The sequence below is a fragment of the Lagenorhynchus albirostris genome, chromosome 4, assembly GCF_949774975.1.
Source record: "Lagenorhynchus albirostris chromosome 4, mLagAlb1.1, whole genome shotgun sequence".
In the NCBI taxonomy this organism is placed as follows: Eukaryota; Metazoa; Chordata; class Mammalia; order Artiodactyla; family Delphinidae; genus Lagenorhynchus; species Lagenorhynchus albirostris.
Genome location: NC_083098.1, coordinates 41,480,767 through 41,552,855, shown reverse-complemented (window position 1 = coordinate 41,552,855; position 72,089 = coordinate 41,480,767). Strand labels below are relative to the sequence as shown.

Below are 72,089 nucleotides of genomic sequence, written 5' to 3'. Positions count from 1 at the left end.
CAGATCATCCAAAATGAAAATAAATAAGGAAACACAAGCTTTAAATGATACATTAAACGAGATGGAGTTAATTGATATTTATAGGACATTCCATCCAAAAACAACAGAATACACATTTTTCTCAAGTGCTCATGGAACATTCTCCAGGATAGATCATATCTTGGGTCACAAATCAAGCCTTGGTAAATTTAAGAAAATTGAAATTGTATCAAGTATCTTTTCTGACCACAACGCCATGAGACTAGATATCAATTACAGGAAAAGATCTGTAAAAAATACAAACACATGGAGGCTAAACAATACACTACTTAATAATGAAGTGACCACTGAAGAAATCAAAGAGGAAATCAAAAAATACCTAGAAACAAACGACAATGGAGACACAACGACCCAAAACCTGTGGGATGCAGCAAAAGCAGTTCTAAGGGGGAAGTTTATAGCAATACAAGCCCACCTTAAGAAGCAGGAAACATCTCGAATAAACAACCTAACCTTGCACCTCAAGCAATTAGAGAAAGAAGAACAAAAAAACCCCAAAGCTAGCAGAAGGAAAGAAATCATAAAAATCAGATCAGAAATAAATGAAAAAGAAATGAAGGAAACAATAGCAAAGATCAATAAAACTAAAAGCTGGTTCTTTGAGAAGATAAACAAAATAGATAAACCACTAGCCAGACTCATCAAGAAAAAAAGGGAGAAGACTCAAATCAATAGAATTAGAAATGAAAAAGGAGAGGTAACAACTGACACTGCAGAAATAAAAGAGATCATGAGAGATTACTACAAGCAACTCTATGCCAATAAAATGGACAATCTGGAAGAAATGGACAAATTCTTGGAAATGCACAACCTGCCAAGACTGAATCAGGAAGAAATAGAAAATATGAACAGACCAATCACAAGCACTGAAATTGAAACTGTGATTAAAAATCTTCCAACAAAGAAAAGCCCAGGACCAGATGGCTTCACAGGCGAATTCTATCAAACATTTAGAGAAGAGCTAACACCTATCCTTCTCAAACTCTTCCAAAATATAGCAGAGGGAGGAACACTCCCAAACTCCTTCTACGAGGCCACCATCACCTTGATACCAAAACCAGACAAGGATGTCACAAAGAAAGAAAACTACAGGCCAATATCACTGATGAACATAGATGCAAAAATCCTCAACAAAATACTAGCAAACAGAATCCAACAGCACATTAAAAGGATCATACACCATGATCAAGTGGGGTTTATTCCAGGAATGCAAGGATTCTTCAATATACGCAAATCTATCAATGTGATAAACCATATTAACAAACTGAAGGAGAAAAACCATATGATCATCTCAATAGATGCAGAGAAAGCTTTTGACAAAATACAACACCCATTTATGATAAAAACCCTGCAGAAAGTAGGCATAGAGGGAACTTTCCTCAACATAATAAAGGCCATATATGACAAGCCCACAGCAAACATCATCCTCAATGGTGAAAAACTGAAAGCATTTCCACTAAGATCAGGAACAAGACAAGGTTGCCCACTCTCACCACTCTTATTCAACATAGTTTTGGAAGTTTTAGCCACAGCAATCAGAGAAGAAAAGGAAATAAAAGGAATCCAAATCGGAAAAGAAGAAGTAAAGCTGTCACTGTTTGCAGATGACATGATCCTATACATAGAGAACCCTAAAGATGCTACCAGAAAACTACTAGAGCTAATCAATGAATTTGGTAAAGTGGCAGGATACAAAATTAATGCACAGAAATCTCTGGCATTCCTATATACTAATGATGAAAAATCTGAAAGTGAAATCAAGAAAACACTCCCATTTACCATTGCAACAAAAAGAATAAAATATCTAGGAATAAACCTACCTAAGGAGACAAAAGATCTGTATGCAGAAAATTATAAGACACTGATGAAAGAAATTAAAGATGATACAAATAGATGGAGAGATATACCATGTTCTTGGGTTGGAAGAATCAACATTGTGAAAATGACTCTACTACCGAAAGCAATCTATAGATTCAATGCAATCCCTATCAAACTACCACTGGCATTTTTCACAGAACTAGAACAAAAAATTTTGCAATTTGTATGGAAACACAAAAGACCCCGAATAGCCAAAGCAATCTTGAGAACGAAAGAAGGAACTGGAGGAATCAGGCTCCCAGACTTCAGACTATACTACAAAGCTACAGTTATCAAGACGGTATGGTACTGGCACAAAAACAGAAAGATAGATCAATGGAACAGGATAGAAAGCCCAGAGATAAACCCACGCACATATGGTCACCTTATCTTTGACAAAGGAGGCAGAAATGTACAGTGGAGAAAGGACAGCCTATTCAATAAGTGGTGCTGGGAAAACTGGACAGCTACATGTAAAGGTATGAAATTAGATCACTCCCTAACACCATACACAAAAATAAGCTCAAAATGGATTAAAGACCTAAATGTAAGGCCAGAAACTATCAAACTCTTAGAGGAAAACATAGGCAGAACACTCTATGACATAAATCACAGCAAGGTCCTTTTTGACCCACCTCCTAGAGAAATGGAAATAAAAACAAGAGTAAACAAATGGGACCTAATGAAACTTAAAAGCTTTTGCGCAGCAAAGGAAACCATAAAGAAGACCAAAAGACAACCCTCAGAATGGGAGAAAATATTTGCAAATGAAGCAACTGACAAAGGATTGATCTCCAAAATTTATAAGCAGCTCATGCAGCTTAATAACAAAAAAACAAACAACCCAATCCAAAAATGGGCAGAAGACCTAAATAGACATTTCTCCAAAGAAGATATACAGAGTGCCAACAAACACATGAAAGAATGCTCAACATCACTAATCATGAGAGAAATGCAAATCAAAACTACAATGAGATATCATCTCACACCAGTCAGAATGGCCATCATCAAAAAATCTAGAAACAATAAATGCTGGAGAGGGTGTGGAGAAAAGGGAACCCTCTTACACTGTTGGTGGGAATGTAAATTGATACAGCCACTGTGGAGAACAGTATGGAGGTTCCTTAAAAAGCTACAAATAGAACTACCATATGACCCAGCAATCCCACTACTGGGCATATACCCTGAGAAAACCATAATTCAAAAAGAGTCATGTACCAAAATGTTCATTGCAGCTCTATTTACAATAGCCCGGAGATGGAAACAACCTAAGTGTCCATCATCGGATGAATGGATAAAGAAAATGTGGCACATATATACAATGGAATATTACTCAGCCATAAAAAGAGACGAAATTGAGCTATTTGTAATGAGGTGGATAGACCTAGAGTCTGTCATACAGAGTGAAGTAAGTCAGAAAGAGAGAGACAAATACCGTATGCTAACACATATATATGGAATTTAAAAAAAAAAAAAAGTCATGAAAAACTTAGGGGTGAAACGAATAAAGACAGACTTACTAGAGAATGGACTTGAGGTTATGGGGAGGGGGAAGGGTAAACGGTGACAAAGCGATAAAGAGGCATGGACATATATACACTACCAAACGTAAGGTAAATAGCTAGTGGGAAGCAGCCGCATAGCACAGGGAGATCAGCTCGGTGCTTTGTGACCGCCTGGAGGGGTGGGATAGGGAGGGTGGGAGGGAGGGAGACGCAAGCGGGAAGAGATATGGGAATATATGTATGTATATAACTGATTCATTTTGTTGTGAAGCTGAAGCTAACATACCATTGTAAAGCAATTATACTCCAATAAAGATGTTAAAAAAAAAAAATAAAAAAAAAAAAAAAAATAAAAATAAAAAAAAATAAAAAAAAAAAAAAGATGGGTGGTGATGGATGTTTCTGACTCCAGAGGGCCACTGTGAAGATTAATGACTTATGTTTTGCAAAGTGTTTTTAAATCCCTAGATGAGAAGTGTTCATACAGCTGGCTGCTGCATGATTAGCATTTGCTTGCTTTAAATTGGTTACTGCCTCCGTATTTCAAGACCCCAAAAAAAGACCCAGATTAAAGACAATGCCCAGGAGTCCACTGATGGCTTTTAGATTGCACTTCCCCAGAGGCTGATGAGCTGACAGAGATAGAACACTCCCGTTCAGCACCACCTTTACAGAGACATGTTGCATCTTTACTTTCAGATGTGGGATCAACAGCATAAAAGTCACATTTGAACCAACATCTGATGTCTCCCTTGAGGCCATGCTGCAGACTGCCACCACACTGTTCTGTTTTTGGAACATTTCCAGGCTAATAGTAAAATGATTTCTTATGGGACAATCAGAGGCGGGGAAGACTGAGTGCAGATTTGTTTTGCTATTTAGAAAAATAATTAGTAAATAAGTTTGAGTGATAATCACAGAAAGTCCAAACTGGTTTAATATATGTGACTCCTAATGATGTGCAAACTGATTAGAAACTATATTTACAATCTGATTATCCTTAGAAAAACTAGAGCAAAGGCCAGTTTTGAAACTGTTGTTTCATTTCAGGACTGAGTTTTTGGGGGGTCAGCAATTTGAGCAACTTAGTTTTTAAAAGATAAAAATAAATTGCATTGATCCGATAAAGAGAAAATAAAATTCCTATATTGGTTTTCCCCTGTGAAGCATTTTCCCTGGCCTTTCAAGGTTTTTTGAAGAATATTAAAAGCATCAAAATGAGCAAAAGGTATAATTTGTAATTACATGACCCATACAAGACTCTAAAAGGTTTCCATAATACCACTAGAAAAGATTTGGAAGCCAACGTTGAAGTAGTTACAAGTGCAGTGAAAATCTATATTTGAAAAGTTCTAATGGCTTGTAGAGTTAGTTTTCACAAAAATAGACAGAGTAAACTCTTGTCCTACAGATAAATTAGATTTTAGATGAATAGCTAGTAATAATGCATGAAGCAGTCACATGAATATTATCAGACATTATCGACTGTATGTACCAAATGCAGAGGGACATTGGGAAAAACGGGGACTTCATCATGGTTTATTTTGAATTTTCAACTTTCTAATTTGGTTACAGATGAAAAAATCAAAGTTCAAAAAATTAAGTTATAGGGGCTTCCCTGGTGGCGCAGTGGTTGAGAATCTGCCTGCCAATGCAGGGGACACGGGTTCGAGTCCTGCTCCGGGAAGATCCCACATGCCGCAGAGCAACTAGGCCCGTGAGCCACACTACTGAGCCTGCGTGTCTGGAGCCTGTGCTCCGCAACAAGAGAGGCCGCGACAGTGAGAGGCCCGCGCACCGCGATGAAGAGTGGTCCACGCTCGCCGCAACTAGAGAAAGCCCTCGCACAGAAACAAAGACCCAACACAGCCAAAAATAAATTAATTAATTAATTTTTAAAAAAATTAAGTCATTTGCCCAAGTTCATGTAAGTTAGTGCAGTGCAGAAAAAGTATAGTTCAAACACAGCTACTCTGACATCCAAGTCCATGTACCAGATTTCCTCACAAACCCAGTTAACCCGAATTACAGAGCTACAAACACATCTTTATGCATCCTATGTATTTAAATACTTGGCTCTGTGTTATGTGCACAATCTTCAGAAACAAAAACAGAAATCATATAAAATGGTAACCATATATTACACAGTACATATTGAGAGCTCTCATCTGAGAAATCATTTTTGTGTCACTTTCCAGGTGTGATAATCTGCATGACACAACAGAGAAGATCAAGAATAGTATGACTAAACCAATCATAGGCAAAGGATGCTGGATCATCATGACTGGCTTAGATCAGTGATTCTCAAAGCATGGTCCTTGGACCGTCAGCATAAGTATCACCTCAAAACTTGTTAGGAATGTCCCAACCCAGACCTACTGAATCAGATACTGGGGGTGTAGCTCAGCGATCAGTGTTCTAAGAAGCCCCCCAGGTGAAGGTGATCATGCTAAAGTTGGAGAACACTGGCTTAGGCTTTGACAAATTCTGATTCAACCTCTGAAGCTAGAGCATGACTATACCCCTGAGGTCGCAGGAGGGAAAGTAAACACCTGAACAAATTTGGGGCTCTGCCAAAGCCTCTGTGTAAAATGCTTCAGGAGATCAGAGGAGGGTTAGAGGCCTCAAGGGAAGTGACATGTGACTCGGTTGGCAGGATGGGAGGGTTTCATAGGGCCAAAAAGGGCATTTTAAAAAGTGGAAACAAAATGAGCAAAGGAAGTTGTTATAGTTCCCTTAGCCCAGAGCCACGTAACTGATTGGGATTCAGTTGTTGAAGATGAAGTAAAAATTCATTTCCCCAAATGCCAATCTAATACATATGAAAACCCCCAACTCCTTCTTTTTCAATTATAAATATGCCTAAAGGGGAATTGTAATTTTAAAGGACCTCAATGTGAACAAAGAAACTAATTCCCTTGAGGTTACTTTTCATATTTAGATGAACTTCGTGAGACCTTGTATTACCCACATCATAGTTCCTCTGTACGCCTAAATTATTATCACTGCTTTTTTCAAATGGCCAGTACAAATTTTAGCAACAATATCTTGGGTCATATTTTTTAAATACTGCTTTGGGGTTTTCTAATATGAACAAGAAATGTGGCAAATAAATAAGTTAAAGACAAGTAATAGACTAGGGGGATATTTCTAACACATAGAATAGGAAAGAAGTTAATATTCATAATACATAAAAAAAGCTCCTACCAATAAAATAGAAAACACAGTAGAAAAATGAGCAAAGAAAGCAAGCATGTCATTCATTCATTCATTCAATAACTATTCACTTTTATTTTTAGTTTCAGTATCATTCGCATCCTGGCTCCACCTTTTCTAGTTGTGTGACCTTGAGCAGTTTATTTAATCTTTCTATGATTCAGTTTTCCCACCAACCATGGGCAGATGATAATAGTATCTACTTCATAGGGTCTTTGTAAGTATTAAAATATATATGTAAAGTACAAGAAAGCTCAGAAAATGCTGTATGTTTCTAGTATTATGTTATGTATTATAAGACAAGCACTCTACTAGGCACTTGTAATTCTCGAAAGAAGAAAACTAAATGGCAAAAAATTAATAAAAGATGCTTACTATCAACGATATTCACAGGTTTGTGGGGAATTAGCATTCTCATACTTTGTCAGTGTAAACTGCAGACAAATATTGTGAAGCAGGTGAATAGTATCAACTTTAAATGCAATACCCTTTGATGTCAGAATTCCACCACTAGGAATTTACCTGAGGGTACCCACAAAAGTATGAAAATGTTCACCACAACATTCTTGTAATGGAATAAAAAGTGGAAATATTCTGAATATCCGTATATGGAGACTGATTTAAAGAAATAGGATACATTCAAATAATGAAAAATCCATTAAATAGAATAAGATAGAGGGCTTCCCTGGTGGCACAGTGGTTAAGAATCCACCTGCCACTGCAGGGGACACGGGTTCGATCCCTGGTCCGGGAAGATCCCACATGCTGTGGGGCAACTAAGCCCCAGAGCTACAACTACTGAAGCCCAGTGCCTAGAGCCCATGCTCTGCAACAAGAGAAGCCACTGAAATGAGAAGCCTGCGCACTGCAATGAAGAGTAGCCCCCGCTCGCCGCAACTAGAGAAAGCCCGCACGCAGCAACAAAGACCCAAGGCGGCCATAAATAAATAAATTTATTAAAAAAAGAAAAGAATAAGATAGATGTGTATGTACTGATAGGAAGGCATCTTCAAGGTATACTAAGTTTTTCAAGTGTGTAATACGATTTTTTAATGAACATCTTAAAAGGATTTTAAGATGAAAATTGCATATGCATGAAAATTTTGTGGAAGAGTAACCTGGTCACCTTGGGATGAAGAACTAAAGATCAGGGTGACTAATGCTAACCAAACTTACTGTGGCAATCATTTCACAATAGATACATATATCAAATCGTTTTGTTGCATACCTTGGATATGTCAATTATATCTAAATAAAACTGGGGGGAAGGTAGAGATCAGGGAAGGGAGAAAGAGTTTTAATTTCTTCTTTCTATACTGTTGGAATAGATATTATCCTTTTTCATGAGATTGTGGATTGTCTTTTTTTTCTTCATTTTTCAGTACTTTTTTAAAACCTAACTTTTTTTTTAAAAGAGCAAGTATTTATTGTCTCAGTTTCTGAGGGTTAGAAATGCAAGCATAGCTTATTGAGGTGGTTCTAGCTCAGGGTCTCTCATGAGGTTGCAGTCAAGATGTGGGCTTGGGCTAAAGGATCTGATCGCAAGGTCACTGACACATCTCTTGGCCAGGGGCCTCAATTCTTCCCTCTATGGACCTCTTCATCATTCTGCTCACAGTATGGCAGCTGGCTTCCCCAAAGCAGGTGATTTAAGAGAGAGAACAAGAGAACAAGCAGGAGGTTGCAGTCCCCCTTTTTTTTAAAAATCAGTTTCTTTTTTTTTTCTTTTTTTTTTTAAATATTTATTTATTTGGCTGCGCCGGGTTTTAGTTGTGGCACACAGGATCTTTCTGGCCGCGTGCGGGATCTTTATTTTATTTTATTTTTTTAATGTGTCAAACCAACACATTGTGTACCTTAAGCTTATACAATGTTATATTAATATGTCAATTATATCTCAATTTGAAATTTTTTTTTAATTTTTTACCTTGGCTGTGTTGGGTCTTTGTTCCTGCGCACTGGCTTCCTCTAGTTGGAGCGAGCAGGGGCTACTCTTCGCTGCAGTGCATGGGCTTCTCATTTCAGTGGCTTCTCTTGGTGTGGAACACGGGCTCTAGGTGAGCGAGCTTCCATAGTTGCAGCACACAGGCTCAGTAGTTGTGGCTCATGGGCTTAGTTGCTCCGCGGCATGTGGGATCTTCCCGAACTAGGGATGGAACCCATGTCCCCTGCATTGGCAGGGGGATTCTTAACCACTGCACCACCAGGGAAGTCTGAGTGTGGGATCCTTAGCTGCAGCATGTGGGATTACAGTCCCTTTTATGGCATGGCCTCTGAAATCACACACTATCACTCTGCTTTATTCTAATTCATTAGAAGTAAACCAGTCCAAATTCACGGGGAGGGAGCTGAAGCTCCCCTTCTTAAAAAGAGGAGTACTAATGAATTTGTAGACATTTCAAAGTCACAACAGAATGGGGAATAATTCAGAGGCAAATTTAGGTGGAGAGTGAAACAGGAATCAGCATATTGAAGTAGATATATGGAAAGAACACTGGTCTTGAACCAGGAGAACTGGGGTTTATTTCCTGACATACAGCCAGCACATAATAAATGTTTTTTTAAATGAATGCATGAATAACAACTTTTCTGAGATTGTTTTCAAGTCTTTGCTCACGGGCATAAGAGCAATCGCCACATTGCAGGGCTCTCCTGAGGGTTGAGTGGGAAAATGGGTATCAGAGCTCTTTGTAAAAGGAACACTTGTAGCCAATCATGCCTGGAGGGGACCATGGCTTGGGACAAGGGGAGGGGCCTCCAGCATACCAGAGTCCTTGCCCATGCCAGGTACCTTTTCTACCTGTCTGGGTCCTGGGGCAATACTCTGATTCCAGCTCTCCATCTCAGCTCTCTATCTCAGCCCCAGTCCAGACTCCTTGCCACTTCTTACCTCCAGTCTGTGTTAACAACCTGACACATTTTATTTTATGAAACACTACCAAGCTCCTCTATATTCCGCATCTCAATAAATAGCAACTCCCAAAAACTTAGAGCCATTCTCAACATCTCTGTCTCTCTCACTCCTCACATCCAATTCATAAGCAAATCCTTCTAACTATATCCAGAATCCAGCTGCTTCTCACCACTTCTATCACTAGTACCCCCCACCAAACAGGTCACCTAATACGCCAACACGATTTCTTTATATGATTGCAAAAACTTTTCCCAACAAGCCATTTGCCTGGATCTAACATCCAACTCTGGATACAATTTTTTTGCCCTGCCCCCAGCATCATTTTGCAACATTTTCCACCGGTTATATAATACAATATTATATAATGACTAGGCATGATGCATGCCTAGTGGCACTATATTGCAATCAAGTCATGATGGCCAGTCTGTGAGCATCATTTGTCTCCTGCAACACAAGGCACATGCCTGACCAAGGTCTACCATGACATGTGACATCTGGAACTACTAAGCTATTCATGACAAGGAGGGGAGACACTGCCAAACACTGAGAAAAATAAAGCATACATGGTCCTCTATGACATTGCTGTAACATTGAATTAACCAGTCCTTGAAATGCCAGGCTTGTCATGTCAGATAATAAAGCCCTTATTGCTTAAACCATCCTAAAATGATTTCAGAAACCCAGTAGAGGAATAGGATAGAGGATGCTACCAAAAATCTGAGATCAGGTAGACATTAGCATTAAATTTAAAGTTCCTAATTATAAAAAAAAAAAAGAAAAAGCACACTATTTAAAAAAAATATTTATTGGAGTACTGTTGATTTACAATGCTGTGTTAGTTTCTGCTGTACAGCAAAGTGAATCAGTTATACATATACATATATGCACTCTTTTTTAGATTCTTTTGCCATATAGGTCATTACAGAGTATTGAGAAGAGTTCCCTGTGCTATACAATAGGTCTTTATTTGTTAACTATTTTATATATAGTAGTGTGTATATGTCAATTCCAATCTCCCAATTTATCCCTCTGCTCTCTTTCCCCTGGTAACCGCAAGTTTGTTTTCTACATCTGTGACTCTATTTCTGTTTTGTAAATAAGTTCATTTGTACCATTTTTTTAGATTCCACATATAAGTGATATCATATGATATTTGTCTTTCTCTGTCTGACTTACTTCACTTAGTATGATCATCTCCAGGTCCACCCATGTTGCTGCAAATGGCATTATTTTGTTCTTTTTTATGGCTGAATAATATTCTATTGTATATATGTACCACATCTTCTTTATCCATTCCTCTGTTGATGGACATTTAGGTTGCTTCAATAGCTTGGCTATTGTAAACAGTGCTGCAGTGAACACTGGGGTGCATGTATCCTTTCAGATTATGGTTTTCTCCAGATTTATGCCCAGGAGTGGAATTGCTGGATCATACGGTATTTCTATTTTAGTTTTTTAAGGAACCTCCATACTGTTCTCCAAAGTGGCTGTACCAATTTACATTCCCACCAACAGTGTAGGAAGGTTCCCTTTTCTCTACACTTTCTCCAGCATTTATTGTTTGCAGACTTTTTGATGATGTCCATTCTGACTGGTGTAGGTGATACCTCATTGTAGATTTAATTTGAATTTCTCTGATAATTAGTGATGTTGAGCATCTTTTCATGTGCTTTTTGGCCATCTGTATGTTTTATTTGGAGCAATGTCTACTTAGATCTTCTGCCCATTTTCTGATTGGGTTGTTTTGGTTTTGTTTGGTTTGTTTTTTTTTTTTTGACATAGAGCTGCATTAACTGTTTGTATATTTTGGAGATTAATCCCTTGTTGGTCACTTCACTTGCAAATATTGTCTCCCATTCTGTGGGTTGTCTTTTCATTTTGTTTATGGTTTCCTTTGCTTCTTTCCTTTGCAGAAGCTTTTAAGTTTAATTAGGTCCCATTTGTTTATTTTTGGTTTCTTTTTCTTTACTCTAGGAGGTAAAGCACACTCTTTAGAAAAGGAAAATTTTTCCTGATACTAATTGTATGAGAAATTTATCACGAGAAGATAAAGGACACAGAATAACATAATGGAGGCAATATGTCTATGGCAAGATTGCTAATGCCCCCCAAAACTCCATGTGCTCCTCACCATTTCCCAGCTCCCATGAAGCCTACTGGTATCATGTCACTAATTCTTAACAACAGAATGTGAGTTAAAGTGATGTGTCACTTATTTTTATATAAATTTATTTATTTTATTTCTTTTTGGCTGCATTGGGTCTTCATTGCTGTGCGCGGGATTTCTCTAGTTGCGGCAAGTGGGGGCTACTCTTCATTACAATGCGCGGGCTTCTCATTGCGGTTGCTTGTCTTGTTGCAGAGCACAGGCTCTAGGCACACAGGCTTCAGCAGTTGTAGTACGCAGGCTCAGTAGTTGTGGCACACAGGCTTAGTTGCTCCATGGCATGTGGGATCTTCCCGGACCAGGGCTCGAACCCGTGTCCCCTGCATTGGCAGGCAGATTCTTAACCACTGCGCCACCAGGGAAGCCCCCTGATGTGTCACTTCTAATCCAAGAAGGGTGTACCTCATCCATACCCTCTCTCTCTCTTGTCCATGCAGCTGGAAACAAAGTACTATAAGATAGCAGAATTGCAAGATAAAAGGAACTTGAATCCCTGAGTCACCAATTGGAGGAGAGTCAAGCAGGGGAGCCACCCAATCTATATCAGACTATGACAAAAAAGAGAAATAAACCTTTGTTGTGTTAAGCCACTGAGATTTTCAGTTTTTTCTGTTCCACTGAGATTTTCAGCTAGTTAGCCTAGCCTGACTGCTACATCTCCAATCAGTGATTTTACACTCTACTTCATTAAGATTTTGGAATCAAGAATGTCATTTAAAATAGGTAGGGAGGGCTTCCCTGGTGGCGCAGTGGTTAAGAATCCGCCTGCCAATGCAGGGGATGCGGGTTCAAGCCCTGGTCCAGGAAGATCCCACATGCCGTGGAGCAACCAAGCCTGTGCCCCACAACTACTGAGCCCGAATGCCACAACTACTGAAACCTGCGCGCCTAGAGCCCATGCTCCACAAGAGAAGACACCGCAGTGAGAAGCCCATGCACCACAATGAAGAGGAGCCCCCACTCTCCGCAATTAGAGAAAGCCCGTATGCAGCAATGAAGACCCAATGCAGCCATAAATAAATAAATAAATAAATTTTATTTAAAAAAATAAAATGAAATAGATAGGGAATTCCCTGGTGGTCCAGTGGTTAGGACTCTGTGCTTTCACTGCAGGGGGCACAGGTTCAGTCCCTGGTCTGGGAACTAAGATCCCGCAAGCCATGCGGCCCAGCCAAAAAATAAACTAATTAATTAAATAGATAGATGGTTGAGGTTTAATTCTTCCAAGTTGATCACATTCTTCCCTTTACCTAACTATCCTCAGCCCATCTCCCAAACACACACAGAAATACACGCTACTATTTGGTATCTTTTCTTGAGTCCATTAGGCCTCCTATCTCTCTAATAGAGGCTCCTCTCTCAGGGAAGTCTTGTTCACATCCATTCTATTTTATCCATTTTCTGCAGCATTTAGGAAGCTGAAAACAGAGAAGGAAGATGAGGATAAGTTTAAAACACGAATTTAAATGATGATAAGAAAGAGAACATCACCAGAAGGTTTTATCCATATAGGGAGAGTCTTTTCCCTCAGCATTAAAAAAATCATATCATATCAAACATACCACTTCAAATGCTCTAAGAATTCAATAATCTATTGCCATATAAAAAGTACGCCAAACCAAAAATACTTGAGATCTTCAAACACACACTTTCTTGACTAAAAACTCCTAGACACATTCATTATTTCAACTGTATAGAAATAAATTTTGAAAGAGTAAAACACTGAGGGAAAAAAAGGGTAGATGTGCAATGAAACGCTGCTGGATTTCATCATTTCAGGTGCCCATCTGTACACTTTTCCTACCTCTGTCTTCCTGGGTATAATGCATGCACTGAGCTGAACTTGAGCTGCTCCAGCCCTCGACCTGGAGATGCTTAACACTGAGTCATCCTTCCTGGTAGACTGCCTAGGGAGGGAGTCACTGGGACCTCCAATTCTAACCTGAACCTCCTTTACTGCCACTCAGACTCAGGATGCTATCTCCCAAAATGACCGTTAACTTCCTTTGTGGAACCTGAATCTCTTTCCCCCTTAAGGTCCTATTATTAATTTCTGCTTGTGGGTTTATAGAAATTATTCTTTGGTCCCTATTGCAACTTATTGTTCCTAAAATTATTATTAGTCCTGTACCCACCTCCCCCCAAAAAAACCCTACTCCCTAAGGTTGGGACCTACAACCAAGGACGGTTAATAATACTGAGTATTTGCTAGTCGGTTTTCCTACAGAATCTTTAAATCCCCACAACTACACTTGAAGGTAGGTACTATTATTAGCCCCACTCTGAAGAGGTTCAGTCACTTGCCCAGAGTTTCCAGGCTAGGAAGTGGCAAAGTCTCTGCTGTCTGACACTATTTAAGAAATTCAATGTACCGTGGTATAATGGATTTCAGTAAATTAAGGAACTATCCACAGACTAGCCAGGGAGAGTGATTATTGGGCTGAAGGTCACGTGACGTTCCTATACTGTCTAGGGACTCCCAGGCCTAGGTGGATGGGACAGCACCTGCTCAAGAAAGACCTGAGTGTGTGCATGTGTTTGTGATGGTGACAGGTGGGGAAGGGAATCAGCCCAGTCAGGAAGTTATTACCCAAGTCTGTCCATAAATGGGCAGCTCAGAAACAAAAGCTGAGCTCAGGTTAATTTTTCCATCAGTAAATCAAAAAACACAAATGTAAATTTTTTAACTTTTGGTGTTAGCCAAAAATTTAGGCAAGCTAATCCAAGCACTGAGGGCCTGCACATACATAGGGAACCCTAGTTATGTGATGTGGGCACTGCTAGGTCTGAGTTGAGGGAAGAGGGTCAAAGGGCTCCTTAAAAATGTCTCACCAGTTGCTGACCATCTTCTCAGTGCTGAACCGATCCAGCCTCTTTTCCCCACTCCACACTCTCCCTCAGGAGTCAGAGTTAAATCAATCCAATCTTTGGAATGTTCCTTATTGTTTTAAATCTACACTGTGTTATATTCAAAGTAAGGGGAAAAGACAAGATTCCAGTTCTTTGTATAGATAAAAAAAAAAAAAGTGAAACTGAACTATTTGGTCCAAGATAAACATACTCACACTCACACTCATTTATTTAAGCCATATGTGAACTTATAAGTGAAATTTAACATCAGGTTTCAAACCATGCATTGAATAAGAGCACCCTCATCAGGCCACACCTAATGTACTGATTTATATTAATGGTGCTAAACTGCCGCTCAGCTTCCAAGATGGGAAAGTTGTGCAAGAATAAGCAAAGTTTGCAGAAGCATATGCTAGCCATCCTATAATTGCTCCCCAAAGTCATCTTACCCAAATTATCATTTAACAAAGGCAATTTCTGGGCAATGTTTAATGTGTAGGTGGGGAAAAGAACACTAAAGTCAAAATGTTTTAGTTCAAGCTCTACAATTAACTACATGACCTTGAGAAAGTCAATGAACCTCTCTTAGCCCCCATCTCTAAGATGGGTATAATCCTTACTAAGTCTGTGCCACTAGGCTCAAATAATATACATCTCATAGTACTTGTTAAATATAAAGCAATTATAAATGTCAAGTATTATCAGTATTATCTCTACTGAAATGATATAGCATGAGGCATCACTTCATTTTGGGAAGATCAAGAAGGTAATACTTGACTTAAATAACAAAAGACATGTGTTATTTCTGTGTGATAGTTATCCACTTTTTTAAAAAATGAATGTCATCTTTAATTACGAAAAAAAAAGAAAGAAAAACCAAAGCACTATCTTTGCACAGGATCTTTACTACACAGAAAGATGTGCACTTCAGACTCACATCTTAGATGATCTACTTTTTAGCTCCTTTTAGAGGTTTTTTGTTTTTGTTTTTTGCGGTACGCGGGCCTCTCAGTGTTGTGGCCTCTCCCGTTGCGGAGCACAGGCTCCGGACGCGCGGGCTCAGCGGCCATGGCTCACGGGCCCAGTCGCTCCGCGGCATGCGGGATCTTCCCGGACTGGGGCACGAACCCGTGTCCCCTGCATCAGCAGGCAGACTCTCTACCACTGCGCCAGCAGGGAAGCCCGTTTTAGAGGTTTTGAATCATTTAAAATAGAGGTCAACATCAACAAAGATTCATTAAGAACCAGAGGTAGGGCACTATGCTAGGAATTCAGAGCCCAGAGAAAGGCACCAAATTTGTATTTCAATCTCAGATGCTAGGAGGCAGCTCAAGAGGTCATCTAACGAACCCAGTAAGTTTCTATAGCTCCCGCGTCAGAGAAAGATCTCAGGATAAAAATCTGGCAAGTATAGTTACCTCTAAAAGTGTGGTTCTAGGTAGGACCATCACATCTGTAGTGTTTTGAAAGTTTTAAATAATAAATACATTTTGCTTTGTCATGGAAGGAATCAAACAAAAATGATTTGTAGAAGTTAGTAAACTTTTTTAAAGATTGAAGCCAAAAAACATGGTCCTTAGTTTCAAAGGACATTCTAGAGATAATGATGCCCAGCCTAAAGCAGGACGCCAGACTCCTTTGCTTGCATCTCACCTAAGAGTTTTGAAGGCTATTTATCTTGAATAGTGTTTTAAGTGAAACATCTAAATTTTTTTCATCATAAATAGAAATACTTTCAAAAGATGTAGTTCTTGGTATGCTGTAAATATTGTATACAATTGAATCTAAATATCATAGCAATTTGACACCCATTATCACACATTAATAAACAAGCTCCTCTTTGAAACAGAAACTGCTCAAGGCATTTTAAGCAGAAAGGAATTTAATACAGAGAATTAGGTTCATACAGAATCACCATAACGGGGACTTGCCTGGTGGTCCAGTGGTTAAGACTCCGCGCTCCCAATGCAGGGGGCCCAGGTTGGATCCCTGGCCAGGGAACTAGATCCCACAAGCCGCAACTAAGAGCCCGCATGCCACAACTAAGAAAAAGATCCCGCATGCCACAACTAAGACCCGGCACAGCCAAAGAAATAAATAAATAAAACTGTAAAAAAACAAAAAACCCACCATAACGAGCTCTTAAATAAGCTTCCAAAAGTCCAGCCTAGGCAAATCTACAGAGATAGAAAGTAAATATGTAGTTTCCTAGGAATGGGGTGGGGGGCAGGGAATAGGGAGTGACAACTAATAGAGTAAGTAATTTTATTGGAACACAGCCCTGTCCACTCCTGTACTGTGTATGGTTGCTCTTCCACTACAAGGGGGAGTTGAATACTTGTGACAGAGACCGTATGACTATTTACTATCTGGCCCTTTAAGAAAAAGTCTGCCAATCCCTGCTTTTATTCAAAGATGCAATGTTGAACGGTCAGAAATAAACATGTAACTTTTCACCTTCTCTTCCTTGAAATGAAGCTTATAAATAAGCACCCAGGGCACTGAATGAGACACTGGTGAAAGCAACTCCTCACCACTAATCACCACCTTTATCACTAATAAGAATTGTAAAAATACAGAGTGGTCCACCTTGCAGATTGAAATTTCCCAGCACACATTTTACAAACTATATTCTAAATCTAAGATAAACAATAGTTTTGTTTTTAATGGTAATATTTATAGTACACCAGAAATTACAGCCTTTGCAACTATTTAAGTTTATGATGAAAAATTTTAGATGTCACCTTAAAAATGTATGTGGAGTACATGGCAGTTTCTGTTTGTTTTTTGTTTGTTTACTTGTTTTCAAAATTCCTAGGGAGGGCATAGTACAAGCAAAAATGTTTAAAGATCACTGGCCTAAAGATGAAAAGTCATCTTTGATTTTAGCAAGAGCCCTAGATGGATGTATAACATCCCTCTCCCTAATTAGAATTATCAGAATTACCTTAAAAGTTAGCTATCTTGGGACTTCCCTGGCAGTCCAGTAGTTAGGACTCTGAGCTTCCAATGCAGGGGATGCAGTTTCCATCCCTGGTCAGGGAACTAAGATCCCACATGCCACGTGGTACGACTCAAAAAAAAGTTAGCTACCTTTTTTTAAAATTATTAAGACACATAGTGTCTCTGTTCATTCAGTATATCACATTATAGAGGTTTCCAGAAGAAAAGATCTATATATAAGTTAGTCTGAGTATGGACACATAAGTGAAGGGAAACTAACATTGATAGAGCATCCACTGCTTGCCAGATTCTCTATATAAATTATCTTATTAATTCCACTTTGAGCTATGTATTATTATGTTAATCCCATTTTTCAGCTAAAAAGCAAAACTGATACCAAGTGAGTTTAGGTAATATACTTTAGACCCATACAGCTAGTATGCAGCAGAGCCAGGATACAAACCCAAGACTGTTCGACATGAAAGCCCATGTACTTTCTACTCCCTGCACCACTTGGTTCAGCTTTCTTACACCTCGGGTCTGTATTTGCATGTGTCTGAGTCTATGACATGCAAATATTCTGGAACCTACAGTGATAATACTAGTTCCTAACAGTCCCTGGCACTTAGTTCCCCTGAAATCATCAGCTGACAGTAGTCAAATTATGTAACAACCAATGGGGCACCAGCACCAGCCACTCTAAACCGATGCCCCCATAAAGATGGGTACAGGGCTACCTGGGTTTACCAGCTGAATCTCAACCCTGACTGCACCTAAAACCAAACATTTTTCAGATAAAGAAGCTAAAGACTAAGAGATGAATGTCCTGCCAAATGTCGTACCATCAGTTACCGGCTGGACCAGAATAGAACACCAGTCTCCAGAATCTCTTGTATTTTAGTGATTGATTGACAAGTGTGTGAATGACTGACATAACTCTATTTTCTTTCTTTTACAATCTAAAAGAACTCAGGATGCCTTCATGTATACAATCTCCAGTGCCAGAGCATGGGCATTACAGGATAGTTTCAAATAAGCAACTAAAGGTTCAGGATAAATCTGTGAATATCTGTTAAATGATTCCAGTCCTGATACCTGCCCTACTTCTCGCCCTTTTGTACCTCATCATCCACTGCTTGCATTTTACCAATGGAGAATGGTGCAACTCACAGTGCATGCAAAAAACCTAAGGATTTTGTTAAATTGCAGTCTAATTCAGCAGATCTGGGGTGAGAGCCAAGATTCTGCATTTTTAACAAGTTCCCAAGCGATGCCAGTGTTGCCAAGTGTTGCTTAAAGCATGGAAACCATGCTTTAAGGAAGAAGGACTTAGACCATATTGTATGAGGAGTGTTACTTTACACAAGGATTTTCTAAATTAAAAAAATAATAATAAAGATTAAATGATGTTTAGGATTACCCAAATCGACAGTCTCTAAAATCTATATTTCTGAGCACTGAACTCTAACCAGTAAGCAAGATGCTTCATCTGATGTGTTGGGAAATGGAATTATCATACCTCCTTAGCAAAAAAAACAAAACAAAACAAAACAAGAAAACTATTATATGAACATACCTACCCTGGATTACATTATCTTTTATACTTTAATAAAAGTAATGATGCTGCCTAGAAGAATACCTACTAAAAGTGTATGCTCCATTTTTCTCATGGCTAGAAATTCATGAGATTCTATTTCTCTTTTACTTGGCTAATTACTCTTCGCGCTGCTTTCTAAAATCAACTCTACCACCAAGTGGACAATACAAAAATCGGTTTATATGATACAATATTCAGCCTTTTTCCAAATCCATCCTCCAACTTCACAGGTTAGTGAAGGGTTATTAATTCTGGGCTAATAAATAGAACCCCAGTAGAACTCACTACTTTAAGATGGACAATCTCAAAATAAGCCATATTAATGAATCATTTTCCAGTCCCATTTAAACGATGACATCTGAACAGAACCGACACTGCTGATCAGAGAATGTGTAACAACAGGTTAAATATTTTCCTCCATGGACACCAATGATTAGAATACATGATTAAAGGAGTTTTCTAACATTTGAACTCATACTAAGTAGTAATTCACAACCACAGATCTTGAACAATGAAAGCAACATGGTTTTCACTGCTTTTATCTTGCATTTTTATAATTCTATGCCTACTTCAAAAGCAGGGACATGGAAACAAGCAACATTACAGAGAAGTATAATACAGTGAAGAGCACCAGGGCCCTTCCACTGTGGGGAGTGTGTTGTGCCCCTCTCCTTCACTCTGGCTCAGGCATGTAATTTATTTTGGCCAACAGGATATTAGTAGATGTAACACAAGCAGAGCCTTGGAAAGAGCTTGATTGAGTTTATTTGTTCTTGCTCCTCTGCTATCACCATGAGAACATGCCTTCTGTATTTATTTGTTTATAGAATTTGTATTTAGGATTTTTATTTCTATAAATTTCCCTCTAAAGACTGTTTCAGCTCCATCTTATATTTTGGCATGTTGTGTTTTCATTTTCATTCATGTCAAAGTATGAGGGACTATCTCTGGTGATTTCTTCTTTGACCCATTGGTTATTTTAGGAGTATGTTATTTAATTTTCACATATTTTGTGTTTTGCAAAATTTCTTCTGTAATTGGTTTCTAATTTTATTGAATTGTGATTAGAGAATATATTTTGTAATTATTTCAATACTTTTAAATTTATTGAGGCTTATTTTGCTCACACTACCTACACCGTTTGTTGTTGCTACCACTTGTTACAGTTGTTGCTATTTGTTTAGTGACTTTCCTGAACTAATTCTGTAAAGTCTACATTCTTTGCCATGTTAGTGTCTCTACTTGGTTAACTCATTAGTGAGCTAATGATTAGACAGAAATTTCCTTAAACCCCTGGAACCAATCAGTCTCCCAGATTTTGCTATGAGTGTCTCTGTGTCAATACTGGAGCATGCCTTTAAAACTCAGTTTATGACTCCACCTTAGCCTTCACTTCCTGCTTGCATAGAACCGTGTGGTCAATTAGGAACGAGAGCTTAGGGCCTTCTCAGGTCTTTTCTAAGCATGCTCACAGCTCTTCCATGTACATGGTCTTCTAAATTACCAAGAATATTTCAGAGCTTTTCAAAGCCCCTATGAACAGTGCATTCACCATAATGCTAGTCTACCATTTCCCCCAACTGCTATCCATCTTAGGCACCTGCAAAGTTAAATTCTTTGCCTTTCATTGTTCTTGACAATGCCCCCTGTGGGAGGAGAAGATTTTTAGCATTGAGTGAGCCCTGAGCTAGCCTCATAAGTGAAGTCTCCCAGGGAACCACCAGACAAACCAGATAATAACAATTCTATAAGAATGAGGCTTTGAATAAGTCCCATATACATTTTGCCCTCTCTGGTGGCTGCCAAGCTGCCCAGAAATGTGGGCTGTTAATTTTTAAGGCTATTACATAGCTGGAAAGTGGGTGAGGGGTGGACTATGGCAAGTTAAAATGCCACAGAGCTCACTGTTCATACCAAGATTCAGCCATTTTTCTTGAATAAACAATTCCTGGGTTACTACAAGCCTTTGGTTAATTTCTAGAGTTCTAAAAAAAGGTGATTCTGAATATTTTTGACAGTTTTTTCATTGCTCTTAAGGAGGGGAAAATCTTTGGAGGTCCTTTTTTCTGCCATTTTTGCTGACATTCTCCCATAACCTTTCTTAAGCCAAAAGTGATCCAAACCACAGCTAAATACAAAAGCACTAGTAGCCAGACCCCAGCATCATGGGAATGAAGAGTTAGGAGCTGTGAAGTAATGAAGACATAACAAAGAGTCTAAGTCTTCTGTGAAATTGTCCCATGAGGCCCATGCAGAATACCCACTAATTTCCAACACCTCTTCATCGCCCTTTAATTAAACCTGCTCTTCCTTACACCAGCACTAAGATAAATGAGAGTAAGCTAATTCAATCTTATTAATTCCCTGTTTTGTTTAATCACTAGAGATTGTTTTCTACTCTTTCTATTTCAAATACACCTTGACTCAGTTACAATATTTCTGCAAAGGAATGTGCTCTACATCCAAACAGTCACTTTATAAACTTTTTTAAACCCAACAGATTTGTTAACAAAAAATTAGCTATCTGCAATTAATGGCTGAAACCAATATTGTAAAAAATAAGTGGTGTAGGCTGGTAGATAACTGGAGCCCTCTGAAGGAAGTAACACTTAAGCTGGATTTTGAAGGATGGAAGAGGAATTAGGAGAATGTGGGGAAAGATTCTATGTCCAAGAGCTTCCAGCCCAGAATCAGCATAATATGATGTCAGATCAGTGAGCAGACTATAGTGGTAAATAATGTGGGAAGGAGAAGAAGGTTAAACTTAGGGAGATACTGGGGTTTAAGAAGCCAACAGAAAACCTTAAACAACAGGCAGAGAATTTTGGACTCCACCTGTAGGACAACAGTTCACAACCATTTTCTCTCTTCCAATGCACTTGAGAGATGCAATCGCTCCCAGTGCCAGCAATGGCACACAATTCAAGAGATCCTCAAATATGGGAATGAGGTAGCGAGGATGATATCAGAATATCTGAGGAGGAAGGGTAGTAAGGGACATGAGAAATTTCAAAAAACCCACTTGAAATTCTGATATTCCTTCCTTCAGCACTCCACTCATCCCTGCACACCTCCCTCAATAGGAATGGGAAGCCACAAGAGTCTTTTGAAGAAAACACTGTCCTTTTTAAAGAGCTTCATGGCTACTTGTTAAAGTATTTCATGGAGTAACTGCCTAATTTCCTAAACACTAGACAAGTCTATTTCTGCACTTTCCAAGGGTAATTCATAGAATTCTCATCCCATAGATATTGTTTGTTAAAAAGGTTCAGTCCACATAAGTTTGGGAAATCTCACATCACATCCCTTTCTGTCAGAGATTCACAAACCATATTGATTAGCCTACCAAAGGATCTAAGGACTCCCACAGTAGAGGAACCGGTTCAGTTTTTTTAACCCAGAGTTTCCACACACTTATTTGATCACAGATTTTATTCCCACATAACACCTATTAATATCCTAGCATTCCACAGAAAAAGTTGAGAAACGCTGGCCTATGTTAGTTTGTATGTGGTTGGAGCATGTCACAGGTGGCTCTGTACCCGCCACAGACCTTCTTATGCAAGACAATAAAGCATTTTGTCCCCACTCCCCATAACCTTTCCTGTCTGCTCTCATTTGCCTCTTCAGTTCCTCATGCAGAGAAGAACCCAACTCCAGCCCTCATTTCTACCCTGTAAGTACCCCCAAATGGCTTTATTCAGTGGGGATGGTGAAGTGAGGCTTCTGGGTTCGTCAGTGTTTTTCTGGAACCCTCACCAATGTCCATCTCCCAAATCTGAGCTAAGTAACCGACCTGACTAAAAGAGAAACCAGCCTGGAGAACCTGGCGGCACTTGCGGGTCTGCCTGTGTAATTAAGTAGAAGAAAGGGAAGTGTTGTGAAAACCTGCTGAGCAAGGGCCAAAGAAAAGAGAACAGACCTGTCTGGACCTGAATGAGTTACAATAGCAGATGAGAATGAAAACGAGGAACGGCCTTCTTCCTAGCTCTCATTTCCTTCTTCTGCAAATGCCCTGAGTGGCCTTGTTTTAATTCTTCCCCAGCACAGCTGTAGTCAGCTTTCTCCTTCAAAGCTGTGCTCTGTGCGCCCTCTGCTGGCCCTGACCAGCAGTTAGATTTAAAACCAACTGCCCCATAAAAGTTACATTTGGGTGGCCTACAGACATCTTTGCCATCTGCATATCCTCTCTTAAACTTAGCTACACTTCCTAGCAAAGATGAGAGTTCAACTTCTTTTGTATCAGCAACAACAAAAAGCTGGGGGGGATGATAAAAAGGGAACTATAAAATAAATTATTATACTTCATACTATGAAATGCAGCCCACCTATATTGTGTCCACAATTGCGAGGCACTAAAGATTTAAAAATTAATAATACTTGGCCTCTACTCTCAGGAAACTTACAAGTTAGAGCGGGGAGACCAACATACAGCACATTTCTCAAAAGGAAGAATTTTAGAAAATTTCTGTAACATGTGCCTTGAATGATGATTCCAATATGTTCACTGAATCTATAAAGAATCAATTCGGGAGAGAAGGAACCAAGATGGCGGAGTAGAAGGATGTGCTCTCACTCCCTCTTGCGAGAACACCAGAATCACAACTAGCTGCCGGACAATCATTGACAGGAAGACACTGGAACTCACCAAAAAAGATACCCCACACCCAAAGACCAAGGAGAAGCCACAATGAGACGGTAGGAGAGGCGCAATCACAGTAAAATCAAATCCCATAACTGCTGGGTGGGTGACTCACAGACTGGAGAACACTTACACCACAGAAGTCCACCCACTGGAGTGAAGGTTCTGAGCCCCACGTCAGGCTTCCCAACCTGGGGGTCCGGCAATGGGAGGAGGAATTCCTAGAGAATCAGACCTTAAAGCCTAGTTGGAATTGATTGCAGAACTTCGACAGGACTGGGGGAAACAGAGACTCCACTCTTGGAGGGCACACACAAAGTAGTGTGTGCATTGGGACCCAGGGGAAGGAGCAGCTACCCCAGGGGAGACTGAACCAGACCTACCTGCTAGTGTTGGAAGGTCTCCTGCAGAGGAGGGGGGTGGCTGTGGCTCACCATGGGGGCAAGGACACTGGCAGCAGAAGATCTGGGAAGTACACCTTGGCATGAGTCCTCCCAGAGTCTGTCATTAGCCCCACCAAAGAGCCCAGGTAGGCTCCAGTGTTGGGTTGCCTCAGGCCAAACAACCAACAGGGAGGGAACCCAGCCCCACCCATCAACAGTCAAGTGGATTAAAGTTTAACTGAGCTCTGCCCACCAGAGCAACAGTCAGCTCTACCCACCACCAGTCCCTCCCATCAAGCCTCTTAGATAGCCTCATCCACCAGAAGGAAGAGAGCAGAAGCAAGAAGAACTATAATCCTGCACCCTGTGGAACAAAAACCACTTTCACAGAAAGATAGACAAGATGAAAAGGCAGAGGGCTGTGTACCAGATGAAGGAACAAGAAAAAACCCCAGAAAAACAACTAAATGAAGTAGAGATAGGCAACCTTCCAGAAAAATAATTCAGAATAATGATAGTGAAGATGATCCAGGACCTCGGAAAAAGAATGGAGGCAAAGATCAAGAAGATGCAAGAAATGTTTAACAAAGACCTAGAAGAATTAAAGAAAAAACACCTAGAAGAATTAAAGAACAAACAAAGATGAACAATACAATAACTGAAATGAAAAATACACTAGAAGGAATCAATACCAGAATAACTGCGGCAGAAGAATGGATATGTGACCTGGAAGACAGAATGGTGGAATTCACGAATGTGGAGCAGACTAAAGAAAAAAGAATGAAAAGAAATGAAGACAGCCTAAGAGACCTCTGGGACAACATTAAACGCAACAACATTCGCATTATAGGGGTCCCAGAAGAAGAGAGAGAGAAAGGACCCAAGAAAATATTTGAAGAGATTATAGTCGAAAACTTCCCTAACATGGGAAAGGAAATAGCCACCCAAGTCCAGGAAGCACAGAGAGTCCCATACAGGATAAACCCAAGGAGAAAAATGCCAAGACACATAGTAATCAAATTGGCAAAAATTAAAGACAGAAAAATTATTGAAAGCAGCAAGGGAAAAACAACAAACAACATACAAGGGAACTCCCATAAGGTTAAAATCTGATTTCTCAGCAGAAACTCTACAAGCCACAAGGGAGTGGCATGATATACTTAAAGTGATGAAAGGGAAGAACCTACAACCAAGATTACTCTACCTGGCAAGGATCTCATTCAGATTCGATGGAGAAATCAAAAGCTTTACAGACAAGCAAAACCTAAGAGAATTCAGCACCACCAAACCAGCTCTACAACAAATGCTAAAGGAACTTCTCTAAGTGGGAAACACAAGAGAAGAAAAGGACCTACGAAGAGTTAGGTTGATCTGTTTAGGATTACACAGTTTGTGTTAGAACCAGAAGTGTAGTTTACTGATTTAAATTTAAATGCTTTTTCCATTCAGTCCTTCTGTTTTGCCCAAAGTGGCACATTCTTCACTATGTCAATATAGCTTATCTTCCCATTTAAAAACCAGCATATATATCTATATATAAATATAGATATATGGATATAGATATCATTCCTTGTCCAAATACATATTAAAAACCTTTTCATCTTAAAAGAATGAAACACCTACAAAATTGTGGTTTCATTACAGATGCATGAAATGCAGGATATTAAAATTCTTTTAATGTAGGCTAATTTTTAACCACCCTCATTTTTTCTCTTCTTTCTCTGTAATTGTTTATTTCCCTTACTATGTATACTTAAGCATTGCTTTTGAATAACACTAAGAGATTATGGGAAACTAAGATAGGCTATAACTTTCCATTTTATCAGTTTGAGCCCTTCCAATCCCAAAGGTCATTTTAAGCCTATTTACTGTTTAATAGAAAATTACTTAGCTTTCTCAATGCAAAGTGATTGTTGGGTTTAATTATAATATATAAGCAATTTAGGTCATTTCATCTTGGAAATATATCTTAAGAACAAAAAGCCACAATATATTCATGGAGTAAGAGTCTAGAGTTACAGCCTTGTTGCAGTCTGCAATCACTATGTTTAGAATAACCTCTGTGTGCGAAAAAAAAATCTTTAAGTCACAGGTCCTGAGGTGGGGGGGCGTATAGTGGTGGTAGGATGAAATGGAAATAGTCCATATGATTTCTGCTCTCATAGAACTCTCTAAGTGATTTCACAGTTGGTCTAGTGCTCTTTAGTATCTTTCCTTAATAAGTAAATGCCTATAAATAAAATGGATAATTGTATTAAAAAAATAAAAAAGATATTCAATGGAGAAAAGACAGTCTCTTCAGTAAGTGGTGCTGGGGAAACTGGACAGCTACATGTAAAAGAATGAAATTAGAACACTCCCTAACACCATATACAAAAATAAACTCAAAATGGATTCGAGACCTAAATTTAAGACCGGACACTATAAAACTCTTGGAGGAAAACATAGGAAGAACCCTCTTTGACATAAATCACAGCAAGATCTTTTTTGATCCATCTCCTAGAGTAATGGAAATAAAAACAGAAATAACAAAATGGGACCTAATGAAACTTCAAAGCTTTTGCACAGCAAAGGCAACCATAAACAAGACGAAAAGACAACTCTCAGAATGGGAGAAAATATTTGCAAACGAATGAACGGACAAAGGATTAATCTCCAAAATATATAAATAGCTCATGCAGCTCAATATTAAAGAAACAAAAAACCCAATCCAAAAATGGGCAGAAGACCTAAATAGACATTTCTCCAAAGAAGATATACAGATGGCCAAGAGGCACATGAAAAGCTGCTCAACATCACTAATTATTAGAGAAATGCAAATTAAAACTACAATGAGGTATCACCTCACACCAGTTAGAATAGGCATCATCAGAAAATCTACAAACAACAAATGCTGGAGAGGGTGTGGAGAAAAGGGAACCCTCTTGCACTGTTGGTGGAAATGTAAATTGATACAGCCTGGAGAACAGTATGGAGGTTCCTTAAAAAACTAAAAATAGATTTACCATATGATCCAGAAATCCCACTACTGGGCATATACTCAGAGAAAACCATAATTCAAAAAGACACATGCACCCCAATGTTCATTGCAGTACTATTTACAATAGCCAGGTCATGGAAGCAACCTAAATGCCCATTGACAGACGAATGGATAAAGAAGATGTGGTACATATATACAATGGAATATTACTCAGCCATAAAAAGGAACGAAATTGAGTCATTTGTTGAGACATGGACAGATCTAGAGACTATCATACAGAGTAAAGTAAGTCAGAAAGAGAAAAACAAACACCGTATATTAACGCATGTATGTGGAACCTAGAAAAATGGTACAGATGAGCCGGTTTGCAGAGCAGAAGTTGAGACACAGATGCAGAGAACAGACGTATGGACACCAAGGGGGGAAAACTGTGGTGGGGTGGGGATGGTGGTGTGCTGAATTGGGCGATTGGGATTGACATGTATACACTGATGTGTATAAAACTGATGACTAATAAGAACGTGCAGCATAGAAAAACAAACAAAAACAACAACTAATACTAAACTTTCTTTGGGTTATTTGTATGGAAATATGTTAATATAAATGTTTCAGACATTACATGAAATTTCTAAAAATCTTATATGTTCTGGTATAATGTTATAAGTCATAATTCTAGTTATTACTTTAAAATGTATATCTCAGAAATAACTAAATTTCCTTGTCAATTGCATTATTATGAACTTTCATCAAATCTTTAACCGTGGTCATTTTAAAGTCTTTTGTCATTTACAGTCAGTTCTGGGTGTACTCTGATGCTTCTGCAAATATGTTCCTATAAAAGGGTTTCATCTTCAAGGAATTGATGGAAAATACTCAACAAGTACAGGTTTCTGGTAACTGACTATACTGCTGAACTGAATGAATAAGCATTTTCAGAACTCTAATGGAAAACTGATAAACTCATAAAAGTGCTAACAAACGATCAGGATGAAAAAAAATTAATTACATGGGACTGAGTGAACTGATGAGGATGATTATAATTTTTGTGACTTTGTTTGAACAAAAAAAAAAAATCCCCCCCAAAAAATTTAAAAATAAATAAATAGGTAGGTAAATAAATAAGAATCAGTTCAATATACCAGACCATGCCTTCTTAAATGTGCCTCTTATTGGATAGATTTGGTTACATGACAATATGGACTCATAATGATCATAACAACCATCCATCATGGAACATCTGCTGGTGGCCAGTCACAAAATGCTTTATATGTTAGCTCATTTTGTGAATTAGGTTCAGAGATGAGCCTAAGGAAGAAACTGAGGTTCGGAGATGCCAAGATTATACAACCAGAACGTGGCAAAGTCAGCATTCAAGTCCAGGTCTGCTTGACTCCAAGGTCCCTTCAATCTCTCCCCACTGTCTCGAGCATGATCCAGTTTTCACAAATATCACTGCTACCTGAGGTTCCCCTCCACTTGGTCACTGAGTATAATGGAAAAGCCTAATATGACGGTCAACAATAGTATCCTACGTCATGTTCATATTGAGCAAAGCATTACGGAGGGCCCTTGCCTTAAGGAGTTTACAATATGATGGAGCAGGAGCTACATGCAAATAAATTAAATGCAGCCAACAGATTTTCCACACGCCAGAAACAGCTAGTTTGAAAACATAATGGAAAACAAATTCCACTAACAAGAGCACCCAAAGTACCCCAGAATAAACATTTAAAAATTTGTCAAGCCTTTATGAAGAAACTTACAGAGCTTTTATAGGAAGATATAACATAGAACAAATAGAAAGTCAACCGATGTTCCTGGCTGAAAAGACTCAATATTGCAAATATATTAATTCTCTCCGATTTGTTAAATTTAATAAATAAATTTGCTTTATTGAATCCGTTATTAAATCACTGTGATATCAGCACAGAAATAGACCTATCCATCAACTCTAAAATCTAATTAACAATGTACATGTGGGAATTTAGTCTGTGGTAAAAGTGGCATTTCAACCTAATGAGGAGGGACTTCCCTGGTTGTCCAGTGGTAAAGACTCCAAGTTCCCAAAGCAGGGGGCCCAAGTTAGATCCCTCATCAGGGAACTAGATCCTGCATGCATGCCACAACTAAAGATCCCGCGTGCTGCAGCTAAGACCCGGTGCCTCCAAATAAATTTTAAAAAGACAAAACAAAACAAAGAAAAACTAGTGGGGAAAGTAGTCAGTAAGTGGTACAAAACAACTGGCTGTACATTTGGGAAAACACAAATTCCTACCTTTCAAGAGACAAAAAAATGAATTCCAGGTGGATTAAAGATTTAAACAATAAGCAAAAGAAACAGAAAAAAAAATAAGGCAATATTTTTATATGGAGATAGAAAAGGAAGCCTTGCACAACATGCCACTAAGGTCCAAGATCATAATAAAAAAATACTGACATGTTTGACGAGGTAAGAAACAAAAATGTCTGGAAAAGAATAGACACCAAAAAGAAAATGGTAAACTTCAGATGAAAATATTTGAGATATATATAATAGTCAAAGAACAATGTATTATTAATTTTAAAAACAAAACAGGGCTTCCCTAGTGGCTCAGTGGTTAAGAATCCACCTGCTAATGCAGGGGACATGGGTTCAAGCCCTGGTCCGAGAAGATCCCACATGCCACAGAGCAACTAAGCCCGTGCACCACAACTACTAAGCCTGCGCTCTAGAGCCTGCGAGCCACAACCACTGAGCCCATGAGCCACAACTACTGAAGCCCGTGCGCCTAGAGCCCGTGCTCTGCAACAAGAGAAGCCACCGCAATGAGAAGCTCATGCACTGCAGTGAAGAGTAGCCCCTACTCACCGCAACTAGAGAAAGCCCACGAGCAGCAACAAAGACCCAATGCGGCCAAAAATAAATAAATTAAATAAATAAATAAACCGAAACAAAACAGGGACTTCCCTGGCAGTCCAGTGGTTAAAGACTCCTTGCTTCCACTGCAGGGGGCACAGGTTTGATCCCTGGCCGGGAACTAAGATCCTGCATACAGCACCTCACGGCCAAAAACAAAAAAAACAGAGTTCAGAAAATATGTTATTCATTGATGTTAAATATAAAAGGCATAACAAAGAAAAGAAATATAAATTAGATTACTGCAATGGTTATTTTCATGGGATGGTAAGGAGACTTTTACTGCTGTATTGTTTGAATTTCAACAGTGATCACTGTTCACAAGTGAACACTACAAGAAAAAAAACTATAAAAATATTTCCATTTTTGAAAAACAACAATAAGTAAAAGAATAGTCCTTTACAAGAGAACTTAATACTTTACAAGAAGCATCTTGAATTAGTGAGTGCTTGAAAGTCCCCAGCTTGTGGAATATTCGGAAACTCTCTAGTGACCTAAGAAATTGGATGATTCAAAATTAGTGACTTTTCCTTCTGAGATGCTAGTCTCTAAAAAGCAATGACGGTAGATTTGCTGGTCCATGAAAGTAGTCATGAGGTCTAAAAGCTTGTTTTAAAATAAATGGACAAAAGTGAAATGTCCCCCTTCTCCTTCCCAGGGGTCCATCTTCTCTTTCTGCTCCACCCTCAAGATTTTGCCAAACTATCAAGGGAACGACAGAAATACCTGTGCTGTTTTATATTACCTGCTGTGGGTTTTAATCTCAATTATTCCTTTTGCATAAAAATAGAAAACAGAGCTTCCCTGGTGGCGCAGTGGTTGAGAGTCCGCCTGCCGATGCAGGGGACACAGGTTCGTGCCCCGGTCCGGGAGGATCCCACATGCCGCGGAGCGGCTGGGCCCGTGAGCCATGGCCACTGAGCCTGCGCGTCCGGAGCCGCAACGAGAGAGGCCACAGCAGTGAGAGGCCCGCATACCGCAAAAAAAAAAAAAAAAAAAAAATAGAAAACAAAGAAAATGGAGGAGGAGGTGGAGGAGGTACAGAGGATGAAGAGCAGGGAGAGAAGGAAAAGATTCTCAGCTCTAAATCTCTCAAAATACATTTTGGAAACTCCCTAAAGAGAGAGTCCATGGAAAGAAAAGGTTTGCGACAGCAGAAGCCAACAGTAATGCCACAAATTGCAAAGAATGCCTGAAGGGTGGGCATCTCCCCACCTGGGCCTGCTGGAGTCTCCCCATGCTGGAGGAGGGCAGAGGGTCCATAGGAAGCAATCCAGGCACCGAGCCCCGGAGATGAGGGGTGATGGAGTGTGGGATGAGAAGACTCTCAGCCAACTGGGAATCCAAGGGCTTACTTCCCAGGTGAGGTAAAGTCTGAGAGCTGCTCCCCCATGACAACAGCCTGACAGCATGACAGGAGGGGTGGCAGCATGCTGTGTTGGCCAGAGTCCTGAGACAGACTCTTGAACCTCCCAAAGCCTCAGAATGCCATGAGGGAGCAGCAGAAAGTTTCCTTTGCCCCTAAGAGGGCCACAAAAGCGGTTGAGAGAGAGCCAGAGTGCATAAGGGAGCCTGCAGGTTCCAAGTAGAGCATGTGAACTGATGACCACAGACAGAAAACAAACATTAGCAGCAGATGCCACCTTAGAGAGATGAAGATCATGACTCAGGAGATCTCCCCTCCACCAAGCTCCTCACAGACATAGATGCCCCCCCTCCGCCGTGTAGAAAGAAGGGAAGGGGGAAATTCTGAGTTCACTGAGGACACCTCGCACTGACTAGATTAAGCTCAGATATCAGGTAACATGAGGCTCACGAGAAAGGTCGAGTAGTGTTATAATTTATGTTTTACGTTGCTGTAGGCCAGAATTTGTGGGCTGTGCAAAGTTGACCCACCACACTAGCTTCACAGGATTGTTTTAATATGACAAGGTGAGCCCAAGAGGGGGACAGTCCCATATACACCTCTCCAATTATCCGATGCTTGTTGTTGTTACTACAGCTCATGACTTCATTGCCCTGTGGCTTTCAGCTCCACTATTTACTAAACAGAAGGAGCAACGCAATGTGGCCAAGTTTACTAAGCTTATTTTTACAGCAAGCAAGAATATACCAGTGCATTACCTCAGAATTAACATATTTCATTTTCCCACATATAAGTAATGTGACCAATGCTTGTAATTCAGTCAACCCACCTGTAACACGAGATATTATCTCTAAGTTGATAAGACACATTGGTTCAAGATTTCCTTTATATAAAATGATTCAACAAGGCATTTTTCTCAAGCCCTACAGTCCAGACCAGTTTTGCTGCTTGCTTGTCAAATACAATTTGATTGTACTGGGTTAAAATAAACTCAGTAAACTACCTGTCTTCACCTCCTGCCAGGCACCCCATAAGGACATTGACTGTTTTTCCTTTAAAGTTACACCATTGGAAGCAAGAAAGTAATTGTCATTAAGGTATTTATCATACTAAAGATTGCAACTACATATCTATGGTATGCTAAGTATTTTGCATAATTACTTAATTTAAACTTGAGAACTATCCCTATTTTATAAATTAGCAAACCGAGTCTCAGAGAGTTAAGTTACAATAAAGGCACAGAGTAAATGGCAATGCCTATATTTTGGATCCAAGTGTGTCTGACTTCTTCCAACTCTACCACAATGTCTTGCTAATGAAAATATCTAAGCTTATGCACAGGGAGATCAGCTCAGTGCTTTGTGTCCACCTAGAGGGGTGAGATGGGGAGGGTGGGATGGAGACGCAAGAGGGAGGAGATATGGGGATGTACGTATACGTATAGCTGATTCACTTTGTTATACAGCAGAAACTAACACAATTGTAAAGCAATTATACTCCAATAAAGATGTTAAAAAAAAAGAAAAGAAAATATCTAAGCTTATCTGAAGCACTTTTAAAAATTCTTGTCAAGAAACTCGAGGTCTAGGATAACAAGTCATTCTACCACTCCTACCCTTCTCATCTCCTACCCACTCCACCACACACCCTTCCTCTACCACACACTCACATCCATTCCCTGAACCCGCCTGCCTTCTTCCAAGCCTTCACAGAGCTGTTCCCTCTGCTTAGACTGTCCTACCTTTCGTCCCCATTTAAGAGAATTCCAACCCACCCTCTCCATCGGACAGTGACTTTGAAAGCTTTGCTCCCTCTCCCAGGGAGAATTAGCAGCCTCCGCTCCAACTTGTGCGATTAGTTTATCTTTCAATCATAGTGCACACCTGTCACTTGAGATTGGCACTTGTCTACATGTGCCTCTGTGACCACTACTAGAACATGAACTCCTAAAAGTCAGGGTCTGGAACCTATCTTTTTGCATACCTGTTAGTCCAAGCACTTAGGGAGCGCACAGTGGGAGTTCAGCCAGTACTTGTTGAATTCGTGAATGAATCTCATTTTAAATCAAGGTCTATTATTTTACATGTCCTAGATTGAGAATGAATCCTACGTAAGTAAACACTGTGAAGTAACTGGCTCCTAAATGATTTTAAGGATGACTACGAAGAAAGACTTCACTTAACCAAAGCCAGTTTTTCCAGAGACTTTGCCCGATCTCGTCAGTTTCAGCCCAGGTAAGGGAGGGCCCCGCCTCCCTCCCTGCCCATCAATCGCTCCTCGCGCCTGCGCAGACACCGCCCCTCCCGGAGCCACGCCCCAGTCAGTGTCCCGAGACTGTCGCGGGCGGTTAGGTCCGGCGGGAACCTGTACTTCTCTAGTTCGCCCACTATGACGATCGCCTACAGCTGCATTGCAAATGGCCGAGCGGTCCTAGCGGAGCTGACCCTAACCGGCGGCTCTTATCAGGTACCCCTGAGTCGTCACCTCAGCCTTCGTAGGCTCCACTTTTCGAGGGTGGCGCCCACTGGACCCGCCCCTCAGGACGGAGCGCCGAGGGGCTGCCCGGAGCGGGCTGTTGAGGCTTGAGGCCCGCCCCTGCGTACGGCCTAGCCTGCGAGATGGTGAATCCCCGGCGTGAGCCACTAGCGCTCCCGGCCGGCCGAGCCGCAAGTGCGTCGCCCAGGGGTTAGGGTTGGTGCTGCACGTGACATACTTGAGATTTGCAGTCACGTTTAATTCCGGAGACCTTTAAAGTTTTTATCTCCCCCGCGGAGAAATGGCCTGGAGTTCAACACACATTTATTGAACGTGTTTTAGTTGCAAAATCCCGGGGTAAAGGTGTAGGGGATGCAACAAGGAAGAGAAGACGGCGCCTGGAGCTGTCCCTTGATGAGCACATTGTCCTTTTATACCCAAGGGCTTCATTCGTTTTCCTCCAATGTAAAAAGTATTTCAGTGGCGGGAGATGGAGATTGCTCCTGTAGCACTCAGGATGGGTGACTGCTTGCCAACCACAGAGGAGGTACTTGGCTTAAAAGTATTACAAGAGTGAGCATTAGCCTGCCCCAGGAAAAGGGAATGGGGACTCCATGCAGAGGGAACAGAATGGCGTGTTTGGGGGAACCGCAAGAACCTCAGTGTGGCTAGAGCACAGGATCGCAGTATATAGGAGCTAAAGCTGAGGTCAGAAAAGTGGACAGAGAATAGTTGATGCAAGGTCCTATATTCAGTTTGTTCTCTTATCCAAGGGAAACCAGGGAGCGGTTAAAGATTTATAAATGGAGGAATAGCAAGATCTGATCCATTTACTAGAAATTTTGGTCTGGTTACAATACAGAAGGGGGATTGGAGGGAAGAGAACCAGTTTGGATGGTGGTGTTATAGTTTATCTAGGAGATCTAAAGTCCTGAGCTAAGGCAATGACAGTGAAGAAGGAGAGGAGTGGGCAGATCCTAAAGAGACTTTGCAAACTAATCCTCAGGAGTTAATGACTGGCTGGATATGTAGGATAGGGAACAGGGCCATGCCTAGGATGATTCTTTTTGTTTTTTTTAATCTTTTTTCCCCAGCTTTATTGAGATACAATTGGCATATAACATTTTGTAAGTTTAAGGTATACAATGTGAAGATTTGTCAAATTTTTTTCTTAGGTGGCATTAAACAAGATGGAAACTACAGATGGAGGCAGGATTCTGGGGGAAGAAGTCAGAGGAAATGCAAGGGCGGAAAGTACAATTTGGGACAGGTTGAATTTTGTTGCCGGTTGGAAATAGCCAATCTGTTTGTGTGTTTATTCCTCCATCTTATTCCCAAAAGATTTAAGTCATTAAAAGCTCCAATAGGTAGCAGTCAGAGGGTCAGGGCTAACAGTTAAAGATGGTAGAAGTGGGTAAGAGTGCCCAAGTGAGAAGAAAGGAGTACCAAAAGGCAGAACACTGTTAAGAATAGAATAGGGAGGCTGGTCACCAAATGAGAGCAGTGGTATTCTGAAAGCTGAGAGAAGAAAATTACAAGAATGTCTCATGACCCAGAGAAGTTGAACAAGATCCAAGAGGTGTTCATTGGACTGACAATTAGGAAATGTTAAGTGATCCTACTGATAGTGGTGGAGGTAGAGGCAGAAGAAGCCAGATGGCTTTAGGCCAAGTGAACGGAAACCAGGAAGTAGAGAGAGTGAAGTTAGACTGTTCTTTCAAGAATTTAGAAGGGGAATGAGAGAGGGTGAAAGCTAGAAGAAGTATGGTCCAGGAAAGGGCCTCATTTTTTAATACAGGGAAAACCTTCACCTGAATATAGGCTAATGGAGAGGAGAAGAGGTTGAAGATATAAGGGGCAGTGATTATTGGTTAGAGCAAGACCTGAAGGAGCACAAAGGAATGGATCCAGTGTGGCAGTAGAGATGTGAGCCTTGGTTTAGAGGAATGCTGTCTTGGGGAAAGGAGGAGGTATGGATATAGACATGGAATTTAGTCTCCTTCTGAGGCTCTCCTCCGTGCCAGTCCCTTGAATGCCATGTTCTTCAGGGTTCTAACTTTAGTCCTCTTTTAACTTGACACATTTGTTCACACAAATGGACACCTTTATTTTGATCACTGCCAAATCTGCTTTCAAGGTAATCTCTTTCCACGAGTAGATTGCCTAATAGAAGAAGTTCAAGCATATCATGTCCAGCACTAAATTAATTCTTTCCTAGTGGATTCCTCCTCGTGTATTTCTAATCTTGCCGCATAGCTCTACTAAGCCATTCAAGCTGGAAACTGGGAGTCATCTTTCATTTTTCCCTCTTCTGCACTCTCAAATGTGTTCTTTGCCACCAAGTTTTATCAGTTCCATCTCCTGAGTACATGTTGAATCCATCTCCTTGTTTCTGAACCACATCTTCATCAAGGCCTTTGTTACTTCTCACCAGGGTTATTGAAGATGCCTCCTAACTCATCTCCCAGACCTTAGCCTTGTCCCTCTCAAAACCAGCCTCCACACTGCTTCTCAGAGGATTGTTCCTAAAAGCAAATATGATCCTGTCACTCCCCTGCTTAAAATCATTGGATGGCACCTGATTACTTTCATTGTAAAGTTCATAGTCCTTAGCCTGGCATTCACAGCCCTCCCTGGTAGGGCTTTTCCATGATTACCTCCTTCTCTTCCCCAGCTGTCCCTGTGCTCCAGCCATCCTGAACTTCATGCTGCTCTCCAGTCTCACCAAGATCTCCCTTCCAATCTCCTGTTCCCTCTCCCCGGAACCCACCTGTCTCCATTTTTTAGCAGTGTCACCTCTTCTGTGCTCTGAGATGTTTCTCAATTCCTCCTTGAAGCCTTCTCTATGCCCAGGCTAATTTACATCCCTTTACCAAACTACTTGCCAGGTTGAACTGGAATCTTCTTTTACTTAACTGTCTCTGCCATCGGACTCCTTCAGGACAGGGACTGTCTTCAACTCTGTCCTTACAGTGGACCATGCCTGGACATAGTATGTTCTCAATAACTACTTCATTAATTATGAAGGGAGAGAGTCAGAAAGTTGAAGTAGTTTATAAGCCCATTGGCCTCTCTTTATGAAGCATGCAAGGAAGTAAGAAAGTGGAACGTGGTGGAGCAGTATGCAGTTGGGGGACAGGATTAAAGGTCTGGAATGACTGCTATGTGGAAGGCTGACCAGGGAGAAGGAGCTTTAAGGCACAGTTCTATCATATCTTCCTTCAGTGCTAAATATTAATGTCACAAATATTTTATACTCATTAGAAAATATTAGTATCTACCAAAGCTTAATCATGAAATCAAATGGAACTGGACAGGACTGCAGAGATCATCTTACCCAATCCTTTCATTCTTCACACAAGGAAACAGACCCAGACAACTCATTTTCTTAGGTTGTGCAGCACTTCAACTCCAGAAATGGCACTACAGTCCAGTGTGTCAATTATTTTACTGCCTCATGTTGCCATTTGCTTTGTTTCACATGTTTCTGTGATTTCATAGTTTATATACTCTAAAAGGGACACTTTGGGAAGGGTAGGGGAATATGTTCCAGTGATGAGAATAGAGTAACTGAAAGATTATGTTTTCTCTTAATTTCCTTAATGTTTCTTAGGAAATCGTTTCCTAGAGAATATTGCCTGGATTTTTCTGGTAATACCAAGAATTTCAAGTTTTACTCTCTACCATTAATAACAAGCTTTTCTCTCCCAAAACGTTTTTATTTCAAGTGTCATTTTTTGAAAATGAAAAGTTAATCAGGAGTGTGGCTATTCAAGTCTTCTTAGGTAACTTTCAGGTTCCTTTCACACTTCTAAAGTCAATTAGTGGGATTCCATATAATTAACTGTATTTAAGGTATTATGGATAATCATAATACCTTGCAAATTTTCTCCCAAAGAATGAGCCTTATAAGAAACAAGTAGGGACTTCCCTGGTGGTGCAGTGGTTAAGACTTCTCCTGCCAGTGCAGGGGACACGGGTTCAATCCCTGGTCCAGGAAGATCCCACATGCCGCGGAGCAACTAAGCCCATGCGCCACAACTGCTGAGCCTGTGCTCTAGAGCCTGCAAACCACAACTACTGAGCCCATGTGCCTGGAGCCTACGCGCCACAACTGCTGAAGCCCGTGCACTGTAGGGCCCACGTGCTGCAACTACTAAGCCTACGTGCTGCAACTACTGAAGTCTGCATGCCTAGAGCCCATGCTCTGCAACAAGAGAAGCCACCGCAACAAGAAGCCCACGCACCACAACGAAGAGTTACCTCCCACTCGCCACAACTAGAGAAAGCCCGCGCACAGCAACGAAGACCCAACGCAGCCAAACAAACAAAAAAAAAGAAATAAGTAGAAGGGATCTTAGCAATTATTTGTTTAATAGAAAGATGTCAGTGAATAATAATGAGTAAAAATTTTATCTTAATCTAAAAAAAGAAGACTGCATAGGTTATTCAAAGACTAAAAGCTGAATACTTTTAATCCATTAACATTTTATGTATAGCTTCGTAGAAGTCACTGAAAAGATATTTGATTAGATAGTCAAATATTTTCCCAGTCATATTAATAATGTGCTGTGAAAAGGGCTAATTAGTGCAACTTATATTTGCACACTTATATGTATATACACAAAGTATATGTATATGTAATTTTAATATTTTCCTTCATATTCATATGAACATTTCATGATAACTTGCCTCTTACCATGCATTATGAATAACCACCCATTAGTTCTCCTAGGAAACAGTTGTTCCTTAATAAACTAAACAGAACATTGATAAATTAAGCAGATGAGTAATAAAAGACACTACAATCTTCTACAAAGTAAATGCTGACAATTTATTTTTAGGAAGCAGCGGCAACAGTGCTTAAACTAGTGCTTCTTAGAGCTGAACCAAAGACCATAATTCAAATGGGAAGGTAAGGTATATTCTAATAAAAGTCTATTTTTTAATCATTACCAGCTGATAATTACAGTGATAATGACATGGGGAAAAATATTTCTTATACAGACTCTTGACTGAACTCTCAGAAAGGAGAACTTCTATATGTAAAAGTATAAAATCATGAATGAGAATGATGAACATTAAATTCAAGATAGTGGTTACCTCTGCAAAAGAGAAGGGAGGAGAAATTGAGGAAGGGTATACAGGGGACATTAATTGTATCTGTAACATTTTGACTGAATGGTAGGTCTACAAGTGTTCCTGTTATCTTATTCTCCATACCTTTTTAGTTATTCCCAAAATATTTCATTAATAAAAAAGGAAACTTCCACTTGAAAATATCTTTAATAACATCACTCTACTTTACTTGGGACATCACATGGTATGGATTAAACTATGTAATGTCCCAAGTAAATATTTTGCTGGTAAAACAGGTGGGGAATAAGAGAGATCTATTATTTTTAGACTCATCATTGTCCTTTTAAGACGAGGTGTGTTTTAACCTTTATATTGTAAAATAATACAAAAGCCACATCAAGCAAATGTATAGTTTTATGAAGTTTCTCAAAGGACCTCCCCCAACCAACTGCAACTACCATCTAAGCCAAAAAATAGAACACTGCCAGGTATCCCCAAAACTCCCTACCATGTATCCTGCCCCATTCACAGTTTCCTCCCTCCCCCCCAAATCAACCACCGTTCCAAATTCTGTAGCAGTCACTTATCCTGTTTCTTCATTGCCTCAGTACCTAAATAAGCATCCTCAGGCACAAGAGCCCAATTCTGCCCATTTTTTAATTTGGTGTCTTTTAAGTCTCTTTAATCCACATATTCCCCTCCACCCCTTTTCTTTCCTTACAATTTATTGTTGAAGGACCTATAGAGTTTCGCTCAGTCTGGTTTTGCTGATTGCATATTCAAAATGCAGTTCACCATGGTCCAAGTGGCTGGATCCAGTGGCCTAATCCCTTTGGCAAGACTGCAGGTGTTTTTTCATCAGACGGTATAAAATACCTGCTTATATCTCCTTTTGGCATGCTAGTAGCCATTGATATTCATTGCCTACACCCTAGAGCCATTAATTTATTGGGGGTTGCATAATGGTGATATTCTAGTTTTGTTTTCATTTGTTAGCTGGAATGTTATCAAAAAGAGATTCTTTCCTCCTCTACTCTTGGCTTACCTATATTGAACATTCTAGTTTGAATCTTTTGAGGACCTCTTCCCTGAACTCCAGACTTGTATATCCAGCTGCTCATTCCACATATCTGTTGGATGTCTGATGGGCATCTCAAACTTCTGTCCAAAGCCACGCCTCCTGCAGTCTTCCACATACCACCTTTCCAGTTCCTCAGGCCTAAAACCTTCGGGATCCTTGACTTTGGTCTCTTTTACTTCCAAACCCAGCCCATCAGCAAATCCTGTTGTCTTTACCTTCCAAACATATTCAGAATCTGACAACCTCTGCCACCATCTCTTGCTTGGGTGACTTGATATAAAGTTAAGTTCTTTTTTTTATTATTTTGTTTTTTATTTTTAAGGATTGCACTCTTTAAAGTTTGATTTAATAACATTTTATAATTATGTAAAACATTTATATGGCTCCAAAGTCAAATCTACAAAATGAGTTTCCTTCACAAAGTCTAATTTTCATCGCTCTCTTCACACTACTCTCTCTCCCTCTATGTAGGTAACCATTTCGAATAAGTTCTTAGTTTATCATTTTCCTTTTTTTTTTTTTCTATAAGAGACACATACATATATTTGTACTTCCCTTATGTTAGGAAATGAGACTGATACATAAATTGCAGTACATCATACACACTTTTCTCCATCTTGCATTTGTCAGTTAACAATATATCCTAGTCATCAGGTATTCAAGATTTTTAATATTTAAGGATGGTTTCTGAGTGTTACCAATAACACACTAAGCATAAATTTAAAATCACATCCAGTATCAATTTAGAACACATATATAACTTTTGGAGAGATGACAGAATTAGCAACTCTTTTCCTGTGAAGACTCCTCCCTATTTAAAAATAAAAATATTTTCCTAGTGGATATTATGCATGTCAATTAATATCATCATTAAAAATATTTGTAGCATATTGTATTCATGATATGATATCAAGGATTTATATTGAAGGGGCACATATCTTAAGTTTTCTGCCCCTGGGATTATCTTTTCTACCTATTTTTGAGATGCCTCATTCTCATATCTATCCAGTTTAGCATTTGAACAGGCCTGTTGCCTGTTAACCATTTGGATATAGAGTGCTCAAAAATGACTAGATTAAAGCCTAGGCACCAAGCAACTATTTTGGTTGCCATATTCCTAAATTTTCTGGATTGTTGGGTAGTAAAGATGGAAGCACTTTCCAAGAGTCTTCTAGCCTCCTAATAAGTGAGTCTGAGAAGGCACAAAAGGTCTAGAAGTTGGAGTGGTCAGGAAAAGCTACACTGGATTACTATAGGGGAGTTTAATTCCCCCTCCCGGACTCATCCTGTGCTCTAGAATATTTGGTCTTGGGAATTTACAACTTTCAAATTCTAATCTATCATAATAGAAAGCCAAGAAGTGCCAAAATTAAATATGTCTACCTAAAAATATAAGGATAGTAAAAATCAGTGAACATAGCATTTTGTCTTTGATCAGAATCTAGATTCAGTCTTGGAATGAGAATGACTTCCATCAAAGGCATGTGAAATATATATGATTAGATTATTAGAATTTTCTCTATTGTAATTTATTTTTATTGATGCAATTTTAAATGCATATTCACATTTTAGAGAGTTTTTATTTAACATAGTTTAATTTTTCAAAGGTATGAAAGATTTCTAATTATTCTGATTATAAAAAGTTATCTACATAGTTTTTATACTATTAATGAGAGCTTGAAAATGAAATTAAATTCTCTGTATCAGTACTTAATTTAATATTATCATGTAACTGAATGTATTCTTTTCAAAGCTTTGTCTACCATACTCTCTTTATTGACGGAATCACTTACCTATGTGCCTCAGACAATGCCTTAGATACTGTAACACCATCTGCATTTCTTAAAAATGTAAGTAATTTCTTTTACTGCTTTGACTTTTTCAGTTATTGAAATTATGAGGTCTGTTTTATAGTTTATTGGTAATAATGTCCCTAACCAAAAGCAGATCTGTCTATATAGCAGAGCCATTAGTGACTTTCAGAGATTTCTTACCTTCATCCCTCATCTGTCTTCTGCTTCTACAATTCCCCTAACTCTTAAGCAAGATCTACAAAGATGATTAACCCAGATCATCTTTGGAATCTCTCATATTTATTTTGTTCTTTAAAAATAAGAAAAATTAAGCTTTACTAATATTTAATATACCTTCTCAATAGCATATGTATTTAATTTTCAAATAATTATAGATAAGACACTTCTGGCAGAAAATATGAATCAATTATTAGTTAAATGAAAAAAAATTTTTTTAATCAAGATATACTACTTTTAGAGAACGTTTTACCTGAAAGTTGCCAACAAATATGAAATATGATAGAGTACTTATGTGTATGTACTTATACAGATACATGAGATTTTATAAATTTCTTAAAGCCTAGTTAACCTTCTCAATAGATATCATCTACTGCTGACTATCACCCAGTGTCTAACTTCCAACTAGAATAAGACTGTGAAAGGCAGTCTCAGAGACAGACTAGGGCTAAACCATTATTCTGGTAATTTTATGATCCAAATAGTATGTTTTTTTCTTATTTTAAAAAGTTAATAATACTAATCTTCAATTTTATTCACAAATATATAATTTAGGAAAAATATTTTAACAAAAAATATTAATGGAAAAATCGGTCAGCTGTACTATAGTTATTAATAGTTATTCTCCAGTCACATTATGCATATATTTCATTTGTTTAGTGTACCAACTTGTTTTAACACAACTCAAACTGTAACCATATATAGAATCAAGGATTATAAGGCCTAATATTGTAATTCACTCTACATTTATGCCTAGACAATTGTTAGCATCTACATGATAAACACTGTTAGCCATTTAACTGACTATACTCTAATTTTTTTTTCCCTCTCTGCCATTATGGAAAAACATCCAACTTTTCCAACTTTCCAAAACCAGACTGCATGATTTTTACCACTGCTTTTCGGGTGATACAACATTAAGTACAAACAATTGTCAGAATTCCTTCTTAAAGCTTTGAAATATATAACAACCCTATAGGGTTTGGAAGATAGTCTCATGACATTTAGTTGGGATTGTTTTGTTATCATTGAATGGATTTTGAGGGTGAGAGCAGGAGGGGAAAATGAAAAGCACTTACTTAGAGAATATCAGTGACTCCTATCCTTCCTTGTCTGCCAGAGGTGAACATCTGCAAGTCCCCTCAAGTCTTCAGAAATACCAATACCAAAGAATCAAGGTAGCACCTGCAATCTCACGATACGAGATATGAGATATGAGCACACTTTTCATTAATACTGCATCTTTAAAATAGAAAAGATACCCTGCCACCAAAATTCTAGAACTGTTCTGGTTTCTTTTATTGAAAGTTTCTGCCAGACTTTGCTTCAAATAAACACTTACTATGTAATTCTCCAGTTGAAATTATCTATATAATTTAAATATTTCCATTAATTTCCCCAGGTTAGTGAGACTTTTCTGAGAAATCCTTTGATGTCACAAGAACATTTTTCTCCGTCAAATGCAGTTGCTACAGATTTTCAACAAGTATTAGGAAAGTATATGGTATGTAACCTCCAAGTGTGGTCCTAAACATTGTCAGTATTACATCTGACAAATCAGTTAGGAATTATGAGTTAAGAGCTGTTAAGGTGAATGAGAACTAAGAACTTCTATCTCTATATAATGATAAGGAATGATATCCATGAAATATTGATAAATATTGAATAAAGCAAGACAGAGAAAATATATATGGTATACTGTTATTTACTTACCATCCTTGTATGCAACCATTTAAGAAAGAGGGAATAAATACAAATATGTTTGCTTATAGCAAAAAAAGGGGGGGATGGGGGGACAAAGGAAGGATAAACCAAAAACATTTCAGTGGTTGCCTGTGTATGGATGGGGACAGGAATAGAAACTAGACCTCTCTGAATGAAACTTGTCTTGCAAATTCAACTTGGAACCATGTAAATATTTTACACAATTTTAAAAATTATAATAATCATAATCATTGTGTAAATATTTTACACAAATATTAAATTAAATATTTTTAAAGTAGTCCCTCAGCAGAAATTAACATTGTAAATCAACTATACTTCAATAAATTTTTTTTAAAAGAGTAGTCCCTTTTAAGTGAAATAAGACAGTCACAAGAGGACAAATACTGTGTGATTCCACTTATATGAGGCACATAGAGTGGTCAGATTATTTATAGAGACAGAAAGTAGCAAGGTGGTTGCCAGAGCCTGGGAGGAAGGGAGGAGGAGAAGTTATTGTTTAATGGGTACAGAGTTTCAGTTTGGGAAAATAAAAAGGTTCTGGAGATAGATGGTGGTGATATACTTAATGTGAACATACTTAATGCCACTGAACTGTACAGCTAAAAATGGTTAAAATTGTACATTTTATGATATGTATGTTTTACCATAATAAAGTTTTTTTCTTTTATTGAAGTACAGTTGCTGTACAATATAAGTTACAGGTGTACAATATAGTGATTCACAATTTTTAAAGGTTATACTCCACTTATAGTTATTATAAAATATTGGCTATATTCTGTATGTTTTACAATATATCCTTGTAGCTTTTTTTTTTTTTTTTGCTGTACGCGGGCCTCTCACTGCTGTGGGCTCTCCCGTTGCGGAGCACAGGCTCCGGACACGCAGGCTCAGCGGCCATGGCTCACGGGCCCAGCCGCTCCGCGGCATGTGGGATCTTCCCGGACCGGGGCACGAACCTGCGTCCCCTGCATCGGCAGACGGACTCTCAACCACTGCGCCACCAGGGAAGCCCCCTTGTAGCTTATTTTTTTCCTAATAGTTTGTACCTCTTAATCCCCTACACCTACCTCACCCCCCTCCCCTTTCCTGACCCCACTGGTAACCACTAGTTTGTTCTCTATATCTGTCAGTCTGCTTCTTTTTTGTTATATGCCTTAGTTTGTTGTATTTATTAAATTCCACATGTAAGTGATATCATACAGGATTTGTCTTTCTCTGTCTGACTTATTTCACTTAGCATAATGCCCTCCAAGTCCATCCATGCTGCTGCAAATGGCAATATTTCATTGTTTTTTACAGCTTAGTAGTATTCCATTGTATATATGTATACCACATCTTCTTTTTGTTTTGTTTTTTTGTTTTTACCACATCTTCTTAATCCATTCATCTGTTGATGGACACTTAGGTGGCTTCCGTATCTTGGCTATTGTAAATAATGCTGCTATGAACATTGGGGTGCATGTATCTTTTCAAATTAGTGTTTTGGGTTTTTTTCGGATATATACCAGGGAGTAGAATTGCTGGGTCATATGGTAGTTCTATTTTTATTTTTTTGAGGAAGCTCCGTACTGTTTTCCACAGTGGTTGTACCAATTTACATTCCCATCGTCAGTGTATAAGGGACAAACCAAATATTTGATGATACTAAGGAATATTTTTGGATGTGATCATGATGTTGTGGTTTTGTTTTTTAAGAAAAACAAGGCCATATCTTTTAGAGATACAGATTGAAGCATTTACAGATTAAAATAATAGACTGTCTAGGATTTGCTTTAAAATAATACATTTGGGGAAGGAGTAATCAGTAGTAGTACAGATGAAATAAGATTGGCCATGTGTTGATAACTGCTGAAAGTAGGTGATGGGTACACTAAACAATTCACTCTGCTTCTGTATATGTTTGAACTTTTCCATAATAAAATATTTTAAGTATACCTGCATTAGTTTTCTATTTATGGTAACAAATTTGTATGGTGGGCTTCCCTGGTGGCGCAGTGGTTGAGAATCTGCCTGCCAATGCAGGGGACACGGGTTCGAGCCCTGGTCTGGGAAGAGCCCACATGCCACGGAGCAACTAGGCCCGTGAGCCACAACTACTGAGCCTGCGCATCTGGAGCCTGTGCTCCGCAACAAGAGAGGCCGCGATAGTGAGAGGCCCGCGCACCGCGATGAAGAGTGGCCCACGCTTGCTGCAACTAGAGAAAGCCCTCGCACAGAAACGAAGACCCAACACAGCCAAAAATAAATAAATAAATAATTTGTATGGTAACAAATTACCACAAATCAGCAGCCTAAAACAACACACATTTTATTATCTCACAGTTTTTATGAGTCAGGAAGCAAGGCATGGTTTAACTGGGTTTTCTGCTCAGGGTCTCACAAGGCTTCAGTGAGTGTGTCAGCCAGACTATGTTCTCATCTGGAAGCTCTGGGGAAGAATCTGCTTCCAGCCTCATTCAGATTGTTGCAGAATTTATTTCCTAAGAGCTGTGCGAGGGATGCAGCTTTTTGCTGGCTGTTGGCTGGAGGACACCCTCGGTCCTAAAGACTGATAGCAGTTCTTTGCCACAAGGGCGTCCTCAGCACAGCTGCTTGCTTCTTCAAGGCCAGCAGAGGAATCTCTCACTCCAGTCTGCTAAATATTATATAATATGATGTAATCACAGGAGTGACCTCATCACCTTTGCTTCCATTCGTTAGGGGTAGATCACACTGAAGGGGAGGGAATTTTATAAAGATGTGACTCAGTGGGGGTCCCCACAGGGTGAGTCCACCACAATGCCTGAAGAAGTAACTAAGGATAGATATATTAAATTTGTATATTCTCTTATGGAGAATTCTGCAATATTCAACACAGCTAAAATATATAATTAACATAGCTCCTGAAAACCCTGCGAAAATATGCACATTTTAAGCAGTTAACACATCTGACATCAAAGAAATTTAACATGTATAAACTAACCTGGTGCGCTTCCTATCTGTAGAAAATTTTATAAAAGGTGTTGACTTTTTTATACTATGATTAGAAAAATGCACACAGCAAAAAAAAAAGTAGTTTTGAGAGAGTTTTAAATATATTTATATATATAAATGTACCAAATGCCATTGAATGGACTATGAATACATTATCTTAACAAAACTTAGATGAGTCTCTTAATCTTAAAAGATTAAGCATTTTTTAAAAGGAGAGAAAAAGAGAAAAGGAATAAAAAGAAAAATCAAAGATTCACCATTTATCTTAACTTGATTATGTCTTTTTTTAATTAATTTTTATTGGAGTGTAGTTGCTTTACAGTGTGTGTTAGTTTCTGCTGTACAGCAAAGTGAATCAGTTATACATATACATATATCCACTTTTATTTGGATTTCCTTCCCATTTAGGTCACCACGGAGCACTGAGTAGAGTTCCCTGTGCTATATCTTAACTTGATTATGTCTTAATAAAAAATTTTAACCCATGAGCCATAGAAGCATCCACTAAACATTTCTTAACACAAGCCACCAAAACCTTATTTCCAAATAAGGTCACATTCACAAGTATCCAGAATTAGGACTTAAAAGAATCTTTTTGGGGAGACACATTTCAACTAGGAATTCCCTCTTTTCTACATTCCAACTAGTGAGCTCCTCACAGAACATTAATTGTAAGTTGCATGGTCCAGTGACCAAGATCAGAGTTCTGTTTAAGGTGGATTTGATCACTTGCCAAAGAGCAGGGGATTTTAATATCATTTTTAGATTTAAAAATAATGCTCATTAATAAAGTGAGATAATACAAAAGTATAAAAAGTGAAATATAAATATCTCCTACAATCTCAATCAAACCCCCCTGAGGTGAACACTCTTAACAGTTTGGTGTGTAAGCTTCCAGAATTTATATATATATTTATTTATTTTTATTTATTTATTTATTTATTTATTTATTTATTTATTTATATATATTCACAAAACTGTGATCATTAGTACAATAGGTAAAGGCTTAATCTCTAGAGCTTCTTAGTCTGAATCCTTGTTTTGCCTCTAGCTGTGTAACATTGGGCAATATATTAACTTTCTCAGTCTGAGTTTTCTTATTTAGAAAATAAAAGATGAAAAGAGTAGTACTTTATATAATGGTTTGGGAATTAAATGAACTATACGTGTGAAGTGCTTAAAACAGTGCCTGCCACATACTAAGTGCTTGATAAGTTATTATTTAATACTCTTCTGCAGCTGCAGCTTACTTTTTAAATATAACACTATATCTTAGAGATCATTTTTTATTGAAGTATAGTTGATTTACAATGCCATGTTAGTTTCAGGTGTACAGCACAGTGATTCAGTTATATATATATATATATATATATATATATATATATTCTCTTTCAGATTCTTTTCCCTTACAGGTTATTACAAAGTATTGAGTACTCTGAGTATCATTAAATATAGTTGACTGTAGTTCCCTGTGCTATACAGTAGGTCTTTGTTGATTATCTATTTTACAAGTAGTAGTGTATACATGTTAATCCCAAACTCTTAATTTATCCCTCCCCACACTGTCCCCCTTGGTAACCATAAGTTTGTTTTCTATGTCTGTGAGTCTCTTTCTGTTTTGCAAATGAGTTAATTTGTGTCTTTTTTTTTTTTTAGATTGCACATATAAGCAATATCATATGATATTTGTCTTTGTCTGGCTTACTTCACTTAGTATGATAATCTCTAGATCTATCCATATTGCTGTAAATGGCATTATTTCATTCTTTTTTATGGCTGAGTAATATACCATTATATATATATATATATATATATATATATATATACCACACCTTCTTTATCCATTCCTCTGTCGATGGACATTTAGGTTGCTCCTGTGTCTTGGCTGTTGTAAATAGTGCTGCAGTAAACATTGGGGTGCATGTGTCTTTTCAAATTACAGTTTTCTCCAGATGTAGAGGTCATTTTTAATATGGATAGAGTTGAAGACAAAAATAGCAACAAAGAACAAGAGCAATGAATAGAAAATGGTAACAAATATGGTAGATATTAATCCAGCTATATCAATAATCACTTTAAAAGTTAATGGCCTAGGACTTCCCTGGTGGTGCACTGGCTAAGAATCTGCCTGCCAATGCAGGGGGCATGGGTTCAAGCCCTGGTCCAGGAGGATCCCACATGCCGTGGAGCAACTAAGGCCATGTGCCACAACTACTGAGCCTGTGCTCTAGAGCCCACGAGCCACAACTACTGAGCCCACGCACTGCAGCTACTGAAGTCCGCGCACCTAGAGCCTGTGCTCCGCAATAAAGAGAAGCCACCACAATGAGAAGCCCGCGCACCACAACGAAGAGTAGCCCCTGCTCACCGCAACTAGAGGAAGCCCGCACGCAGCAACGAAGACCCAACTCAGCCAAAAATAAATAAATAAATAAATTATAATAAAATTAAAAAGTTAATGGTCTAAATACACCAATTAAAAGAGATTGTCAAACGGGATCAAGAAGCTGTCATGAGAATGAGAAGACAAGCCCAGACTGGGAGAAGATACTTGCAAAAGGCAAATCTGATAAGGACTATAACCCAAAATATACAAAGTACTCTTAAAACTCAACGATAAGAAAACAGACAACCCAATTTTTTAAATGGGCCAAATATTTGAATAGATACCTCACCAAAGAAGATATACAGATGGCAAATAAGCATATGAAAAGGCTCAACACCGTATGTCATTAGGGAATTGCAAATTATAGCAACAATGAAATACCCCTAACACACCTATTAGAATGGCCAAAATTCAAAACACTGACAACACCAAATGCTGACAAGGATGTGGAGCAATAGCAACTCTGATTCACTGCTGATGGGAATGCAAAATGGTATAGTCACTTTGGAAGACAATTTGGCAGTTACTTACAAAACTAACATACTCTTACCATATGATCCAGCAATAGTGCTCCTCGGTATTTACCCAAAGGAGTTGAAAATTATATATCCACACAAAAACCTGTATGTGGATATTATAGCAGCTTTATCCATACTTGCAAAGACATGGCAGCAATCAAGATGTCTTTCCATAGGTGGATGGATAAACTACAGTACATCCAAACAATGGACTATTATTCAGCACTAAAAAGAAATGAGCTATTAAACCATGAACAGACATGGAGGAAACTTAAATGCATATTGCTAAGTGAAAGAAGCCAATCTGAAAACACTGCATACTGTATGACTCTAACTATATGGTATTCTGGAAAAGACAAAACTACGGAGACAGTAAAAAGACCAGTTTTTGCGAGGGCTCAGGGAAAAAGAAGTATGAATAGGTGGAGCACAGAGGATTTTAAGGGCAGTGAAACTGTTCTGTATGATACTGTAATGACAAAAACATGTCATTAGACGTTTGTCAAAATCCACTGAATGTACAATATTAACAGTGAACCCTAATGGAAACTATGGACTTTGGATGATAATGATGCATCAACATAGGGTCATCCATTGTGACAAATGGACCACTCAAGCACAGGATGGTGATAGTGAGGGCGGCCGTGCGTGTATGGGGGGTAAGGAGCATGCAGGAACTCTGTAATTTCCACTCAATTTTACCATGAACCTAAAACTGCTCTTTTAAAAAGTCTATTCAAATAAATACACAATTTAAATTCTTTAAAAATCCACTGCTGATTGAATACATTGATATATACCCTCTCCTGCCACCCCCCATTTTTTCTGCATGATTCAGGTAGGACAGTTTGAGGCTTAGTTGATTCCTTATGCTGAAATACAAGTGAGATGAGCCTTTGACACCTTTGTTCTAATTTGTACAACATATTACAATAGATTTCATTTATAGAAAATAAAATGTATATTATATTTCACTTCTGTATAGATGAAATACAATAAAAATCAAGAGGACAACTTGATATCCGCACTGAAGAGTCAAGTAACTGATGTAAAATATGTTATGACCCAAAATATCGATAAAATTTTGGAAAGAGAAGAAAGATTGAATATCTTCACTGACAGAACAGATGATCTGCAAACAACTGTGAGTGTTACATGGCTGTCTTAATACCCAAACAGTGCTCTAAGTCATAGGATCATTGCCCTTGAGACAAACTGCCAAAAGCAAAAACATACTGGGACACTTGGTGAGATAATCCTATGTCACCAAATGATGGCTTTATCAAAAATTATTGAAGTGCAACTAAAATATTAAAAGAATAATTATAAAACAATCCAAATTTTAAAGCCCATTAAAGTAGAAAGTGGTTATTTGTGTAACAGAAGGGTTTCTTACATTAAGAAACACACAGGTTAGTCAACAAATAAATTGCAAGGGAAAAAAAGGAGAGGGAAACTTACCAATAAAAGGACTTAGAAGGTATATCAATTGCAATGTGTGATACTTATTTGGATTTTGATTCAAACAAACTATAAAAGTGAAAATTTACAACTTCATGAGACAAATAGATATTTGAACTCTAGCTGGATATTAGATGAGGTTAAGGAATATAACTAATTTTTAGGTGTGATAATGGCATTGTGGTTATGTTTTTAAAAGAGTCATTACTTATTAGCGATACATACTAAAATGTTGACAGATGAAATTTTGTAACATCTGAGATTTGCTTCAAAATAGTTTGAGTGGGGGAGTAGAATGGTGTATAAATTAAACAAAATTGGCCATAACTTGACAATGGTTAAATCTGGTTGCTGAGTATACAGGGGTTCATTATACCATCCTGTCAACTTTTGTATGTGTCTGAAATTCTCTATTAGAAAATAGTTTTAAAACAATCACCAAGTGTTCACTAGTTCCTTTTGAGCATTTTTTTTGGCCACATCTCGCGACTTGTGGGATCTTAGTTCCCCAACCAGGGATCAAACCTGTGCCTCCTGCAGTGGAAGCTCGGAGTCCTAACCACTGGACTGCCAGGGAATTACCCCGCTTTGAGCATTTTAAATTTTATTTTTACAGATCTTTTCTACAAACACAGCCACCATATAAAGCAAAGTATACACACTACTTTTTACTCATCAAGTTCTATTGATTCAACCTCCTAAATCTTTTTTGTTCTAAGCCTCATTTTTTTCACCTTTCAAAACAATTTACCAAGGTATTATTCACATATATTCATCCAGTTTAAGTGTGGAGTTTGACAAATTGTGGTAATTGTGTACAATTGTGTGACCACAATCAAGTTGCGGACTAGCTCTTCCATCCTAAAATCTGCCCTCCTTTGTAGTTTACTCTTCCCCAACCCTGACCCCAACCAACCACTAATCTGCTTTCTGTCACTATAGTGTTGTCTTTTCTACAACGTCATATGAATAGAATCATACAATACAGTCTTTTGTGTTTGACTTCTTTTACTTAATATAATGTTTTTTATATTCATGTTGTTGTGTGTTAATATGTTATTCCTTATCATTGCTAAATAGTATTCCACAGATAGCTAAATCTCTTTTAAACACACCTTCTGCCCATCCCAGTGCCACTCACTGTCTCACTCCAAGATCAATTATCTCGTCTGACTATGGTAATTCCCAGATTTAATTGTTCTCCCTATTTTTGGTTCTACTCTGCTCCAGTCATCCTCCATACCGACACTAGAGTATTCTTTTAAAATGCAAGTATGAGCGTTATCTATAGCCTTTTTGAAACCCTCTAGTGGTGCCCCTTTGTCCAAGCAGGGTAGAGTCCAACCTCCCTAACTTAATGAGCTTTCTTCTGATTATACTGCCAGTCATATCACCCAGAGGTCATGTCTTGTAGTTTATAAATCTCAAAAAATATCAGACTATTTGTAGTTCTCCAAAATACCTGTTGCATTATTTCACACCTTTATGCATACTGTTCCCTCTTTTTCCTTCCCCTGGAAAACTTCTACTCATCCATCAAAACCCAACTCAAGAATCATCTCCTCATCCATTGCCCAGACTGAGTTTATGCCTGTCTCATCTATGCCATCCCTGCACCTTGTATTTATTGATCAATTAAACAAATATCTTTTGAAGATCTACTGTCTACCAGGCTCTATAATAGGCACTAAGAATAATAAGGATGAATATGATAGCCACAACCCCAGCAAACAAGCACTCAATGTTAGTTAAATCAAACACTACTTACTTAAACAAAGCAATCCTCTACATTGTTTTTATAGCAGGAAAAAGATGTCACATCAGTTTGTATAATCTACAAAGAAGAATTAATAAAGTAAATCATTGTCTAGCATTGCAGTTGTTGTCTTTATGAGAGTTATAACACAAGAGTTCAGATAAAACTGTCCAAGCCATTTAGATCCATTCATTGTTCATTAATAAACATTCTTTGGGGGCCTGTTATATACAGGATATTATGCTTGTCATCTTCAGGGATAAAAGAATGGAATAAGATACTTGCCACAGTTTAATCTACTGCAGGAGACATATTTGTATAAACCTAACTGCAATATAAAGTATGTGTTAAGTGTCATAATAGACGGATAAAGCATAACAGCCAAACAGTGGATAACTGATAGTATCTACATTTTTACAACGCATTTTGAAATTAGTCAGAAAATTCCTTACCTCATTCAACATTTATTTCAAGTATGTGAAAAAGGTTTTTTTTTAATATTCATTTATTTATTAGCTGCCTTGGGTCTTAGTTGCGCACACAGGATCTTTTGTTGTGGCGTGCAGGCTCTTTGCTGCGGTGCACAGGCGCACGGGCTCCAGAGCAAGCAGGCTCAGTAACTGTGGCGCGGGCTTAGTTGCCCTGGGGCATGTGGGATCTTAGTTCCCAGACCAGGGATTGAACCAGCGTCCTGTACATTGCAAGACGGATTCTTAACCACTGGACCACCAGGGAAGTCCCTATGAAAAAGTTTTGAGAATAATATATCTAATACCCTTGTAATCATCAGCCAGCTTTATCTGGACTTAATATTTTGCCACATTTGGTTTGGGCCTTTGTTTCTTAAAGAAATAAAACTATACATAAAATTAAAGTCCCCTGTGTACCTTTCCCAAGCCCATTCCACTCCCTCACCAGAAGAACCGCTATCGTGAATTTGATTTGAATCATTTGTATGCATGTTTTGATTCCTCTGCTATATATGTGTAGCTATATATGTATCTGTAGTATTGGTTTGCATTTTTAAACTTTGTATTTATGACATTATAATGAACCTATCCTTCTGCAACCTGAGTTTTTAGTTCAACATCATGTTTTTGAAATGTATTCATTTTGATACACTTAGCTCTAATTTATCAATTTAGCTACTGACAGCATATCATTACTATTTTAAGAAATACAGAAATACTTATCCTTTCCCCTTTTAATAAATATTAACGTAGATTCCAACTTCTTTATTATGAACAACACTGCACTGAACACCCTTGTACATGTCTTTTAGTACACATTTACAAAATGTTTCTAAGACAATGGTCTATAGAGTTTTTTGATCATGCATACTTATTCATAAAATATTCTTGAGAATGCATTTAAATATATATAAATTATATATATTCTTCGATAGTAATGTTATATATTAAAACATACTAATAGAAATTAAAAGAATGAGACAAAGATGAAATAAATAAATTTTAAATAAATTAAAATAAATTTTAAATAATTTTTCTTAAGAATATTAAAACTGTCTAAGAAAAATTTTAATAATGTATTTTAATGATAGTGTGATTAAAAGTCAGATTTGATTACAAGTGACTATTTTTTAAGTCTCTAAATATGGCAGGTAGTGTTCAAACTAGAAGCAGAGATATATCCTCTTTGTCATTTTCTTGTTGTTTATCTTTGCCTTGTTAGTATAATTAACCCACATGTCTACTTTAGCTTAGTTAAAACTAAATAATATTACCCATGTATTACCCATAATTCACTTACCCATATAAATTGTAGGTATTGCAATACACTACAAGAGAGTGGACAAAGGGGTCCGCAGTGGCCAACTCTGCATCACTGTGGAATTTCCCCTCTACCCTCAAAACATCTTAACTTTCATGATTTACCATTTTACATCATACCTAGGGAAAATGTCAGTGCCTATCCATATGTTAACTTTTAAATATTTTCATTTCCTTCTTGTTTTTTAGATTAAAATGAACAAATAGATATGGTTCTAATATTATTTTCCTGCTCTCCAGTGGGTCATCTTTTACAACCCCCTGGGATGCTAGATCCCATTTTTGACCCACTGTTCTATAATATATACATAGAAATGGAATTGCTGGATCTTAAAATATGTGCACCTTTGAATTAGCCAAATGTTTCAAAATTGCTTTCCAAAGTGTCGTGCCAGTTTATACTCCCATCGGCGCTGTATGAGAGGCCCCGTCGCTCCACACTGTCTTTCCAAAACCTGAGATTATTAGATTATAACTTTTAACAATCTGGTAGGGGAAAGAAGGTAACTATTGTCTTGATTTGCATTTCCCTAATTTGGGATGACAGAGAGCAATTTTTGTTTATTAACCATTAGCGTTTCTTCTGTGAGTGGCCTGTTGATATCCTTTGCCCATTTTGCTAATGGGGTGCTTATCTTTTTTAATAATTTAGTATATATATATAAAATACTAATTTTATAACTATTAGAATAATGAATGAGTATATAATTCTTCATCCTAATAATTAGTTGTAGAAAGTGTAAATATGTTCTCCCAGTATGTGGATTGATTTTAACTTTGTGTATAGTGTCTTTTTTAGGACAGAAGTCTTTTCTCTTTACTATTTTTTTTATTGAAGTGTAGTTGATTTACACTGTTCTGTTAATTTCTGCTATACAGCAAAGTGATTCAGTTATACATATATAACTATATATACATTCTTTTTTTATATTCTTTTCCATTATGGTTTATCATAGGATATTGAATATAGTTCTCTGTGCTGTACAGTAGGACCTTGTTGTTTATCCATTCTATATATAAGAGCTTACATCTGCTAACCCCATCCTCCAATCCATCCCTTCCCAACCCCCTCCCCCTTGGCAACCACTGGTCTTTTCTCTATGCCCGTGAGTCTGTTTCATAGACTGGTTCATTTGTGTCATATTTTAGATTCCATATATAATGATATCATATGGTATTTGTCTTCCTCTTTCTGACTTACTTAGTATGATAATCTCTAGCTGCATCCATGTTGCTGCAGATGGCATTATTTCATTTCTTATGGCTGAGTAGTATTCCATTGTATTTATGTACCACTTCTTCTTTATCCATTTATCAGGACAGATGTCTTTAACTTTCATGTAGGCAAATGTATCAGTCCTGTCCTTTATGCTTTCTGTGTCTTAAGAATGCCTTCCTTTCGCCAGGTTATAAAGATACTCTTATATTGTCTCCTAAAAGTTTTTATTTCTGCTTCTTAAACATGAACCTTTAAAACATCTGGAGTTTTATTTTTGCATAAAATATGAGGTAGGAATCAAATTCTATTATTTTCTGTATAAATAACCAGTTGCCCAAATGACCATTTATTAAATAGCTCAGACTTTCCCATTTGGTTTGTAATGCCAGCCTTGCCACATATAATGTTTTCATATGTAAACAATTTTCGTTCTTTTGATTCGTATGTATTATATTCTTCTGATCTATTTCTATTTCCTTGGGCCGGTACTACACCATTTTAGTTACTGTGGTTTTATGAGAAGTCTTAATATCTTACAGGGCAAGTTCGTCTACTTTCTCTTTTTTGGAAATTATGTTGGCAAGGCTTGCTTCTTTCTCTTTTGGGGAATTTTAGATTCTACATCTCAAGTTACACACACACACACACACAAATTTTTGGGATATTAGTTGGAATTACATTAATATGGGGAGAACTGACACCTTTAAAATACTGTTTTCCCTTCTCTGAACATGCTATGTTTCTTCATTTTTCTAAGTCTCTTTCAAAATCTTTCAGTAGAGTTTTATAATTTTTCCCCTAAGGGTCTTGTACAACTTTTCTGAGATTTATTTCTTGATATCTTACTGTTTTTGTTGCTATTGTATGTGATATTTTTTAAACTACATTTTCAAAAAATTTTTGGTTAATAGGAACGCAGTCAATTTTTGCATACTGATTTTGTATCCCAAGTCTTGCTGAACTCTGCTATGGTAATATTGTTTGTTTGTGGACTTATTTGCATTTTCTACATAGAAATGCCATCATATATGAAAAATGACTGGATTTTTTTTATCCTTTCCAATATGTATTTTCTTTGCTTCCTTGTTCATGCCTCCCTCTCAAGTTAAAGGCAACTACCTTGAGGCCATTAGGCTTGGTTGGATAGGAAGCTTATACCCTTAATCTGATCTCTAATGCAGGGCACAATCTTTTTGTAATTGAGGTAAAATTCACATAACAAAAAATTAACATTTTAAAGTATACAATTCAGTGGCAATTGGTACATTCACGATGTTGTGTACCCACCACCTCCATCTAGTTCCAAAACATTTTATCACCCCAAAAATAAACTTCATGCCCATTAAGCAATTACTCCCCAGCCCCTAACAACCAATAACCTACTTTTTGTCTCTATGGATTTACCAATTCTGAGTATTTCATATAAATGAAATTATACAATCTGTTATCTTTTGTGTCTGGCTTCTTTCACTTAGCATGATGTTTTCGAGGGTCATCCATGTTGTAGCATGTATCAGTACTTAATTCCTTTTTGGCTGAATAATATTCCATTGTATAGATTTACAACTTGTTTATCCATTCATCAAATGATGGACATCTGTGTTGTTTCTGCCTTTTGGCTACTGTGAATAATGCTGCTATGAATATTTGTGTACAAGTTTTTGTTTGAATAGTTGTTTTCAATTCTTTTATGTATGTACATAGGAATGGAATTGCTGGATTATATGGTAATTCTATTTTAACTTTTTGAGGAATTTCCAAACTATTTTCCACTGTGGTTGAACCATTTTACCTTCCCACCAGTAATGTAAGAGGGTTCCAATTTCTCCACATCCTCTTCAACACTTGTTATTTTTCCTTTTTTTTTTTTTTATTAAAGCCATCCTACCGGTGTGAAGTGGTATCTTACTTTGACTTGCATTTCAAGTCATTTGTCCATTTTTAATAGGTTTGGGGGGGGTTGTAATTGAGGAAGGGTAGAATCTTAATGGGCATCTGTCATTAAAAGGCCTTTTTAATCTAATGTCTTATTATTTGGGCCCCCAAACCATCAGCTCATCCAATGTTCCACATTTCTGCAGTCTCTCTATTCCTTTTCATTTCTTCTTGCAAACCAGCCAGTTGCTGCCTTGCTAAATGTAGCCAGTAACAAGAACTCACACTACCTTTCTATTTTCCAACCTTTTCTTCTAAAAGGACAGACTCAGTAGTATTTTGCCTGCCTTCCAAATTATCACAGGCAATAGTTTTAGCAAATATTTTACCCTGAAGAGCATTGGTCTTTATCTTTCCAGACTCTAATATCAGTTTCTTCTGTGCCTACCACCTGATGGCTAAGCCAGTGCTACATGTTTTAGAGTTCTGTATTGATAATAACAACATCTCATCCTACTACAATTTCACTATTAGAGAAACATTAGCTATACCAACATACCTCAAGTTTTCAGTGTTTTAACTCAACAGAGGTTAATTTCTCGGTTGTATAACAGTATAAGGCAGGCTTTCAGTGAGCAGACTTCCACAGGGTAATCCAGAAACCCAAGTTTTTTCCATTTTGTGACTCTGTCATTGCCTATGGCCCCTCAGAATCTTTCAATTTCAGGTGGCAGCTGGTTAAACAGGGAGTGGAAGAAGCACATTTGCTTTGAGCCAGTTCAGCCCCAAAGTGACACCCATCATTTCTACTCACAATCTATTGGTAGGAATTAGTCTTTTAGCTTTGCATAGGTACATAGGGTAGAGAGAGGACACAGCAAGGGGTGGGGTGAAGGGCCTGAGAAATGTGATCTGTGATTGGACAGTCTCTTGCCAGCAACAACTCTACATTATGGAAGGGGAACTCAAAGTCTTCAGTGGATAGCTGGCTGTCTTTATCATATCTGGAAGTTTATCACTAAAGGAAATTCTAAAGGAACTATATAGATAGTGGTAAAGGTGTAGGTAACACTAAATGAATATTGACTGCAATATAGGTGATGAGAAGTGGTTGGATTCTGGATATATTTTGAAGGTGGAGTGAATTAGAGTTGCTGACAGATTGGCCATGAGGTGAGAGAGAGTCAAGGAAGACTCCAAAGCTCTGAGCCTAGTTAACAGGAAGGATGGAAATTGAGTAGTTTCATTGCTTTCCTCACGTGAGCCCGCTGTGAGCACTAAATCCTAAGCCCTGCCTGCATGGCAGAGGCCAACATCATCACCTTCCCAAATCCAGAGGAGCTGCACCATCAGTGCAACTTCTCACTGCTTTCCTAGGTTCCTGCACTTGGCCTTACTCTTACTTTCTTCCAATATCAGTTATGCATTTAAAAGTTTGCTTCTTATATTTTATCTAGCATTTCTGAGTAGTAATAGTGGCAGGGTTATAGGGTTACATAATCCACTATATCACTGGATCTATTACTTTATTAGATTATATCATGTTTCTTTCTTATCAGAAAAGAGGCAACATCTAAATCCCAGAAAGTTATAGCAAAAAAATTGAGATTTTTTTTCACTTTACTGCCTTTCCTTCCAAACAAATCCCACTTTTATGTATATATTGTATTTTCATGATTACATGGGGAAAAATGACTTCCTCTTTGAAGCCAGTTGAGTAGAAGCAGCTCAATAAAAGATTAAATTTGGGACTTCCCTGGTGATTCAGTGGTTAAGACTCCCCACTTCCACTGCAGGGGCTGCCGGTTTGATTCCTGGTCCAGAAACTAAGATCCCACATGCCATGCGCAATGCAGCCAAAAAAATAAAATAAAGGAAAAAAAAATAAAGATGAAATTTAACTGAAATATTTTACAATTGTTCTCAGATTATTTTCACACAGATATCACATAATCATTCTCACTAAACCCTCTATTTTTGCCTAACTAAATTAATTTTCTCTCTCTTGATCTTTTTGTAAAAGACCCAACTATTCTTAAACAGCAGATTTGGCTTTTTAACAAAAAGTAGGCCAATAAGCTTTCTGTCAGTCTGCCTACAGATAAATATGGGTCATGGATTTTAACTTGCAGATTAAACATATACATTTATTTTGGTATCCTCTCAAAACTCCAATAAAATGATAGGTAAAAACAACAATTAGAGATTTTAATGTATAAACCACTAGGATATTTTAGAAAAAGAACAAGAGAAAAGAAATTTCAAAATTTTGGAAGCTAGGAAAATGGGTTCTGAGTACTTAATAGCCTCATTAGAGCAGTAAAAGTTCGAAAAACAAGCTTATAGCAGAAGATATTAAGATGCCAAATGATCCAGGCCATAGAACCTTGGAAAGGATCATAAATTGGACACACATCGTACTTCTAAAAGGAGACACACGGTACTTCTAAAAGCAGTATGGGTCTAGAAAGAAGAGATTGGGTATAATGTGTTTAAAAGGAACATTTTACCTGTAGAGCCCCTTCCCGACTTTTTACAGCCACAGTTTCCTCTCCTTACCCCTGACAAAGGATAATAAATTGTATTATCTAAAGACAAAAGACCTAAGAGATTCTAAACTCATTTACCAGGTGCAGTTAAGGCCAGAGTGACCATCATATTAAAATTAGGTGGACTAAGTAAAAATCTGCATCCTGAATAGGGTGACCATTCCCCAACCTCTCTCCCAGTCAGCTTCACCCAGGCAGGAGATTAGAGAAGTCCTCCCTAAGAAAACTCACGAGGCCAAGGAAAAAAGACCTACAGATACTGACCTACAGATATTGAGGCATTCCCCCAATGAAATAGTCAGGTTCATACCAGATTATCCTATAGTGAAGCCCACCAAATGATAGCCCTCACTCACTCATATGGAGTTTCCAATCATCATTTTAGATCATGAGATATTTGAGAAAAATCTCTATAATAAAAAAAAAAATCAAAGTAAACAGAAAAAAGGAACTCAGACAAAACAGATAATGCAGAAGCAAAAGAAAGCTTCATTTAAAAAAAAAGTCTCTCCGGGGGGAAGGATAAATTAGAAGTTTGGGGTTAACATGAACACACTACTATGTATAAAATAGATAACCAATAAGGACCTACTGTATAGCACAGGGAACTATACTCAATATTTTGTAATAACCTATAAGGGAAAAGAATATGAAAAGGAATATATATGTGCGTGTGTGTGTGTGTGTGTGTGTATATATATATATATATACACACACACATATACATATATATATACACACATATACATATGTATGTATATCTGAATCACTGTGCTGTACACCTGAAACTAACACAATATTGTAAATTATACTTCACTTAAAAAAAGCAAACAGGGCTTCCCTGGTGATGCAGTGGTTAAGAATCTGCCTGCCAATGCAGGGGACACAAGTTCGAGCCTCATTAGAGCAGTAAAAGCTGCTGGTCCGGGAAGATCCCACATGCTGCGGAGCAACTAAGCCCATGCGCCACAACTACTGAGCCTGAGCTCTAGAGCCTGCAAGCCACAACTACTGAGCCCGTGTGCCTAGAGCCCGTGCTCCGCAACAAGAGAAGCCACCGCAACAAAGAGTAGCTCCCACCCACCACAACTAGAGACCCAATGCAGCCAAAAATAAATAAATAAATTTATTTTAAAAAAAAAAACCTCTCTAATGTCTTCGGAGAAATAATAGAAGACAATATTGTACAACCCTGAAACAAGAATGGAAAGCTATGTAAAAGCTTATTCATAGAACATAAAGATCTTTTGGAAGTTAAAACAACAGTAAAATTTAATTAAATAGAATGATTGTAATATAAAGTTGAGATATTCTCTCAGAGAGCAGAGCAAAAAGAGAGAGAAAAGACAGAGAATCGGTGTAAGAGATCCAACATATGAATAACAGGATTTTCAGAAAAAGAAAATGAAGGAATCAGAGGGGAGAAAATCAGATTAATACAAGAAAAAATCCTAGAACTAAATAACATAAATTTACAGATTCAATGAACAACAAAAGAGGATCATAGCAGGGCATGTAATCTCGAAAGTATAGAACGTTAAAAAGGAAGAGAAGATTCTGAAGGTTTTTAGAGAGAGAGAAAAAACAAAGACTTGGCAATTAGAATAACAGATTTTGCAAAAGCAATATACGGGTGCTAAACAAAAATGAAGGAATGCTTTTAAAATTCTGAAGGAAAATGATTTCCACATTAGACTTCTATACCCAAATTACCAAGGGTAGAATCAAGACATTTCTAGGCATGTAAATTCTCAGAAACATATCTCCCACTCACCCTTCCTAAGAAGTTTTCAGCAGAAATTTTTCACCAACAGAAGGAAATAAATCAAGAAAGGGAACGAAATGAGACTGAAAAAACAAAAGGCCCAGCACAAGAGAAGGGCATTCCCAGGATACTGGTGCAGAAAGATCTGAAGATTAAAGCTATAGGTATAGCAAACCTAGACCCCAACCAAACCACACTGGAGTAGATCAAAAGGCTCTGTGAGGAACTTCAAGATACAGCAGAAGGATCCAACAGAGGAGCCATCAAAGGAAGGATATTTTCCAGCTCCTCTGGAAAGTTTGGGAATGAATTACTGGTTGGTAGATTAAAAACTAATAAATGAAAACATTTTAACTATCTACCTATTATTAGCTCTAGAGAAACCAAAAAGCTATACACCAAAGTCAATGTAGTCAAATATGCTCCATGTCTCAGGGAATAGTTACAAAGCTTTAATTAAACACAAATAGGAAAGGTATGTGTTTGGGGAAGGGGGGTTTGGAGGTATGGTAGGAGTTATATCCCCTTTTCTATAGTTGGAAACAGGAAAAATCAAGAAAAAATATATATATATGGGGCTTCCCTGGTGGCGCAGTGGTTGGGAGTCCGCCTGCCGATGCAGGGGACGCGGGTTCGTGCCCCGGATCGGGAAGATCCCAAATGCCGCGGAGCGGCTGGGTCCGTGGGCCATGGCCGCTGGGCCTGCGCGTCCGGAGCCTGTGCTCCGCGGCGGGAGAGGCCACAACAGTGAGAGGCCTGCGTGCCGCAAGGAAAAAATTAAAAATATATATATATAGTTTCTAGCAATACAGAGGAAAACAAACAGCAGGAAAAAATAAACAGCTAAATGAGGTGCATTCAACAAGTATTTACTGAGCACCCACTACATGTCAGACACTGTTTTAGGTCAGGGTTTCTCAGCCGTGGCACACTCTGGACTATCCTATGCATTGTAGGATATTCAACAGCATTCCTGGCTTCTATCCATTAGATGCCCAGTAGCACCCCTACAGTCATGACAGTCAAAAATGTCTCCTGATATCGCCAAACGTCCTCTGGAGGGCAAAATTATCCCCAGGAGAGAACCACTGTTCCAGGAAATAGAGATACAACAATTAACAAAACACACGAAAAAGAGCTGAAAGTGATTACCTCTGAAAAATAGGATCAGGGTGAAGAGGAGCAGGGCAGGAAAATGCAGTTTTTACTCATAAGCCTTATAGAATTCTGACTTTTCAAACTATATATACACGCTACATTAATAAAAGAGAATAAATAGTCTAAGAGAAAGATATAAAGTCCATTTATACCTTAATTCACTGTTTCTACACGAGGCAGTATAGTCATGCAATTCTAGATTTGAATTCCAGCTCCACCACTTACTCTGAGGCAAGCAACTTAAACCATTCTGAGCCTCATTTTCTTCAACACTATAAAACAGGAATATTCACCTAGGGTTATTATAAGTATTGCATACTATTATGCAAAAATACATATAATGCATGTCCTATAGTACCTGCATTTTAAGCATTCAATAAATTATAACATCTTGGAAAGTATATATAGTCAGTAGCTTCCATACACCAGATCCTTGAGAATAACCACCAGCATCTTGGATATATAAACCTGGGGCTCCCATAACTTGTCATACACTAGTCATGAGACCATCTGAGTGGCACACCAGGACTCATGCCATTTATAGCATGCACTGTAATCATGTACATACCTTGATTTTGTTCTTGGAAAATCACCATATATACTGAGAGTAAAAAAGCAGATCTGTTGCACGAAGAAAGATAACTGAAATATGTTAGAATTTTACTCATCCAGGTGGCAGATAGCAGAAATCCATGTAAGCATCAAGCAATTTATTTGTATCACGCTATAGGAAAAGCAGTTACATATATTTTAAAAATAAAAAGGAGTAGACCAAATGAAAACAATAAAGCTTACTTCAGGGGATGGGGGGGGGAAGGATTTTACAATTTCATGTGACCGTGTTTCATTTCTCTCCACTGCTCCTTGGATTCTTTCAATAATCTTAATAAAATTTAATAAAAGTGAGCTATTTTGTTTAGGTTAATTAAGATATGAAACTTTTTATATCGTACTTAACGAAGTCCATCTCATTATTCATCAAAATATTAATTATAATAATGGCATAATTTATTCTTATATCCAGTCTCGATATACTATATTCACTACCTCAGTTAATCCTCACAATCTGGGCTACTATGTGGCAGATACTACTATCCTCATTTAATAGATTTAGTCATTCATTTTTTCAACAAATACTATTATAATTGAACACCTGCTCTATGTTGTTCGCTGTTGGGAATATAGCAGTGAATGAAACAGACAAAAAATCCCTGCCTTCATAGAACTTACGTTCTCAACAAACAACAAGTAAGTAAAATGTACATATTGTTAGATAAGAGATAAGTACTTTGGAGAAAAATAATGCATTGAAGAAGAGGGCTTCTGGAATGGAGATGGGGTAGCAATTTTAAATAGGGTTGTAGGGGATAGTGGAATTTAAGTAAAATCATGATGTTAAGATGAGGAAACCAGTTCAGAGAGTTAGTAACTTATTCAAGGTCACAAAATTAATAAAGCCAATAGAAGTATAGCTGAACACAATAAAGAATCTTGGTGCATCATTTTATAACAGCTGCTCAGACTTATTGAGACTTTTTGTGATTGGTCAAACCCAAATTAAATCTGTTCTTCTAAATCGTTCTAATAAGTATTGTAGTGTGCACATTAATCCAGAAATGGAAAGAAAACATTAAATTTGTGTTTATTTTCATTTCAGGCCAAAGAATCCCAAAAAACAAGAAAGATTCTTGGGAGGATATGGTGGAAACACTTCAAAAAGATTATAGTCATCACCATGGCCATTCTCCTTTCAATCATCATCATTCTTTTAAGTACAAATGTAATACCAACTTGACCCTTCTCCCCATCCCCAGCAGGTACCAATAAATTGTTATATGTAATTAGAGTTCTACAACCAACAACTACAAAAGCCTTCTCTAGTGGTAGGAGGAATGGAGGAAAAGGGGGTTGGAAGTATTTCCTTGTCCCTTTAGTGTTCCTTGACTCGTCTTTGTACCTCTCCCATTTCTGTAATCCCATTTGTTTTTTTGTTTTTTTTACCACTGCTCCACTACTCTTCTCTTTGTTAATATTACAAGCACATACCCTGAAATCAGACTGCCAAGCTTCAACTCTCCACTCTGCCACATACCATATAGATGACTTTGGACAAGTTGGTTAACCTTTGACCCTGTCTCCTCATCTTTAAAATGGAGCTAATAATAATAATATCACATAGAGTTGTTGTCTACCACATAGAAAATGCTATTTAAGTGTTAACTATTACTTAATAGGAAAGATGACTGCATTTATGGCATTGATTAAATCCCCATTATCTTACTCCTTACTCAGAAATGACCTTAAAATTCCCTTAGAAGAATTCTTACATGAGTACAGTCCAGATACACATTCACCTCTTCTACATATTCTTTCATGTGAAATGAAAATTCAAACCATTGTGTTTTATACTAGGCATTTCTTTGGGTAAAGATTAAAAAATTAGGAAACTATCATTTCTCTAATAAATCACAGGTCATGTCTTCTATTTTACCACCCTAACAGCTTTATTCTCTTTTTAACTGATACACTTCATCCAATAACCTTGAATCACTAAGATTTCTAAAACCCAAAACATTCAACTTCACTTCGCAGTTGGTTACAAGGTTTTATGAATTCTATTTCCTAACTGGGATGTTGAGGTCTAAAGTACGTTTTAAAAATCATAAAAATCATAGTGATCCATGGGGAAGAATAAAAAGATTAGAACAGGGGTTCCTGACTACTAGAGAACTCATTTTAATTCTGATAATGATCAAATATCAGCACTTTAAGTAGGTCCCAATTCCTCCAGCACAATATCACCTTTCTATTCACAAAATATTTTTTAAAGCATTTTAAATGTTAGAAACTTTTGGAGTTTCTGTAATTTATACCCAGGAAAAGAAATATAGTCTGACATATGTACTAAGTGCTTTGGGGGAGAGGTGTCTCATTAAATTTTACAATGACATGAAGAGGTAAAAACTATTGTTAGTATAATGTAAAGCACATAAAACTGGCTGGCACATAAGTGCTATGTTAATGTTAGTTCACATTATTATCTTTATTTTGCATATGAGAAAAGAGCAAAGTTAAATGGCATGTTCAAGATCACACAGCTAGAAAGCTGAGATTTTACTGATTCAAGTACTGACTGAGGTATATAGCCACGAAACCCACGTTTAACTCAGAGTATATTATCTGACCCCTTAAATTAATTGTGGGCCAGACAACACACATCAGTACTATTTTGCTTTGGACCAGGTTAGTAGGTTGTTTTGGTGGGGGGGGGGGGTAGAGATAGGAATCTGAAGGAATACTGTGAGGATATTGTCATGCATTTTGCTGCCATTACTTTTGTAGCCCTATAAAATTTCTGTAATTTATAATTATGTACAAAACAATGTATTTGTATCCTGATTGCCAGTGAATACTAGCATATTTATTGCTAGAAGACATCAAATTTAACACCTAATCTAGCCACCACACCACCCCCAATTTTACATTTTAGGATGCCAAGACCCAGAAGCCTAAAAAATAAAAAAAATGCCTTTGCAACCTCCCTCCACTTGCAGCGCGTTTAAAGCACAGGCTATCACCCTGGTTCCAGGCAGCACGTCCCATGTAATACCTGTTTTCCTAGGCAGTCTTAAACAGAGTTTAAGAGTTTTCCAGATGACTTCTATTTTTATGAACTGTTGAAAGCTGCTAGGAAGAAGTAAGCAAAGTACTCATTTAGTAAAGTGTTTCCCTGCTATTTGTGCAACACCTAGCAGAATGTACCTGAGTAGAAAGAAACAGATATTAAGACAATCTTAGATTTTTCATTTATGCATTCAAATATTGTTGAGTTGCTCCTCTGCACCAAAACAGTCCTAAATCATTAGGATTTATTCTAAGTTACCACATTGATAGAGATAACAGACATTTGAGAAATTAACGGCTGTATGTAGAAGTATAAGAAATGGTTCCGATCCTACGGGAAGCTTACGTTCCAGTTGAGGAGGTAAGACCAACAAAGATCATAAACACGTTAAAATAACATCTACTAAGTGATGCATTGTGTGGCAGGGAAAAAATACAAGAAAGATAATGATCAACACTGGCTCCAGTCACTGAGAAAGATTTGCACTTATAAGTGGGATGGGAATTGGACCTTATTAGAAATCAAATTTATCTCAATTGGTAAAGGCAATCCAGTTAATGTTGTTACTGAGCACTGATATGCCAGTAGCTGTTGAAGTACTTTATTTTTAATTCTCACAACAACCCTGAGATGGGTACTATTATTATTTCCATTTTACAGATAAGAAAACTGAAGCACAAGTTAGGTCACTTGCCAGAGTCCACTGGGCTAACATAGTAAGAGGAAAAAAGATGAACAAATGAAGACACTGCTTGCTGTGTGGGTGGAGAAAGTGGACTAGACCTTGGGAGTTCAGTCGTGCATTCATTCATTCACTCAGATGGACTGCAGCAGAGCTCAGCCTTCGGTTCTCTTCATTTTCCGCACTCTCCAGGGTGCTTTTATTCACTCCCATGGCATTGCCTTCTCCAGCAATAACCTTCCTTCTGAATTCCAAACCATTTTCTCTACTGGAGACATCCACTTGGATAACGTGCAAACACCTCAAATATTAAATCCTAAAACTCGTATATATTCTTCTTCCTTTCCCCACAAAACTGCTTACTGGACCTTATCTCCTGTGTCTATAAAGGGGATCACAGCTATGTGATCTAGGTCTGTGATCTAGACCTTAGTCTACTGTGACTCCTCTCTTCTGCTTATCTTCTTTTCCCAAATTACTCACCAAAATCACAGAGCTTCCACATGAAATCTCCTTAAGACTCACAGCAGGGAAGCCCAGAAGAGTGACAGAAACAAAAGTAGGGAGTCCCTGCAGGTGCCCAGGCAAGCTTCAAAAAGGGCACTCATCCCCATCATGGTAGACAACTATGTGTCTACTCCTCTCAAGCCTTTTTTGTATTTGGACTGCCTAGCACATACAGAGAGACATTAACATTTGATACTTTTTCATATGCATGATTTCCATAGCTCTTAAACATGATCACAGCAATAAATACGGAGCTTTGGTTTTCAACGCTCAGCATCAGAATCACCTGGGGATCCTAATAAGACAGTGTAGGCTGTCTGGGCTCCAAACCTGAAGGTTCTGCTTAAGGTTGGAATGGCGCCTCAAAGTTTAAACCCCATTCAGTGTATGAAGCTGAGAATGACTAACATCAAAGCACTTTTCACATACCTATCATTTAATGTTCATCCCTAAAGAACATCTAATTTTACAGTTGGAAAAACTGACGCTTGTTGGAGAAGTTCAATTTTATTTGCCCAACATCACAGGACAAATGACGGAGTGGGACCTCTGAACCATTCACTTGAAATATCTATTCCATTCAACATACTAAACAAGAATTTTTAAAATATCTACAAAATAGAATGTCCCACACATTCTAATAAATCTGCAAGAATTATTTTAACTTGTTTTGAAAATTCGTTATCTCATTACAGTCTTCGCAGAAGCTAGAACAAAATTCATTATTTAGTTCCGGCCTGATTTTTAGACGAATCACAAGCTGGTTACAGGAAAACAGGTCATTTGAGGGGAAGCCCCTGCTCAGCACCACACCATGACCCACCAGGATGGAACCCTCTCTCTTGGCAGGCCAGCACTGAGTGACCCACATTCCTTAAAGAGTTCTCAAAGGAACGTAGGAAATGTAATAATGAAATGATACTGTTACGTTTTTTCTGTATTTACGTTGAATATGAGTACCTTGGTTAACATTATTGCTATTGTACACATCTAATTCGATTTGCCATTTTTTGAAAAATTTGTCTGCATAGAGTGTAAATGCATTCCCAGCCCTTTTAGTGGTTTCACAATTTGACAGCAAGCCCAGTAGAGGCTAAAGACTGAACATCCCCATATAAAATATTCCTACTCTTGGTATCCTTTCTCATGAATATTCTGGAGAAAATTGGAAATTGCTTTTTTCTTCCATCAAAATCTCAACCTGTAATACTGTTTAACCAATTATGCATCACTAACTTTAAAAAGAATGCCGTCATTTAACATTGTCATTTTAAACATGACAGTAGTTGCCTTACCTTCCCAAATAAGAAAACAAGACCTACATTATTTCAGGAAATTCTTCCAAGAGATGAAACCTTAAAAAAAAAAAAAAAAAAAAAAGACAGTGCAAAAAATGCATGACTGCTGTTAAGAGTTTAATTTTAAGACAAAAGCACTACATTATAATTTAAACATAATCTTTCAGAAAAGAAAGTTTAGTGCAAATCAAAACCCCATTAAAGCCCACTATAAACTTCACATGAAGATTCTAGAAGTAGGCTTCTAGAACTGGAAACACTTGGTTCCAACAAAATCTGCTTAGGGAGAATATGTCTTGAAAATGTCAAATGGTACAGAGAACATTATGTTGGTTTAGAATCAAGTCAACCAGATTCTAAAAAAAGACATGCTGATAGGTCTTAATACATATAATTAGTTGTAGCATGCTTTATCAATTATTGTAGAAGCAATTTACAACAAATTTCTGAGTATTTTGAAATTTTCTTTATTGCCTTAGCCAATCTCTTTAACTACACTGCAATAATTATATAGCCATCTTCCAATTTCTTTTAAAAGGGTTCCACTTCATCAGTCTGAGATTGGCAAATGTTCTCTAAAAATGTGATAAAGCCCTGTGTAACCCAAGGCCATCCATACAACAAAGGGGCAATTATATAATTCCTTTTCTCAAGTATTTATTCAAAGCATAGCTTTCCATGACATGTTAAATGTCACATTTAGGTACTGGCATAATACAACTGTTAAGTGTCTTCCAATATTTTCAAGAAAAATTTCAAAAAGGCAGGAAAGTAACCTTGCTTTCAAATTCTAAAATACAAACAGAATATAGCCTACACAAATAAAATGTGTATCAACTAACCTTGAAATAAACTCTCTCTCCCAACACCGAGCAACTTAGGTAAGTTTCTCAAAATAGAATCCGATAACCCTAATATCAACGTTTAATAAATGAGGACCTATCTGTACTTTCTCTGAAGACTTTAAAGAATTCCTCCCATGACAACTAAAATAACTGATTTGGACTGCTGAAACAAGGAACACCTTGCTCTTACTTAGGATTTCATTCCTACAAAGTATCTCACCCTTTTTAAGTAGTAAAATAATTTTGTCAAGTCCTTTTTCCATGCCCTTTAAGCACCTTTCTGTCCCCCCAAATTATCCACCTCTACAGAGCTTACTGGAGAAAATAAACGTTTAGCAGAGCATTCTGCTCTGTCTTCCTAAATTACATATTCCCTTGGATCCTGCAGTCTTACCCAAAGCTACTATACTATAGTCACTTATAAAGGGAAGCTGTTGGAATTATCTCCTGCATGAGAATCTAAAAGATGCTTATGGACAACAGGGCAATATATAACTAGCCCAACTCAAGACAACAGAAAAAGTCAGTTTCAAACAGAGTTGCTGATTACCAATTAATAATAATGGAATGAATGAAGTCAGTGACAAACCAAAGGGGGCAATATGCAGGCGACAGGGGAATGTACTGCCTCTAACGAGTTTAATCCCAACCACCTACCCTCACCACCTCCTTTCCCCAGCATGGCACACTACTGCTCCCTGTCCTCTCTTACACTCATTAGAATGCTAAGTCTCTATGGTTTTTTTCAAGCTAGACTTAGGGTCCGTGATTAAAATGCTTGAGTGGTATAAGTTTTATGAAACATGCACCTTTATTTGTCTTTACACGAGATAAAAGTAAAAACAGAAAGACAAAAAATCCTTATGAAACACAGCAAGCTTAACTCTAACCACCTTAAAACAACAGTCCTTACAACTTCAGTGTAGGGAAGATCACTTGGTGTGTGTGAAATACAGAATCCCAGGGAACACCTCCAAACAATACTGATTCTGATATAAATAGCCTGCAGGTCTCTTTGAAATACCAACGAGATTATAATCAACACTCCCCCAACTTTCCAGATTATAGGCAATTGACAGCAATATACAGCCCAACCCACCAATTTACACAACTGGATCTTGCTAGAACCATGTTACACATGCAAAATTTCAGACTAGACTCCTAATTATAGCCAGTAGTGAAGAAAGGAAAAAGTATGCATTCTTCTCAACTTTTCAAAAGTAGGTAGTAACAGTCTTCATGAAGTCTGGGGTCATCCTTAAGTATTAGTACACTGATAAATTGCACTATTAAGTGAACTGCATCCAAAGAAATTTACTTTATTGAGATGTGCATCCATTATGCATGGATCTAGATTTTTACATTTCAGGTTAAGCTGACTCCAAACCAAATAAACTCATTATACATTTCAGGACCAACACAAATACTGTGATGGACAGTGGGATCAGTCCTTGTTTTAAAATTCCCAATACCTCAAGGCCATAAAGTACTTTTGAAGCACAAGACAACTTCAAAGAACTTTCCCAAGCAGTAAAACAAAGCACATAAATGTATAGAATACAAAGACCTAATAATCAGATCCTAATGTTATTGAGACTACCTTTCAAAACTATCTCAGCATGAATGGCACCTGGACAGGTGTCCACACACTATATTCTAACTTGTATACAACAAAGAATAGTGAAGTAATTGCCACCCCAATGTGGAAAGAGTAATGTGGTAATAAGACCTGCAACCTTACAATACATATTTGAAGGTTAAAAAAGGAGTAAGAGGAAACCCAGAACCCCAGGAAGAGAGATTAACTAACTCACCTGGTAGCAAACATCTAGTAAACCAAAAGGTAACAAAATTTGACTTAGGCCAACAGACCTAGAAACGGGGGTTGGTAGCTCTAACAGGGTCTACAAAACTGATGAGAACTGAAATCAAAGCTT

General features: G+C 38.0%; 1 protein-coding gene and 1 long non-coding RNA gene across 2 annotated transcripts; one reads left to right on the top strand and one right to left on the bottom strand.

Moving 5' to 3' along the window:
- Positions 1 to 33,730: 33,730 nt before the first annotated feature.
- Positions 33,731 to 65,011, top strand: LOC132519260 (uncharacterized). The gene is made up of 6 exons (XM_060147193.1): positions 33,731 to 33,821; positions 38,675 to 38,745; positions 41,744 to 41,840; positions 43,423 to 43,524; positions 50,608 to 50,766; positions 64,853 to 65,011. The coding sequence occupies exons 1-6, from the start codon at positions 33,744 to 33,746 to the stop codon at positions 64,988 to 64,990; spliced, it is 645 nt and encodes a 214-aa protein (XP_060003176.1). The 5' UTR covers positions 33,731 to 33,743; the 3' UTR covers positions 64,991 to 65,011.
- On the bottom strand, positions 63,068 to 64,130 carry LOC132519259 (uncharacterized). Its single transcript, XR_009540131.1, has 3 exons — positions 63,764 to 64,130; positions 63,348 to 63,467; positions 63,068 to 63,125 (listed from the first exon to the last, which is right to left on the bottom strand). It is a non-coding gene; the product is annotated as an uncharacterized LOC132519259 (long non-coding RNA).
- Positions 65,012 to 72,089: the final 7,078 nt, after the last annotated feature.

Coding starts and splice junctions, on each gene's coding strand:
- LOC132519260 (XM_060147193.1), top strand. CDS start 33,744: ATGACGATCGCCTACAGCTGCATTGCAAATGGCCGAGCGGTCCTAGCG. Junction 38,746..41,743: donor ACCATAATTCAAATGGGAAG/GTAAGGTATATT, acceptor TTCTTTTCAAAG/CTTTGTCTACCATACTCTCT. Junction 43,525..50,607: donor AAGTATTAGGAAAGTATATG/GTATGTAACCTC, acceptor ACTTCTGTATAG/ATGAAATACAATAAAAATCA.